This window comes from Sarcophilus harrisii, chromosome 2, assembly GCF_902635505.1.
Source record: "Sarcophilus harrisii chromosome 2, mSarHar1.11, whole genome shotgun sequence".
NCBI lineage: Eukaryota > Metazoa > Chordata > Mammalia > Dasyuromorphia > Dasyuridae > Sarcophilus > Sarcophilus harrisii.
In genome coordinates, this window is record NC_045427.1 from 2886813 (window position 1) to 2956014 (window position 69202).

The 69202-nt window shown below is 51.8% G+C and overlaps 2 protein-coding genes across 3 annotated transcripts; both read left to right on the forward strand.

Annotated features, from left to right (window-relative positions):
• Positions 1-1156: 1156 nt before the first annotated feature.
• Positions 1157-47128, forward strand: WDR35 (WD repeat domain 35). Of its 2 annotated transcripts, none has more exons than XM_031949594.1 (27): positions 1157-1415; positions 6319-6436; positions 8501-8572; positions 12726-12818; positions 13369-13497; positions 14322-14455; positions 15682-15847; positions 16878-17023; positions 19262-19387; positions 20823-21008; positions 22109-22169; positions 27436-27580; positions 29120-29189; positions 30073-30126; positions 31621-31730; positions 32213-32423; positions 35211-35291; positions 35720-35856; positions 36091-36294; positions 37311-37457; positions 37969-38101; positions 39550-39660; positions 42104-42268; positions 42633-42773; positions 44088-44244; positions 46139-46379; positions 46531-46681. In XM_031949594.1, exons 3-27 carry the CDS (start codon positions 8545-8547, stop codon positions 46679-46681), a joined length of 3327 nt encoding a protein of 1108 aa, XP_031805454.1. In that variant the 5' UTR covers positions 1157-1415; positions 6319-6436; positions 8501-8544. The 2 variants fall into 2 exon arrangements, with proteins under 2 accessions (XP_031805454.1, XP_031805453.1); XM_031949593.1 differs by lacking the exon at positions 1157-1415 and adding an exon at positions 2064-2087 and having other exon boundaries at positions 46531-47128.
• Positions 47129-48835: 1707 nt separating this feature from the next.
• On the forward strand, positions 48836-51761 carry TTC32 (tetratricopeptide repeat domain 32). The gene is made up of 3 exons (XM_031949597.1): positions 48836-49775; positions 50975-51141; positions 51590-51761. Exons 1-3 carry the CDS (start codon positions 49627-49629, stop codon positions 51715-51717), a joined length of 444 nt encoding a protein of 147 aa, XP_031805457.1. The 5' UTR covers positions 48836-49626; the 3' UTR covers positions 51718-51761.
• Positions 51762-69202: the final 17441 nt, after the last annotated feature.

Genomic DNA, 69202 nt, shown 5'->3' on the forward strand with positions numbered 1-69202 from the left:
ATATCCCAAAGAGATTATAAAGAAGGGAAAGGGACCTGTATGTGCACGAATGTTTGTGGCAGCCCTTTTTGTAGTGGCTAAAAACTGGAAACTGAATGGATGCCCATCAGTTGGAGAATGGCTGAATAAATTGTGGTATATGAATATTATGGAATATTACTGTTCTGTAAGAAATGACCAACAGGATGATTTCAGAAAGGCCTGGAGAGACTTACACGAACTGATGCTGAGTGAAATGAGCAGGACCAGGAGATCATTATATACCTCAACAACAATACTATATGATGACCAGTTCTGATGGACCAGGCCATCCTCAGCAACGAGATCAACCAAATCATTTCCAATGGAACAGTAATGAACTGAACCAGCTACGCCCAGAAAAAGAACTCTGGGAGATGACTAAAAACCATTACCTTGAATTCCCAATCCCTATATTTATGCACACCTGCATCTTTGATTTCCTTCACAAGCTAATTGTACAATAATTCAGAGTCTGATTCTTTTTCTACAGCAAAATAATGTTTTGGTCATGTATACTTATTGTGTATCTAATTTATATTTTAATATATTTAACATCTACTGGTCATCTTATTTATATTTTAATATATTTAACAGGTAAGAGGTGAAAAATTGGAACAAGAGGTTTGGCAATTGTTGATGCTGTAAAGTTACCCATGTATATATCCTGTAAATAAAAGGCTATTAAATAAAAAAAAAAAATATGGGAGTTAGGTTCTCGGCAGAGACTAAAGGTGGGGATTTGGGGTGGGATGAGAAGGTCTGGAAGAGCCTCTGTAGAGGGTGGAGAGGTGTTACAGGAGCCACCTGCAAGTGGCCGCTGGGGAGCTGCTCCTGACCAGCAGAATAGAGGATGATAATGCTTCAAGGAGACCGAGAGGCAGCTGCGGTGTCTGACCTCCGTCCTCTTCCCTCTGGCCTCCGATTTATTTCATCCCACAAGCGGCCTCGGAGTCAGTAGAGGCTGCCTTTCAGCGCCTCCGGGGGCGGGGTGTGTGTGTGTTATATTCCCGGCCGGGGCTTTCAGACTCGAGCTGCCCCCTCACGCTTCGGTTTGTTCCCTCACCGAGGTGAGCTGAAGAGGGAGAAGAGATTCCCTGGCAGCGGGAGGAGCCGGCTAAGATTTCCTGACCCGTTTGTCAGGGATACGGCACAAAGACTGGTTTTCTCCATCTCCGCCGGCAGCGCGGGGAGAACAGAGAACGATGGGAGTGATCTAAGGCTGAAGCTTGGCTGGGCATGATGGGCAACATCGTAAGGGAGCAAGGGATGCAACGAGGAGCCGGTGGGAGTTGAGCTGGGTCACTGAAGGCTCGAGATGGGGAGAAAGGAGTCGGGCAGGGAGAGAACTGGGTCGAGGGAATGGGGGGCGCGGTCCGGACGAAGAAGAGCCTCACGTAAGGGAAGCCGGGGATTATGGTCAGGAAAAAAGAGGGAGGGGCCGCGGGATACACCCCCCCCCCCCCCCGTCTTTGCATTCTCGGCTTTGATGTAATCACCCAGTGCCGTTAACGGCTCTTGGGCTCTCCCGGCAGCCCCTTCACCGCCGGATCTGAGGCTCTCATCTGGAGCTTTGCTGCCTCCTGGGACCCTCCCGAGCATCCTCCGGTCCCGGCGCTGCGTTCTCGGGGTTTCCCGCCCTCCTCCTGCTTGCTCGGGGTTTCTCCTCCCCCCTTTTCCCCTCCCCCCCCCGCACAAAGGTCCGGGATAAGTGGCCCGAGCTCGGCCTCCCGGGCTCTGTCCCGGCTGTTGTCAAAGCGGCCCCGGCCCCGCCCCTCAGCGGTCGCTCCTCCCCCTTCTCCGCCCCTCCCCCTTCTCCGCCCGCGCCCCGCCCTTTCGCGCCTGCGCCCCGCGCCCCACGCGGCGTGACGTAAGCGCGCGCCCGCTCTATCGGACGGGGACAACCCTGGAAATCTCGCGAGCGGGGCCGGGGCCGGCGACGGCGGTTGTCAAGGCGACGGCGGCTCCCGGGCGAGTTGGGCGGGAGCAGGCTCGTTCCCGCAGCCCCCGAGAGCCCCCGGATCCCCCCGAAGCCCCCGAGCGCCATGTTCATCTACCTCAGCAAGAAGGTGGGGCTCGGGGGGCGGCGGGGGCGCGGGGGGCCGGGCCCGGGGCCGGAGGGGAGCCTCCCCCCCCCCTCTCGGCGCCCCCCCCTCCCTGTCCCCGGAGCCCGCTCAGCTGCTCCGCTGGAAGGTCTGGGGGCTCCAGGGCCGGGCGCCAGCGGGGGCTGCTGTCTGTGACCCCGGAACCCGGGGCGGGGGTCCTGGGGGGCTCCGGCCAGTCACCCCGCCCTCGGCGCTGCCCGCGGGGTCCGAGGCGTGGGGGGTCAGGGAGGGGGCCGCGAACTCCGGGCGGGGGCGGGACAAAGCTCGCCAGGGGCCTGGGATGCCCGCCTCGCCCCCTCCCCCCGCCCGCTCCCCCCCCTCCCCCCGCCCGCTCCCCTCCCCCCCCCCCCCCCCCCCCCATGGTTTGGCTCTGGACACTCCCCTTCTCCTCCCCGCAGCCTCCGAGTCGCACCGAGACCCCCTCCTCAGAAAGCCCCCCTTCCCTCCCCTGCCCTTTCCTCCTTGGGCCCAGGCAGCCGACCTCCCCTTAGACTGCGCGCTCCCTGAGGACAGGCTCGGCCTTTTGCCCCTTTGTATCCCGGGCCCGGCTCCCGGCCCTCCTAGCGCGGCTCCCGGCGCCCCGTGGGTGCTTAGTACATGTGTATTGGGTGTCATTGTGCGGGGCCGCCCCTGCTCTCGGGGGCCTCTTTAGGCATTAGTTTTGTGCCTTTGTGGGCCCCGGACCTTGCCATGGCGGGTGCCTATAGTGCTTATCGAGGCCGGCCGCTCCCCAGGCCTTGGCCTTCTGTGATTTTGTGAGTTCTTTGTGTGTGGAACTCGTTTTTATAGACAACACACACCCCATTGCACACACACGTTTTCGTGTATGTTTTGCGCAGGCGACAGCCCAGTCTGCGGGTGACCGTGCGGCCGTTGCGGCCTCTGGGGCTGACGCGCAGCAGGGAGTGTGGGGGGGTCTCTGCGGTTTAGGCTGATTTTGGCCTGACAGTCCCCGCCCCGTCCCGGCCCCATGTGGAACCCTCAGTGCAGCAAGAGGAGGTTTGAATGCAGTGGGTACATTCCCTTGCTTGGTGGTGTTTCTGGGGCTGTCAGGAGAGGGGAGCCTTTTTTTCCGGGGGGGGGGATTGGATATTTATAACGTCAGTCACAGGACAGGCACAGTTATCAGCTCAGAGAGCTCAAGCGGGGCGGGCGCTGCCAGCTGGGCTTCCCTTGGCAGGGCCAGACCCGTGATTTCCCCGGCCTTCCCTGCCCCTGACCTGGGTGATGACGTTGCTCGGGGGGCTCTGCCATAAGCATGGGGAAGAAGGGGTGTGAGACTGGCCCCCAGGCCGAAGGGCCACGGACATTGGGCCCATCCCTTTGGTGTTGGACAGACCCCCGCGCCGCGCCGGAATCTGCCTCGCTTCCCTCTGAATTGTCTTAGGAAGATTCTGCAGATCACCCAGCAAGGTGAAGCGCCGCTTCTTTCTCTGAGGAGCCTTTTCCAAGGCCAGTCATTCATGCTCTAGCCCAGCGGGCGCCACACTGCCCAACTGTCAAATGTTAGAGAGAGCTCCCACAGCAGGGGCTCCCACGGGGACTCCCACAGCGGGGGCTCCCACAGCAGGCGGTCCCACAGCAGGCGCTCCCACAGCGGGGGCTCCCACAGCAGGCACTCCCACAGCGGGGGCTCCCACAGCACAAGGACACTCTCAGGGTCTCTCTGAAGCTCTTTGCTGGTTGGCAGGGAAGACCCTGGCTCCGGCCATGCCCACATCAGAGGAGGCGCTGCGCTCTCTGAGCAAGGCAGAACTGCAGTAGCCCAGGAGAAGTGTGAGATGCACATTTGGTGACATTTCCATCCCAGATACTTGTGTGGTCCATATGGGCCCAACTTTAGAGCTTAGCCACAGTCGGGCTTGGCCCCAATTAACTAATTGATTATATCACTCTGGCCATCTTTGAGTGTGAAGAAAGACAACCCATCAAATACTCATCCGTTCCATTTAGATCATCAGTTTTATTGGAATATCATTTTAAAGATTTTTAGAATTTTTCTTTCCAGTTCTAAATTCTCTGCCTTCCTTTACCCCTACCCCACCCACTGAGAAGGCAAGGAAATCCCATTTTACATATGATGTTATTCAAAACATGTTTCCCCAGTATGTTTTAAAAAAAGCAAGAAAAATAGAAGTTATTATTTTCCCCCCAAATCTTTCTTCCCAGACTCTCATTTTCCTTGCCTTTTTCCCCTATTGCTTTTATTTGGTTTTTAAAAGAATTTTTTAGTTCTTCTGAAAACCCTTTGTCTCTTCTAGGAATTCTGATCAAAAAGATACTATTTCTTTGATTTTTTTTTTCAGATGTTTTAGGGTCCTTAAATCTGGGTTTGTTCCTTGAATCTTGATAGCTCTTTGTTGTGATATTCTTTTTTGGTTACTTTGTTCTTCCATTTTATTTCCTGACTTTGTTCCTGACTTGTTGTTTAGGGCCAGATGTGCACTCTGCACATCTGGAAGGAAGATCTGTGCCCCTCTTTTGCCTGTCTTCTGCTTTCTTGGGATATCGAGTCTTATATTATTTGAGGATGTAAGAGATAGCTGAGATTGGGAACCTGCAAGCTTTTACCGAGGAGTCCGATTCAGGGCAGAGTCTTCCTGCTGTTCTTCTGGTCCAAGCTCTGCAGGTCCCTGACCTGGGTTGGGCTCTGTGCCACACACACAGATGCTTGCCCTGGTCGGAGTTCCAGGAGAACGCTCCTAGTCTCAGCCACTTCCAGCCATAGGGAAAGCTCTGCAGGTTCAGAGGGATAGAACTGCAGGCTGCCTTTTGTTTTGGATTTCTGCCCTGGTTATTGCACTAGAGACAAATGAAAACCCTCTTCTCCTCGAAACAGCTGCATAAGGGCTGCTTCCTTCAAGTCTGTGAGCACCCCCCACCCTGGAATGCCCCCCCCCCCGAACCCAGGTCCTTGTCTCAGTCCACCTTGGAATGGCTGGAGAGCAATGTCTGCAGGTTGGCAGCACTTTCCCAGGTCAGTGTCTCCTTGTGTGAGTCTGAGACCTCTTCTTGTTCTCTGAACAGCATCAGTCCCTGTTGTGGGCCTGAGCCCCCCAAAGTCCTCCATGTGGTGCTCCCCTAGCGTCCCCAGTCACTCCATGCTGTCCTGGGATGGAAACGGGGCTTACTGTGGATTTTTTTCTTCTTGGCTTTCCTCCTAGGACTTGGTCTGGGGCCCCTTTCCTCAGCGGACTTGGTCTGGGGCCCTTTCCTCACAGGACTTGGTCTGGGGCCCCTTTTGGATCTTTGTGGAGGAGTTGTTGTGGGGAGCTTGTTTGCACGTTGCCTGTTTCTCTGTCATCTTGTACCTGCCTCTCAATTCTGTGCTGTTCAAAGCTCTGATACTCAGTGACCCTTGGTGCTAAATAAGATAAACTCTGAATCGTTTTTAGTGATGAGATCTATTAGGAACAGTATTTGGGGAGAGGAAAAATTAGAGAATTTGAGCGTCAGTTTGGGGGCAGTTGTGAGACCATGACCTTCCTTGAGTGACGGGAACCCCAGTCTAGTCTTAGGCAGCCGAGTCGCAGCGTTGGGATCTTCGTGGGAGGTCCTGGCGTCGACCTCGCCCTGATGGTTTTACCAAAATTTCCAAGTTAGGAACAGAGGGTTTACTGCCCAGAAAAGGAAGACGGGCCAGAGTTAGACTTTGTGATGTTAGATCTCCTTCAGAGAGGAGACGTGGGTATGATGGAGCTTGCAAGATTTCAGTGACAACAGTTTTATGTTTAATGTGTATATAAATTGTGAGTTTTTTGTGATAATATATGTATATGTGCACTTGCACACACGTGTGTGGTATATGATAGAATTCTCACATGGACTATTTTGTTTTATAAGTCAGTAGCTTGTAAGTATAGCGCCCGTTCAACTTTAGCTAGATTTTTTTTAGCTCCTTAGGTATTATTAGTTTCAGTTATTTATAAATTTGAGTCCTGAACATTTCGATTCCACACTTGGGCCTAGGATTTGGAAGTGATATGTCTTTCTTTCCTTCCTCCAGCAGCTGTATGGAGGATCCTGGGCCCGAGAGATTCTGTTGATCACCATAGCTCACTCTTCATGTTCTCCCACATCCAGCAATGTTCCTTTTTCTCAGAAGACTTTGCCCTTCATTTCCCATTCCTTCCATGAGATATCGTTTCTGAAAAGTGGCCACACATTTACCGTGTTCTCTCTTTGTGGGTTTCAGATCGCCATCCCCAATAATGTTAAATTGAAATGTATTTCCTGGAATAAGGATCAAGGATTCATAGCTTGTGGTGGAGAAGATGGACTTCTGAAAGTCTTAAAATTAGAAACACAAACAGGTAAATTGTATTTTGGTTTAAGAATTGTTTTTAAAATTACCTCTATTGATTCAGGTCAGTTCCAATGGTCTTAGGATAGATAACGCCATCTACAACCAGAGAGAGAGGACTGTGGGAAGTGAGGATCCCAACGTAACTGTCCCTGCCAAATCTCCTGCTCATGTGACAAAAGTTCTAGGTTCAGCTCTGATTGAAGACCTCCCAGTGATGGAGACCTCTCTTCCTCGGGTAGCCCACCCGCTCGGATGGCTTGGGATGCTGGGAAGATTTTCCCGACATTAAGTTGACACTGGTCACTTTGGTCCTTCCCTGTGGGGTCAGGCAGAAAAGCTGAGTCCTTCCTCCCCGTGATGGCCGTTGTGATGCTTGGTGATGAGTTTTGACACCTGTGGCTGTGTTAGTCTGGATGCTCCTCCCCTGTGGAGGAGGGAACTTTGTTGGAAGGCGAGAGCAATGGGCCTCTGTCTTAGCTAGAGAGGTCCTCAAGCCCAGATGCAGGGTCTGTTATTAGATTTGCATTCGGTGACTTTCCACCCGGGAAACTACTGGAGCACATGCGCAGGTATCCCCAAAGTCTTAGAAGTATAAATGCCGGAAATGTTCAAAAACATCATTTAAAAGTTTAATTATTTACATTTATTTATACTCATTTAGCTTTGTGAATTTTGGATAATTATTTTATTTTATTTTTTTTGCTGAGACAATTGGTTTTAAGTGACTTGCCCAGGGTCACACAGTTGGGAAGTGTTAAGTGTCTGAGGCCGGATTTGAACTTGGGTCCTCCTGACTTCAGGACTTGTAATATCTGGGCTAGCTTTCCAGAGGATCTCTGGGTGGGCCTTGGTCTTTTGGTGGAGAAGTGACGAAGGCAGGAGGGCCACCATGAGGCTGGTCAAATGTAGAATGTCTTTGACTGAGAGACTCTGTTCCCAGAGCCGGCCCTTAAATACCTCAGTATTTATGTCACTACAGCAACTGAGCATGTGCAACCATTCCATCACCATCACATTAAGTATATGTCTAGAGAGCCATTATCTCGCCCTGAGGAGGTGTTTAACTATAAACACTCGCTGTCCTTGATTCAAGTATACCTGCTCAGAGTTCTGGCCCTCTACAAGGGCTGGTGCTCGGTCCACTCTATCCATGCACTGCCTAGCTGCCCCTCGGTTTAAAATTTTAATTCCTTTTTCTTGATCCTCTCTCAGGTTGGTGGCTCAGTAGATCTTCTTGCCCCTCCCCCCCCGGCTCACCTGACTGATGTCCACCAGAATTTTTTTCTGGGGTCAGTTTCCGGCGTAAGCATCAAAACCTTGTTCCTTGGGTATTTTTAAGACTAGGGGCCCAAATTCAGTGTTTCTAATCACTGAGAAGCTTTTACAAAAATAAAAAAATGAGGGGCAGCTGGGTCTGATCTGGCCTCAGACACAGAACACTTCCCAGCTGTGTGACCCTGGGCAAGTCACTTAACCCCAATTGCCTCATGGGGAAAAAGTGGCTAGAATGATATTTAGCACGAGATAATAGTGTTAAATATTTTTAAGAATCACCAGTATTTTAAAATGGAAATAGTTCACTTTTCAAATGTCTGTAGCATTTATATATTTCAAGTTATTAAAACTTAAAACTGCTCTAAGACTTTTGGGGCACTCTATGTCACTCTGTCTGTGTGTGTGAATGTAAGGGGCCTCGAACGCCCTGTGAGATCTGGCTCCCACTGTCTCTTCCGCTGGATTTCCCAGGACCTGCCTTCATAGTCTCCATTCCAGCCTTACTCGGTGTCTCCCATACACACAAGGCGCTTTGCCTCCAGACACCCAGCCGGGGGGGTCTCCCTGCCTTTGCTGCCCTCTGCACCTCCATTTCCTGCAGTCTCGTAGCAGGGAGAGGGCAGGGCCCGGCCCCAGTAGGTGCTCAGTAAGTCTTGGATTTGGGAGTGGAAAGTGCCGCCACTGGATCTTTTCAGGAAAAGCAGAGCCGTCTGAGGCCATTTTCCCTCCCTCTGCAACGTCTCGCGCCCGTCTGGTGGGTTTTGTGTAATTCCTCGAATGTCTCCTCTTTCCTCAGATGACTCCAAACTCAGGGGCCTGGCAGCTCCCAGCAACCTTTCCATGAACCAGACTCTGGAAGGCCACAGTGGTGAGTCATGGCTCGTCATCCCTTGGGATCTTGGGCCCGGGAGGGCTGCCGCCGAGCCTGCCCAGGGCGCTCCTGAACAGCAGAGCTTTGTGGGCCTGCTGCCGGAGGAGCTGATCGTCTTTCTCAAGAAATAACTAATGACGGACTCAGTCTGTTATTTCTTCTTACTTTATTGTCTTACTTTGTATTATGTATTACTTACATTTATCCAAATCGGCAGCAAAGCTGGAATGAGGGGAGGGGATACCTACGCGACTGTGGTGGAACAGAGGAGCTCTCCCACCGAGAGACAGAGGGCCGAGGGTCTCAGGCAGCCCCGGTGCAGCAGCTGGGGAGAGGGACGGGGTGGACACGGCCAGCTCCTCTCAGGCCTTTCTGGAGCCCTTTCCTTCAGCCTCCTGCAGCGGGTTGGTCTGGTCCATCTTTGCCCTCTAAGGTGCAAGTCCGAGGTGGCTGCAGAGCCTGAAGCGAGAAGCCCAAGGGGACCAGAGCCCGGCCTGGAAGGCTGAGCCCTGGGCACGTTGCCTCTCTCACTCGCCCTAGCGCTCTTGCCCTCCTCTGGGTGGGCGGCCTCTGGGATTTTGGCCCCAGGGCTGCACCACTGAAGCATCCCGCTCTTGTTGGAAACAAAATTCTGAACCCCAGAGAGGCTTCAGGGGGAGGGAAGCAGGGTAGACTTTTAGCTCCTGGAGGGGTGGGGTGAGAGCTCCCTATGACTTCACACACCCAGACCCAAGGGAGAACACACTTTTATACTCTAAGGTTAGTCCTGCCCCTGCCTTTGGAGTTCTGCTTGGCCTGTGCCCTTCCGGGTTATATTGCCCTTAGTTGTCGCTCCCAGACAGGTTTCCCCTCCTGGGTCGTACGTCCCATGTTCGGAGATGGAGATCCCACCTTCGGGGAGTCTTGGGTTCTTGTGTGGAGTTCAGGAAGCATGTGTGCCTGCAAAAACCTTGTTTTCTGTCCCTGACCCAGCAGTTTCGGGCCTGGGCCCTCCTATGGGAAACCCTTGTTAGACTGTCCTGGCTTACGGCCTGATTGGTTGGGGATGTCTTGACGGGCTGCTTCATCCCTCCCCTGTGTCCTTCTCTGCGGTGTTTGTGGCAACCTTCCCCTCACCCTTTCTTCCAGCCGGATCTGAGCCCCTTCAGGTGACAGCTGCAGGGTCACCTGGCGGCATCTCCGGTCCGGGCTATTGTGGGCTCTTGCGAACAGCTTCCAGCCCAGGGATTGCTCTGTAGATATTTTGCAAAGGATTCTCCCTTCTGCTATTGGGGTTTGCTCTCACTGGGCAGAAATGCTTCAGTTTTTGTAGTTTATTTGTGTCCTTCAACTTTGCTGAAGTTTGTACTTTTTTTTTTAGCCTTGTTGCTATTACTAGCATTTCTAGAACTACGCCAGAAACATTTGGGAGAGCGGGAAGCTTTCCTTTTAAAAATCATTTCCTCCCAATGTTTGTAGAAACGATTTTGACCTTCTTTTTCTTCTTCCGGGTTGGGAGTTCCAAATTCCCTTGCCCACATAAGACGCTCCCTCAAGTTTTCTGACCCTCCACATCCTCAGCCTCCTGAGCCCGTGACTCACTCCTTGGTCTGTCTCTTGATTCTCGCTCCTCTCCAGACCCGCCGGATCTCAGAGGTCAGGCTCTCCTGCCCTTTCACCCTCCTGAGTATGGGCATTAAAGCTGAAGGGCAGGAATGGAGAGGAGGCTGGTGAGCCAGGGCTGAGCTCTGGCAGAAGGAAGGAGGATGAAGGAGCAGGAGCCGCCAAGTTTGGACGGGATGGAAAATTCTGAACTTTGAAGAAGAAAAGAGTCCTGAGTGATGGAGGCAGAGGGAGAAGCCGGAAGGGATGGGAGCAAGGACTCTAACGTGCCTTTTGTCACTGACCGTTGGCCAGCTAGCCCCTCCTGGCTTTCCAGGCTCCTATGGGTGAGAGCACATGCACAGGCCAAATAATCCACCTTCTGTTTCTCTGCTTTTGATTTCCTCCCAGTGTGGGAGAATGTCGCTCCTAAGCTTCACCTCTGAGAAGTCTGCTTTGGTTTTGAGGACCCAGTTCAAGAGCTGTACCCCTGTGGAGGCCTTTCCGGCCATCCCCCTGCGGAGGCCTTTCCTGCCTTCTCCAGCTGCAGCATCTTGCGCTCTGGGGACATCTTAAATAGTCAAAGGATCCGAGGAGGAAGATTTCAGAGGGAGAAATCCGAGCTGCCAAGAGCCATGTGATAAAGAGATAATTAATAATTCGAGAAGTGCCGAGTAAAACGGCCTGGAGGGGCCACCTCGTAGCCAGCAGATCGACAAAAGTGACAGAAGCGGAAAATGACACATGCTGGGGGGCTTGGGGAAAACTAGGGGCCCCGCTACCCTCTGGGGGGAGCCGTGAGCCGGTGCAGCTGTTCTGGAAAGTAGTTTGGAACGATGTCCCCCAAGCTACTAACGGACACCACCTTTGGTGCCCTTGTGGCTGCAGGTACAAAAATATGGCTCACGGCTCTTTCTGCTGGTAAAGAATTGGAAATTCACTGCTTAGCAGCCGGGGAGTGATGGCTGCACAAGTTGTGGCATGTGAATAGCAGAGCGCCCAGAGACACGAAGAAGATGGTTCCAGAAAGCCTGAGAAAACACCTGCCGATCGATGGAGCAGAGGGCAGAGAAGCGTGTTGTAAAGACTTGTCCCCCGAAAGCCCCCACGGGGATCCCCTCCCCCCCCAGTACCAGAGGACTCTGATGAAGCCCACGGCCACCTTCCCGACAGAGACTCGCGCTGATTGAGACCCGGTTTTGTTGGGAGCTGCTTCTGCTCATTATACTGATTTGTAATCAGGATTCTGGTTTTTTTTAATTTTTTTTTTGTTTTTTTTCTTTTCTCCAGTGTGTGCAGCAGGGAGAGACAGAGAGAGAGACAGAGACACAGAGAGGAGATGATCGTTAACTTAAAAAATGGCTAGATGCCTTTTCAAAGGCTCCTTGTCTCCTCTGTCTGTGCCTTTGTTCCCTTGCCTCCCTCGTTAGCACATAAGCTCTCTGCAGGCAGGGGCCCTCTGGGAGCTTCGGCTTTTTGTCGTATTCCCCCTACTTAGGACGGTGCCTGGTAGCTCATATACTCCTAATAAATGCTTGTTGATAGACTGATTATTTTAAAGTCATTCACTTGACAAACCCAAACCCAAAGGCTCTTGTCCTGCAGGGGAATTTCCCTCGAACATTTTAAGAACATTTTTGCACAGAAACCTTTATGCAGCATCCTCTTGTTGACTCCGAGGGACCTGCGAGACCTGGGAGGCCATGTTCTGAAGAGGCCATGGCGGGATGGGAGCTGCTCATGCTCCCCATCAGGTGTCCCAGGATCCTACAGGCCCCCACTGAGGCTAAACCATCCATCAGAAAACCACTCCAAAGTCCTGGCCTGCGACGTCCAGCGTGGGCATCATGGAGGCGGCCCATGGTCCTGGTGCCTTGGCTGGACAGGAAGGTCAGATGGGAGGGGGAGGAAGAGAACGGGCAGATTGCAAGCCGGGTGCTCTTCCACACCCAGACCCCTCTCTCCACCCAGCGTGCTTCCCATCATGCCGTCTGGCTGCGAATCTCGCCCCCCACATCTGACAGAGTTGCTCTTGACTCAGCGGGTTTGAGGGAGGAGGCAGATCGGCCACAGCCTGGGTCCCACCTCAACGAGGAGGGAGGAAGCAGGATCCCAGCAGGAGCGGGGTGGACACAGAGCCTGGGGCTGCTCCTGCACCTATGGAAGCCACTGGCCCCATGGCATTTGTGTGGGGGTTGATGGGGTGGGCTCGGCTTGGATGGGAGCCCCTTGAGGTTCCCGTTGGAGATCTCGGGGTCCATCTGCTTTGGGCGTAGGTTTGGAGGGTGGGCATGAGTGGGATAAGGAAAGTGGTTGGAGGGCTTCTCCTCCGCTGGCTGGGGCTCCCCCCATTCTGGGGCCTCCTGCAGAAGAGCCACCACCTGATGGCGTGGCCCCCGTGGTGGTCAGAGGCGGGCGGGGGCAGTGCCAGGGACGCCTGGCTGGTCCTGCGCCCATGCCCTGTAGATTGCCGCCACAGGGCTAGAAAGGGGAGCGTGCCGGGGCCTCAAATGTCCCCTCAGCGGAGTGTGGGGTATTTATCCAGAGCTAACTGGCTTATGTTTTCTAGGGTCCGTCCAAGTCGTCACCTGGAACGAGCAGTACCAGAAGCTAACGACCAGTGACCAAAATGGACTCATCATCGTGTGGATGCTGTACAAAGGTGCGCGATGGGAAGGGCTTCCTCTGAGGTCATGGAGATCGGCCTCCTCTCCACAGCGGGAAGATGCTCCCTAGTGATTCTCTCCCATGCTGGGCTTTCAGCATGACTGTTGTGGCAGAAGAACAAAATAGACCTGCCTCCTGCGCTCTGGCTCTGTCCCTGGGCTCTGTGGGCCTGAGGGGGCTCAGTCACTGGACCCAGGGCTACGTCATTGGTCCCCATCACTGGGCAATCACTGGGCTCTGTTACTGTGCCCTGTCACTGGGCTCAGGGCTCTGTCACTGGCCCTATCACTGGGTTCCAATTAGTGGGCGACATCACTGAGCTCTCTCACCAGCCCTCGTCACCGGACCCCCCAGGGCTTCACACGTTTAGAGGGGAATAGTGGGGCTGCTTGGGCCCTCCCTTCTATGGCTGAGCTCCAAGAGCTTGGTGGTACCCAGGGAGGGATTGGGCTCAGCTCAAGGCAGCACTGAGGGTCCTGCTGTCTCCGGATCAGCCTGGTGGAAAATGCAATGATTGTGTCCACCCACTGTGTTTGTGACCCCAGGCTCCTGGTACGAGGAGATGATCAACAACAGGAACAAGTCCGTCGTTCGGAGTATGAGCTGGAACGCAGACGGGCAGAAGATCTGCATCGTGTACGAAGATGGTGCCGTGATCGTCGGCTCCGTGGACGGTAAGGGCCCGGGATCCTGGGCTGTTTCCTTTTCATCCAGAGCCCGTCATGTCCAGGGTCCAAATGATGAGTCAGGCTACTGCTAGGGCATCCCAGCAGGGACACCCAGGGGATCTGGGGCGGGCTGCGGCTGGTCCCCCGGGCGTTCTTGCCTCTGTTTCACAGATGAGGAAGTGAGGCTCGCCACCCTGCTGGTCACTTCCAAGGGGGCTCTGAGCTCTGCTCCTGCAGCCCCCAGCCCCTTCTCCTCAGGGCCTCCTGGGTCAGCAGACTTATGTGCTTTGTCATTTTCTGGGGCTGGATGGAAAACAGACAAATGAGTTCCTTGGAGTAGTTTGTGACTCAGCTTTTCAGGTGATCGATGACACGAGCAGTCAGTGTTGGGTTCGCAGGGGATGGGAGGTTGTAAACTTTTTCCCAAGGAAATGGTTTTTGGCAGTTCCTCATCCACCTGTCAATCGTGATTTTTAAGCCCAGAAATTAGAGCGCAGCTTCCTTTGGATCTAGGGACCCTGCCTTCCTCATCTTCCCCCTGCTGTTGGGGGTATTTTCCTGGAGTGAAAACTTTCTTCCCTTTTGCAGATTGGAAAGTCATCTTGAATTTATAATCTTAGTGAATTGCTTGGGTCACAAAGGTCACCCAGCTAATCTTGAGTGGGGGCGAGGCTGGTGTGAACCCCCCTAGTTCTTGTCTCCTAGAGCCATTGTACCATTTTATGGTACTTTATGAAGGGGTCTCATTCACACCCGGAGGGCCGGCGCCTCATGGGGACCCTGAGTGCCTCGTAACGAATGCCCATCTTCTGCTCATATTTTTGCTTCAGGAAATCGTATCTGGGGCAAAGACCTGAAGGGCATCCAGCTGTGCCATGTGGCGTGGTCCTCTGACAGCAAAACTCTGCTCTTTGGCATGGCCAATGGGGAGATCCACATCTATGACAATCAGGGCAACTTCATTGTAAGTCGCATCTGTGGGTCTGTGGCAGCTGACGTGAGTCTTCCTCGTGCGCGCAGAGAAGATGGCACTGTTTGTTAGGTTTTGCTCAGAAATATGGTCAGGGCGGCATTTTCTAATTAGTTGGGAATGGGATTTTTTTTTTTTTTTTTGAGGCAGTCACAAAAGAAATCAATGGAACACAAAGAGGTTTTTATCTGAACTTCTCCTTGTGTGGGTAGATGGCAACAGAGGCGTACGGGTTGGTGATTATTTGTGTCGTTTTTTTGCTTTGGGATTAATCATCAACCTCAAGAGTTTTTCCAAGTCTCAGCATTGTCCATTCCACATTCATTAAGTTGTCAATGTTGTCCCAAACACAGGCATCCCCCCTTTTTGGTGGGGGGAGTCCTGGCTGTTTTCCCACTTAGGAGCTCGTGCAGGCCGTGTGGTCCTTGGCAGAAGAAAGGGATTAGGGGGAGAACTTTTGTCCTTCTAGCCTCGGAGTGATCGTACTCCATAGTGTCTGTGGTCAGGCTTCCGGGACTTTTGCGCTCCTTGTTGCTTTTTCCTTCCCAATCTGGGGGTGCCGGGCGTGTTTGCTGGCAGAGGTCGGGTTCCTTGCGGCACTGTCCGGTGCACGGGCTCTGGTTCTCCTAGGGCGGATGCAGCCTGTGTAGCCACGCTCTGTTTTCCATTTTTCAGCATCAGCAGCTTGTTTTTATTCAGGTCTGTGGGAGTTGCCCACGTCCTCATCTTTGCCCTCATGGATTGGAGGCCCGGCCACAAAGGGCCTGCGGCCATTTCCTGGCTGTCCTTCACCGGTTGGGTTCGTGGCGGCTCCGTTTGATGCTTCCAGGATTGCTTTGGCCTGGACGTGTGTGGGCTCTCCGCGGCCTCTGGTTTCTCAGTCCCGGACTAGAAGCATAATTAATAGCACTGATTGAAATACTGAACATTTTCGTTGTTTTCATCTTTGCCCCACTTGAGTGAGTTGTTCAGGTAGAAACCTGCCTCAGGGTCTAGAGCCAGCGCCCAGGGCCCATCCTGGGATCCTTTAGCATTTCACAGCTGCTGGGGCCATTTTGGCTCTGGAGGCTCTGGTGAGGGTTTCTCCTGTGTCGGGTGGGGCTGGGCTTCCTCTCCTGTGTGTGTGTGTGTGTGTGTGTGTGTGTGTGTGTGTGTGTGTGTGTTTCAACCCCAAAGCCTCATATGAACACAATCATGATATTGCTAAAACTTTTTTTTAGATGAAGATGAAACTCAACTGTTTGGTGAATGTAACCGGAGCCATCAGCATTGCTGGGATCCACTGGTACCATGGCACAGAGGGCTACGTGGAGCCCGACTGCCCTTGCCTTGCCATCTGCTTTGACAATGGAAGATGCCAGATAATGAGACAGGAGAGCGACCAAAGTAAAGGCGTTTTCTTTGGATGATGTTGGGAATTAGGATCTTAGAATTACTTGGGACTTTAAGGAAAAGTTTTTTAGGCCACATATTAGAGAGAGCTGGAACTGAAACCAGCCTTTGGCCTTAGAAAATCGCCCTCTGCTTCAGGCTTCAGTTTCCTTCTCTGTAAAGTGAGGGGCCTGAGCTGAATCAATATAATAAAAGTGACAATTCTAAATTAACGACTAAATTACTTTACTTATTCAGTGCCATACCAAACTACCCCAAAATTATTTTGTAGAGCTAGAACAAATTCATCTGTAAGAACAAAAGGTCAAGAATATCAAAGGGATCGGTGAAAAAATTGGGAAGGAAAGGGGTTTAGCAGTCCCACATCACAAACTATATTAAGAGGAATAATCTGCTACTAAATTTGACTAAAAAAATAGAGAGGTGGATCAGTGGAGTAGATTAAGTACCCAAACATATAATAGTAAATGATGTTACAGTTTAGTTTTTGACAAACCCAAAGATCTAAGCTTTTACAAGAGCTCACTAGTTGATAAAAACTTCTGAGAAAACTGGAAAACAGCATGGCAGACATTGGGTATAGACCAGCATCTCATACTACATGCATAGAGAAGGTCGAAATGGGTTCATGATTTAGACATAAAGGTGCTACCAGAAGCAAATTAGGGGAGGATGGAATTGTTTACCTGTCACATCTATGAATAAGGGAAGTGTTTAGGACCAAACAAGAGAGGGAGATTATGAAATGTAAAATGGAGAATGTTGATTATATCAAATTAAAAAGTTTTTGCACAAATAAAAGCAATGCAACCAAGATTAGGAAGGCAGAAAACTGGGAAAAAGTTTTATAGCAAGTATCTCTGATAAATATAATTTTTATATTTGGGAAAGATAGAGAACTAAATCAAAGTTTGTGGTCAAGGAATATGAATAGGCAGTTTTCAGATGAAAAAATAGATGGGTTCTGAGGATCTTGCAGCTCTAATTCTTTGCATGCTGTTTTTCAATTTTTTCTTCTGTCTAGACCCTGTTTTGATTGATACCGGCATGAATGTTGTCAGTATCCAGTGGAATCACACCGGGAGTGTCTTGGCTGTGGCCGGCTCCCAGAAGGCCATCTCTCAGGACAAAGACATCAACATGGTGCAGTTCTATACTCCATTTGGAGAGGTAAAATTAATTTTCACTCATTTCTTTTTAAGCTTTCAAAGGCATACTGAGGAAAGTGGGAGAAAAGATTGGCAAAGATGCACGTCCCTTGTTTTTGTTTTGGGGGTGTTTTGTTGGGACTGATGGCAAAAGCTTAAGTAGATACACAATGCGTGAAGATTCTGTGATGGTCAGCAGATTGAACTCCTTGTGTGGGAGCACCTGGAGGACTGATTTGCCAGATGTTCCACCACTGGCTTGGGTCACAGATCGAATTTGTGCTGGGGCTTCTTGACAGGAGATGGCAGGACCCTGTTCCCTGCGCCACACTGCTTTGTAGGTTACAAGCACTTGTGAATTGGATATATTGAGTTAGATTTGGATTCCATTGTGACATGGAAGATCCACCCCATTTTATAGGTGAGGAGACTTGAATGACAGACAGGCACCGAATGTTGGTCTTCTGATTCCACAGTCAAGGTTTTTCTCTTTTCTCATCCTTCTCTCTCTGATAGTCTTAATAAAGGGATGAGTAATACTAAAGACAATGTTAAATTAGTGTTGATCTGATTTTAAAATCTGACTGACATTGGGAAAAGCAACTCTTGGCAAATGATCTTTTGGATGAACATGGACTAACTCGTTAAGTAGCTTTTGGAAGTGGGGAGATTACCTGGCTTAGAGTCATGACTGGATGACCTGGATTTAAGGGGGCCTCAGACACTGTTGATCCGCTTACTCCTCTGTGAAATGGGGACTCATCGAGAGCGATCGGTCACCCCTTGGTGCTGTGCATCAGCTGTTGCGGTGGCCTGTTGTTATCGACATTTCCCAGCTGTACACCCAGATGGCTGCCGTGTTGTGCTTTATTTCAGTTGTCTTTCTAGGCCAGATGAGGGCAAATTAAAGAAGGTCTTTTGAACGTGTAGGGTATAGTTTGAATTGGAACCAATATCGAGGACTTTGAATCTAGCTCTCAATTTTTAAAACTCTGAAATTAACAAAATAAATGAGCATTTCCATATAGAAGAGATTAGAAAAAGAGGATTGCAAACTTTATTTTATACAGCTTACTTTCTCTTATATAAGAAATTTGTTATTTATCTTCTATTGTATTATATTTTTTTCAATTAGCAAAAATCCATCTCCTTCCCCTTTCTCCAATTGAGAACAAAAAGAAACACAAAACCTCTTATAAACAGATCTAGTCACATCAAAACATAGTTTCACCTTGGGTATGTCCAAGAAAGCAGTTTGAGTCCTTCACCTTCTCTACGCAGAGGCGAGTCCTCTGGAACCATGCTTGGTCATTAAACAGATTAGAGTTAATTCGTTCAAAGTTGTTTGCCTGAGCCATGTTGTGTGGTAAAAATGGTTTTGCATCTTCTGTCTGCATCAGGTCCTTCCAGGTTTCTCTGAAACCCTCTACTTCACAATTTCACGTTTATGTGTCATGACTTGTTTAGCCCTTCCACACCACGGGCATCCCCATCAGTTCCCAATTCTTTGTCACCACAGAGGGAGCTAGAATGCTTTTATCCATGGTTAGAGTTGGAGTTCGGCTTAGGACTAATCCCTGCCTTGATCTGTCCTCCCTCCAATTGCCCTTCTACCATCTCCTCTTCTCCTCCTATTTCATTTTGATGAAATTCTGTGTAAGTGTGTGTGTGTGTGTGTGTGTGTGTGTGTGTGTGTGCGCGCGCGCGTGTGCATGCGTGCGCTCTAACTTTCTTTAACCAGTTGAGATGAGATTGTGGTTGAAGGGTTACTTCAGGGACCTGTTGAGCATGGCTCCCAATTGCTTTCTCTAATGACTTGACTAGTTCATAGAGTGGTGGATCATGAATTTGTTCCCTCTTTCCCTTTGTTCACTTTTCCTGTTTTGACACAAGTATTTTTTCTTAAGAAAAATCTTAGTAAACCAATTGTAACATTTTTAAAACAATTTTTAAAATTTCCAAATACAGAATTTATATTTGGGGTGATTGGTACTTACAGTCTAAAACAGTGGTTCTCAAAGTCTGGTCCAGAGCATCCTGGGAATCTCTGAAATCCTTTCAGAGAGTCTACAAATTCATAATTAGTTTTTATTTTTAATGTGATCAATATCTATAACTATTAACCACATAAACAAAAACTCTTTGGACAGATCCTCAATCATTTTTAATAGGATAAAGATATTGAGAACAAAAGTTTGAGGACCACTGGTCTAAAATATTTGTGAGTTTTTAAAAAATCACTTTTATTTTTATTTTTTAGCATTTGCGAACATTGAAGGTTCCTGGAAAGCAGATGTCTGCACTGTCTTGGGAAGGAGGTGGATTAAAGATTGGTCTTGCTGTTGATTCTTTTATCTATTTTGCAAATATCAGACCTGATTACAAGGTGAGTCCAAAGAACGGGTATCATGAGAACTTTATAAATAGGTTTTGTCACAGCTCAGAGTATTTCTCTATTTATTCAGAGCACGTTTAATTTTTGAAACTAACCAGCAAAGGTTTGAGGATGAGTCTCAGGATACTTGTTCTCAAGCCCTAATTTGAATAAGGTTCTCTGGGGCTACTTAGGTGAGTGCGAAAACCTTTGACACCCTAGGAGATGGTGTTATTGGACTGCTGGGATCAGATGACTTCCTCAGTTAGCAGCCAACTAGCTGATGAACTTAGCCAACAGGCTCATGCTCTCATAGCAGACTGGAGACTCGGTGGGCTTGTGCCAGAGCTTGCTGGAGTCCCACTGGACTAGGCTCTTCTCTGCAAAGGGACGTGGGAGGAGGATGCAGGAGAGAGACTTGGGGAGCGATGATCGATAAGGCCAAATCCAAAGCTTTGGGGTCCGCTTTTGAGAGTGTTGGCCCTGGCCTGTCTGGTTATTCTACTTGCTGCAGCTCCGTCAGCTGATAGTGTTTGCAGTAAGAAGCTCACATGGGAAACGAAAGGGTGATACTAAGATTCTTCCATCTTGTTAGTCTCATGAGTTCAGAAGGTCGTGTACAACAGTCCCTTCTTTGTGATTTTGTTTTGTTACCTATGTTACCGAAGCCATTAATGAATTCTCCTGCTGCCTTTGAAAATTTCTTGGTTTTGTTTCTTATTCCCTAGGGTTTTCTGTAAAGCATCATGTTGTCCCCTCTTTATCTACATTTGTGCCTTCACTTTATTTTGGCCAGCATTTCTAGGACTATGCAAAGGGAGAGAACTTTATTCCTGTAATTATTCAGAAAACTGGAGTGTTTCCTTTGAATTCCCAATCCCTATATTCTTACCCACCTGCATTTTGGATTTCCTTCACAGGCTAATGGTATAATATTTCAGAGTCTGATTCTTTTTGTACAGCAAAATAACGGTTTGCTCATGTATATTTATTGTGTATCTAATTTATATTTTAATATATTTAACATCTACTAGTCATCCTGCCATCTGGGGGGAGGAGGTGGGGGGATGGAGGGGAAAAATTGGAACAAGAGGTTTGGCAATTGTCAATGCTGTAAAGTTACCCATACATATAACCTGTAAATAAAAGGCTATTAAAAAAAAAAAGAAAATTCTCTCCAACAAATAAAAAATTGGGAATTTAACAAAAACATTTTTATTTAATTAGTATTTTCTAGCTTTTCATCTCAGAATTTCCTCCATATTTATGTTAACAAAATAACTTCTTTCCAGTAATTTTTTTTTTTTTTGAGAGAAGGGCTGGAAACCTGAATTGCTCATCAGTTCTTGAAGAGGGCCAAGGCAAAACAAAGCCTCCACCAGAGGGACAGCCAGAGCAGCTGCTGTGGCTCCTGCTCCTCTTATCAGTTTGTTTTCCATCTTTGCAGTGGGGCTTTTGTTCCAACACGGTGGTTTATGCGTACACCAGGCCGGATCGCCCCGAGTACTGTGTGGTTTTTTGGGATACAAAGAACAATGAGAAATACGTGAAATACGTAAAAAGCCTGATGTCCATCACGACCTGTGGTGACTTCTGCATTTTGGCAACTAAGTCTGATGAAAATCAACCCCAGGTAAGAGTTTTCTCCAAAACCTGACATCTTGGACTCAAAGGTCCATTCTGTAGGTTGGGGCCATGCTTGTCCCCCTGGCGCCGGCAGACACAAAGTGTTGGCATCCATTCTCTCCCTGCTTTCCGGGGTCTGTGGGCTGCCAGCTGTCCCGGATGTCTTTCCTGCTGTGCATACTAGGGGTTAGGCTCCTCATCCTCAAGCCTTTAGCTTCTGAAATAAATTAGAACTACCAAGATCCTTTTCTGGGCTGAAGTTCCTTTAGCAGACGAGATCTCGGGATGTCAGGTGTGAGTTCAGTTCAGGGACGGGTGGTCGTCAGCTCAGCTGGCAAAAGGATTCTCCTGTGAGTTGGGCTGGTAACTGCATCATAGTGACATGGGATAGAAATAACACCTTTGTGCATTTTCAAGAGGATCTAAAATTGGAGATGAAAATACAGAAGTAAACAGCGGCTTTGTCGGCCTAGAAATTATTTTACCCGAGTCTTAAGTTTGGTGTGGGAAGGAGACTTTGTGACAACAACAAAACTTTTTTAAGCAATGGAAGAACAAATTGTGCCTTTGGAAACATCAGTGTGTAGATAGGAGAAAGTAAAAAAATATATATTTGTTTACCTTAAATGGTGATAAAAGATGAGAAGGTCAAATATATCTGTTTGTACATAATACGGGAGAGAGTATCAGTTTATGTTAAGTCTTGCTTTAAAATTAAAAGCTAAAGAATGATTCAGAGCCCTCTTCAAGCAAGGACAGGGACCAACTGGGAAGCTTCCTCCTCCGAAATAAAATAACACCAATTGCTTATCCCCCTTGACTCTTGGCTTTCTTGCTGGGTGGCCCTAGTGAATGATTCAGTCATTTTAATGTTTCTTGGGGAGTAGTGATTCAGTCATTTTAATATTCACCGGGGATTACATCATTTCTAGGTTAACTGAACCATTTCTTCAGTGATTTACATGTTGCTTTAAAGTTGGTCCCATTTTCTCATTTGATCATAATTAAAAAGAAGATAAACATTTTATGTGTTTTATAAAACTGAGACCATATGTTTCTTGAACCGCAGACACATAGATGGTCTAATACTGTTTTCTTTTCCGACAGTTTGTGTTGGTTCTTTGCAACTCGATCGGCACTCCCTTGGATCCCAAATACATTGAAATTGGTAAGCAAATGTTATAACCTAATCTTTACGCAGATGAAATACTTGGTTGTAATTCTAATTTTGAATTTTATAATAATATGATGAGAGAGAAGTGTTTTCTGAAACATGTCATCCAGCTTGATCGTTCCTCTAGTTTCCATGTTCACTTTTATCTTAGAAATATTTTGTTTTTCCATCACATACATTTTCCACTTCCACCTTGCATCCTTAAAAAAAAAAACAGTTTCATTTTTTCTGGCTATACATGTATATTCATTTAAAAATACATTTCTTTATGAATCATGTTGGAAGAGAAAAATCAGAACAAAAGAGAAAAACTAGAGGGAAAAAAAACACAAAAGAAAAAGAAAAACAAAATGACCATAGCATGTGTGGATTTACATTCAGTCCTCATTAGTTTGCTCTCTCAGTGTTTTCTATTCAAAGTTCGTTGGGATTGCCTTGGATCACTCATCTGCTGAGAAGAAACAAGTCTTTCATAGTTGATCATAGTTGATTGCCACACAATCTTGCCGTTGCTGTGTACGATGCATTTCTATTTCTGCTTGTTTTGCTCAGCATCAACTGGAAAGATTTACCAGGCCTTTCTAAGTTGATTAGCTTGTTCAGCATTTTTCATAGAACAATAATATTCCATCATTTTCATATCCCAGAACTTATTCAGCCATTCCCCAACGGATGGGCATCTACTCATTGTCCAATTTTCTAATTCTTTGCCACCACAAAACAGTTTTGCCTATGTGGGTCCTTCTCCCTCTTTTATGATTTTTTTTGGAGTCATATACAAGTAAATGGCATTGCTGGGTCAAAGAGCGTGCACAGTCTGACAGCCCTTTGGGCATAGCTCCAGACTGCTCTCCAGAATGGCTGGATATATTCATAATTCCACCAACAATGCATCAGTGTTCCAGTTTTCCCACATCCCCTCCAACATTTATTATTATCTTTTTCTGTCATCTTAGCCAGTCTGAGAGGTGTGTAGCACTACCTCAAAGTTGTTTTAATTTGCATTTCTCTGATCAATAGTGATTTAAAGCATTTTTATATGACTATAGATAACTTTAATTTCATCATCTCAAAATTCTCTGACCATTTATCACTTGGGGAATGACTTCTATTCCAATAAATTTGACATAGTTCTCTATATATTTTAAAAATGAGGCCTTTATCAGAAACACTGGCTATAAAATTCCCCTCCCCCCCATTTTTCTGCTTCCCTTTTAATCTTGTTTGTGCAAAACCTTTTCAATTTAATGTCGTCAAAGTTGTCCGTTTTGCATTTCTTTGGTCAGAAATTCCTCCCTTCTCCACAGACCTGATAGGCAAACGATCCCTTGCTCCCCTAGTTTGCTTGTGGTAGCAGCGTTAATCACGTGCCCATTCTGACCTGATTTCAGCATGGGGCGTGAGAAGTGGGGCTATGCCGAGTTTTTCCGCTTTTCCAGTTTTCCCAGCGATTTTTGCCAAATAGTGAGTTCTTGTCCCAGGAGCCGGAGTTTGGGTTTTCTCAGATACTGGATTGCTGTCGACCTTGATTATTGTGCCATGTGGATCTAACCCACTCCCCTAATCCCCACGCTGTTTCTTAGCCCGCGCCAAGTGGTTTTGATGACCTTTTTATTAAGGGGAGAGAGAAGTTTAGCAGAAGGAAGAAGCGGCCCAGGAAGCGCTTGACTTTCCAGGCCCCGTTCTGTCCCCGTGGTCCTTCCCTCTTTGCTGCAGACGCATTCTCAGCCCGTCCCCTGGCACCTCGGGCACTGGCATTTTGGGTCACTCCGCCCGCCGTGGGTCCTGCTTCTGTTGTTTGTGTTTACCTCACTTTGCCTCGGTTCATGAATGTCCTTCCATGTGTCCCGCCTTCTCTGGTGTCTCGTTCTGAGGCTGCTGCGCATTCTGTCCCCCTCACACGCCGCGGCTCGTCCGTTGCTGTCGCCACAAGTGCTTCTGGACGTCTCTGGGCCTTTCTTCTCGCCCTGGGTGACCCTGGGATCTCTGTCGCTGTGGGAGGGGCCCTTTTTGAGTCCTGGACGTGCATTTGGGAGGCAGGCTGGGAGCGGGCCAGGATCCCCCAAGCTGGAGAAAGAATCTGGCCCTTTATTTTTAATGGCCTAGCTGTAAATAGTTCTGTTTAATTAAAACATTTCCGGCCCTCACAAAAACGAGCAGAGCTTTCCCAGAGTTCCCCTGATGCTCTGTGTTAGTTCAGAATCCAGAGCGTCTCAAGCAGACTTTTTTCATCACTGAAAAGGCAGCGATCTGGCCGCCTTCTCCCAGCTGAGGTTTGGACCCCAGACTCCCATGAGGCCTCCCCAGACCGCGGCTTTGACTTGTTTTAGCAGGCTCAAGAAAGGCCGCAGTGTTTGGATATTGAGCGAGGGAGGAGAAGGCTGTTCTGGAGGCTGAGTGGAAAAGGCTCCTCCCATCCTTACAGGAGGCTCGCCAAGTGCTCCCCGACAGACAGCCAGAGCCCCCAGCACCCCAGGGGACTCCTTGGGGTGAGGAGGGATGTTCTGGGAGTGTGGCAGACCCTAAAGTGAGCCCGTCATCTGGATGAAAGAGAGCCCCTCTACAGTCTGACCTGGAGGGCCTGGGTGCAAATCCAGCTGTGAGGTCCCAGGCAGGGCACTTTGTTTTGGCCTGCCTCAGTTTTCTTTTTCTTTTTTTTTCTTTTTTCAGCTGGATTAATTTCTTTTTTCTTTTTTTTTTTTTTTTATTATAGTAACTTTTTATTGACCGCACCCATGCCAGGGTCATTTTTTTATAACATTATCCCTTGCACTCACTTCTGTTCCGATTTTTCCCTCCCACCCTCCACCCCCTCCCCTAGATGGCAAGCAGTCCTATATATGTTGAATATGTCCTAGTATATCCTAGATACAATGTATGTGTGCAGATCCAAACAGTTCTCTTGTTGCACAGGGAGAATTGGCTTCAGAAGGTAAAAATAACCCGGGAAGAAAAACAAAAATGCAAACAGTTTACATTCATTTCCCAGTGTTTTTTCTTTGGGTGTAGCTGCTTCTGTCCATCGTTGATCCATTGAAACTGAGTTAGATCTTCTTTTTGTCGAAGAAATCCACTTCCATCAGAACACATCCTCATACAGTGTCGTTGTTGACGTATATAATGATTTCCTGGTTCCGTTCATTTCACTTAGCATCAGTTCATGTAAGTCTCTCCAAGCCTCTCTGTATTCGTCCTGCTGGTCATTTCTTACAGAACAATAATATTCCATAATATTCATATACCACAATTTACCCAACCATTCTCCAATTGATGGGCATCCATTCATTTTCCAGCTTCTAGCCACTACAAACAGCTGCCTCAGTTTTCTTAGCTGTAAAATGGGACAAGATTGCCAAAGGCCATTCCCCTGGTTGGTTGTAAGGAAATAATGTGATAATGTTTGTAAAATGCCTGGGGTCGGACCTGGCCTTTATAGCCACTGAATCCATTTGCTTCCTTCTGGCTCCCCAACTGATTTCATGCCTCCGTGTCTGTGATGCTAGGGCTCTGAGGCACAGCCCACAGCCGACAGAAATCGGCCCTCACAGCTCTTTTTGTGTCCTGGGTGGCTTCATCTCTGCTCCCTTTGTGGGGCTTGGGTTTCTTTTCCCTTTTTCTTATTAAAGGCATGTGAAGCCTTAATCTCAGGAGCTGTTTGCTCAGCCTGTGCTGGATGCTTTGTCCTTGAATGCAGGAATAGGTGATCATTGGCTGGTGAAGTTCTCCTGGCCTCCTGGGCCTCCTGGGCCTCCTGGACCTCCCTGACCTCCCCAGCCTCCCCGGGCCAGCTGGGCCCACCCAACCTCCCTGAGCCTCCCGGACCTCCCTGGGCCTCCCCAGCCTCCCTGGGCCTCTCTGGGCCTCCCTGACCTCTCTTGGGTCTCTCCGGCCTCCCTGGGCCTCCTGGGCCTCTCCGGCCTCCCTGGCCTCCCAGGCCTCTCCGGCCTCCCTGGGCCTCCTGGGCCTCTCCGGCCTCCCCCGTGTTCAGCAGTGTCCCAAGGCCTTTTTGCAGCGTGGCAGGGGAAGCTTTCGCAAAAAGGTCTTTCCTCAGCCTTGAAGCAGCCGAGGGCACAACTGTCGTGTTGCAGGTGGAGCCCGTAAACTTCCTTTTTGAGCCTCTTTGCCAAATCTCACAAAGGCCGTGGCCACCGAGGCCTGGGAAGCGCCCGTCCGGTTTCGCTGCCGGCCCAGCCGAGGCTCCTTGGGGCTTCCCGGGAGGCGCCCCCTGTGGGGAGCGGGTGCTCGTGGGCGGCTGCAGGTGCGCATGTTTGTGCACCCGTTTGCACAGTGTCTGGCCCTGCCGGGGAAGCAGACCGTGATGGGACGGTTGCAGAGAATGGGGGTTCTCGTCAGGATGGAGCCGCAGCTACAGGGCCACAGGACGGGGGAGGGGGAGACCTTTGGGCTCTGGTGGTGCAGGCGCCGAGATCCTAGGAGGGCCTGGACCTTGCCCAGGAAACACCGGGGAGCAGACTTGAACCCGGGGCTTTTGCCCGGAGGCCCCCCTCCCCCGCCCTCCCTGCCTTTCTGACGCATCATCAGGTGGTAAAGCGCAGAAGCTGCAGCAGAGACGGCTGCCAGGGCCTGGGAGGCCTTGGAAGGAAATCGGGATGAGGCGATTGCCCACTGTCCCTTAAGCTTCCTGTAGGAGGTGGCCCTCTGGCGGGGCTTGCAGGAAGCCAGAGCCTTCGAGGTGGGGATGAAGGGGAGTTGCAGGTGCGGGCAACAGTCTGGCCACGGGGTGAAGAAGCCGGCAGGGGAGGCCGGCTTGGCTAGACCAGGGAGGACTGTGTCCTCCAAGGACGTGACATGAGGGAGGGGATGCTGTGAGCTGCAGGGAGGGGCCTGAACGAGGGATGCTGGGCCGGGGAACGCTTGGGACGCCAAGCAGAGGGCTCTGGCCTCGACCCCGGAGGTGATAGGAGGCCCCTGCACTTTATCGAAAAGGAGGGAGACTCATTTTTACCTGGAGATTCACCTGCCGCTGCATGTGACCGCCCGCCTGTGTCCCAGCGCCTGCCAGGGATGCTCTTCTCGGGCTGGGGATGGTGCGCTCCTGCTTCCGGGGATACAGGAGGGTCTGGCTCCTCGCTAAGGTTAGTCGTCCCCGGTGTGGGGGCAGTGGGAGCATGAACGGCGGAAAGCACGGCCGTGCTCCCACTAGTGCCGCCATTTTAAAGTGCGGGCCTCTAGGAACCGCACAGAACGCGGGCTTTGGATCAATGTGTGTCATTAATTTGATTTTTCCTTTAAATCCCAGTGCCGTTATTTGTCACCATGACCAAAACGCACGTGATCGCCGCTTCCAAAGAAGCTTTCTACACGTGGCAGTACCGCGTGGCCAAGAAGCTGACGGCCCTGGAAATCAACCAGGTGGCGAGGTCCAGAAAAGAAGGGCGAGAAAGGTGGGTGGTGGCACTCCGGCTGAGCTCCGGGCGCGCCCCCGTCTCATGTTGTGGTCCTAAGCAAAGGCTGAGGGGGCCATGGGACCTTCCTTCCTGGGTTTGCAGAATGATGCACTGGGGCTCCTGGGGGCGCGTGCTCTCTCTGGGCCAGCTCTGGGGTCCTCCTGCCCTGGCAGCCCCTTCAGGCTTGGGCGCCTTGGCAGCAAGCCAGGGGCCAGCCCAGAGCCGGGGTGCCGAACAGGGACCTCAAGGAAACTGTGGAAAGTAAAGCAGAGGCTGCTTTTCTCGGTGAAGCTTGAGATTGGTTTTTTAGAAAGAGTTAATCGTGGCTCGGCCCTTCCCCCATGTCACCTGTTCTAGCAGCCGAGGCGCTGGGGGTGCGAGGGCCGCACGGTCCGGCCTCCAAGGGGCTCGTGCCCGTGGGCCTGTCCATGAGTGGTTAGAGGGCCGGCCCTTCTTCCTGCTTGGTGGCGGCTGCTGGAGGCTCCTTACCGTCCCCATCAGACAATCGGGGAAAAGCACTTTACCCAGCAGCCTCTTCTGCCCTGCTAATAGTCCCTGCAGCTGCTGTCGTCATTGTCACCGAGGGCACACTCTGGCTCAGGCAGGGGCAGAGACCTTCCCGCCCCCGCACCCCACGGGCCCCTGAGGCAGGATTTGAATCCAGAGCTTTATATCTTCAAGGGCAACACTTGGAGCCAGAGATGCCATCTCCCTCCCAGGGACGCCCGGCCTGTCATCGTCTATCTGAAGGAGAGGACCGCTGGCTGGCGGCTGGGAGCTCGGCTTCTGGCGGGCTCCTCCTCCTTTGCCCGGCTCTGCTGGTTGGGATGGTCCATCAGTGGACGGGGGAGAGGTCGAGGGTCATGTCAGCCGGGTGTGCTCCTGGGGTTAGCCCGAGCTCTGAGAAACCGGGTCAGTGGCGCACGTCTGGGCTCCCACTTGAACGGGACTTCCCGTATGTTGGGGAATAGAGGGCAGGAGGCTGATCCCGAGTTTGAATCCAGCCTCAGGCACCGATTCCCTTAATTACTGTCTGCCTCAGTGTCTTCAGCTGTAAAATAGGGATATTTGCGCCTGCCTCCCAAGGCTGGGCCCCGAGTCCTGCTTGTTTCTTTTCTCCCTTTTTGCCAAGCCTCCTGTCAGGTGGTGAAAAAAATGCCGGACACCTGGCCCTTCCCCAAGGTCCCCTCAGCCCGGGACACTTCCTGTCTTCCCAGGCTCCCTTGTGGTCCTATCCAGGTCGCAGCTCCTCCAGAGCTTTGCCAGCCCTTGGCCCAGGGCCCGCCCTCCCTCTGACCGAGCCCCCTCGGGGTCTGAGCTGCCTGCTTGGGAGGGATTGAGTCAGGAAAGGGCTCGGCCTCTTGTTAGATCCCCTGTGCCTGGTGCACAGTAGGCGCTTACTTGGTGTGTGTTACTCATTCTCAGTGTGTGTTAGATTCAGTATGTGTCACACTCAGCGCGTGTTACTCAGTCACACTCAGTGTCACACTCAGTGCAAGTTAGTCGTCACACTGAGCGTGTCGTGGGTTCCCCCAGGATCTACCACGTTGATGATGCTCCTTCAGGAGCCGTCGATGGAGCTCTGGACTACAGCAAGGCCTCGCAGGTGGGTGACCGCTCTGCTCACTCAGTTTGAAGTAAGTCTCGTCGTGCAGTGATGGGGGCAGCTGGGGGTGCCATGGAGGGAGCCGGGCCCGAGTTCAGGACCCGCTACCCCCTCAGCAGCCCCAGACCCACAGGCCCGAGGCCTCTTGCAGCAAGGTGGCCCAGCCGGCCGGCACTGGGCAGCTAGAGGCCTTCTGGTCACCCCACGGAGGCAACTTTCCCCGGCCCTCCTGGCGCTGAAATCATTGTGGACAGCTTCCTGGAGTGATTTCACCTGTGGGCCTGGATGAGGGGAGGGGAGGGAATGAGGCTTTACAGAGTGCCTGCTGTGTGCCAGACAGGAAGCACTTCATAAGCATCCTCTCATTGGATCCTCACAACAACCTGGGAGACGAGCGTTATTACTGTGCCCATTTTACAGAGGAGACTGACACAGGCAGGCCAAGTAACCTTGCCAGGGTTGCACAGCCAGTTAAGTGAAGCGGAACTTGAACTCAGATCCTCCCGACTCCTGGCCTGTGGCGCCATTTAGCTGCTTGATGCCGTGGAGATCCCAAGCCTCCCCACTACTGCTTTCTCTGGCTGTTAGCTCCAGGGAAATAGAGGTTATCATGGCAGCCCTTCCCTCTGCCTTCTCATCTTTCCCCGGAAATCGTCCCCGTTAGCTCTTTAGAGCTTCCCACACAGCAAGGTCTTAGACACGTCCATCCCCAGCTGAATCCTTCCCCAGGTCACCCAGGCCCACTCTGGCTCTTCCCTGTCCCCCCGTTAGGTGACACATTCCCCGAAGGCAGGGTTAGCTTTGGTTCATCCTTGGGGACGGCAGTTGCCTAATAAATGCTCAGTGATCGACTCAGCCAATAACAGCATTTTGTGGATTTTAGGGCACCGAGGATCCCATTTGTGCTATAACCGCGTCGGATAAGACACTGATTGTGGTAAGTGCTGAACATTTTCTTTTGGGAGTAGTGTTTGAATCACCAAAACTAAGAAAAGCCTAAAACGTGGCACCGTAACCCGTTCTTCCGCGTTACACAAATTCTCACCCGTGGAAAGACGGGGAAAATCCAAACTTGAAAACATGTCCTGCCAGTCTTCATTGGGACCAGAAGCAGTTTGAGTCTGGGGGCCTGGCAGACTCTTAGGGGGATGGAATGTGGTGGGACTTGCCCCCTTGGGGAGCACGAAGCAGCTCGTAGAGAGCGGGAGGAGGGTTTTCCCTGCCCACTTCCCCACTGTGGGCGGCTGTGATGTCCTGGAGACGTGGCCCAGCCGCTCGTCTGGGTTCAGTGAGCCCGTGTGGTGGTGAATGACGGGTGAAGTCTGCCTCTGGCACCTCCCCCCTCCCATGGGCCTGCAGCCAAGGGGCATTGTGGAGATACCCAGGGTAGTACTAGGAAGCCCCGGCCTGGGATGTCCTGTGACGGAGTAGTGTGGTCGAGGGGCAGCAGGCGCTTGGGCCCAGGTGTCCATTTGCTGACTGACGTCGCGAGTGGGACAGTGGGGAGCTCGGGATCTGGTCTGTGCTCATCCTGCAGTGCCGCCCAGTTCCATTGAGCATTAATTAGTGTGCAGTCATGCAGGAGCCAATGCAACACCCGCTCCTCCGCCAGGAGCACCGCCGTCCGATTGGCGAGGTTCCAGCCAAGTGCTCAGAGTTCCCTCTCTGACCTCAGGGTTCCGACAGTGGGCAAGTGCTCGGCGGTCAGCCCGGCCCTCTGCGCCTGGGGAGGGGGCAGGGACCCAGGACCCCACCCTCATCCCGCTCTAGAAACAGGCTGAAGGTGGGGGCTGGGCTGGTTCCGGCTACAGACTTGACTTTCACCCCAAGTTCTGATTGGTGACGAGTGACTGGTTTACCAGTGAAAAAAGTGCTGGGCAGGTCACTTCACTCTGCCTCAGTTTCTTTCTCTGTAAAATGAGCAGGAGAAGAAAATGGCAAACTCTTCCAGCATCTCTTCCAAGAAAAGCCCAAAGGGGGTCACAGAGTCAGACACGACTGAAGTGATGAATAGCAGCAGCAAACGAGTCAACAAGGAGTCTTCGAGCTTAGTCCTGACCACGTCACCTCCTTGCTCCCTAAGCTCCCGTGACTCCCGGTGCCTCTCAGATGGAGTCCAGAGTCTGCCACCTGCCTGGTTGAGCCCTCTGCAGCCCAGACCCCCCCCCCTCCCTCTTCTTCCGCGTGCCCCCCCTCCCCCCCCCCCCCCCCCCCCCCCCAGTCTGCATCTGCTGCCCCTGCTGCTCCCTCTGTGGACCAGGCTGGGCCTTCACAGGGCTCTCGTACCACTCCCTACATGAGACCTCCCAGGGTCACTGGAGAACGTTGTCTTGGGGGAAGCTTTTAATAATGGAAACAGGAAAAGGTGTAGACAAGACCCCACAGGACCCGCAAATCAGTCAACACAACCCGTCTCTCTGTAATTTTTCAGGGTCGTGAATCTGGCACCATTCAGAGATACAGTCTACCCAACGTTGGTTTGATTCAAAAATACTCCCTTCTGTCTCGAGCTTACCAGTTGTCTTTGAATTGCAACTCCAGGTGAGTGTTTTTATCCATTTCCAAAAGCGAGTTTGACTTGGAAAGGAGCCTTTATCTCACTTAAGGCAATTGGAGTCATTTTCTAAAATTTGGGTATTCACATAGCAAGGTACATTATTAGGCAAACAAGTTTGGTCTAGTGGGGAGGTACAGGGTGGGGCCATATTCCATTTGGTACAGAGCTCTCATTTCTGATGCACACTTTGTGCGATAAACATTTCAGGATAACTTGGTTTGTGTGTGTGTGATTCCATCGCTAAAAGAAATTGGTTTTATAGATGGAATCATCATGAACCTTGAACAACATGTAGCCAAGTTTTTAAAGTAGGATTTATGAAAATTGGTGTTGGGAAAACCACTAATGATGGCAGAGCTCCTTTGCCTTCTTTCTTGAGTTTTCTGAAGAGCGCCAGCTGATGCTTTCTGAAAGTGCTAACGGTGACTTTTCCATCGGTGTTCTCTCTTCCTTCCCAAATTCTCAGCCGTCTCGCCATCATCGATATTTCTGGTGTTCTTACTTTCTTTGACCTGGACGCTCGAGTGACAGATAGCACGGGGCAGCAGTTGATAGGCGAGCAATTGAAACTGGAGCGCAAAGATGTCTGGGATATGAAATGGGCCAAAGATAATCCGGATTTGTTTGCAATGATGGAAAAAACAAGAATGTATGTTTTCAGAAACTTGGATCCTGAGGTAAAAATAAGGAAGAGGGGGAGGGAGCGAGTTGGAGTCTGGACTCCTTCCTGCTGTTTGGCTGGAGGTTGCCAGGTGCTCCGAGGCGTGGGGTCCTGAGCATAAATGGAGAATATCCCTGTGATTTATGTGTGTGCTTTTGGGTTGTTTTAAAATGGCATTTACTTCATGACATTTTCTCCTCCTCCTCCTCCTCCTCCTCCTCCTTTCCCCCCCTTCCCTGTAAGTCTTTCCTTATAACATAGGTTAAAAAAAAAAAAAAAAAAAACTCTCACCAGTAAAAGAAATCTTTCTGTACCACCGAGTCTGACGTGGTATACCCATCCACATCCCTGGCCCTTTGCCCTGGCAGTGAAGGGAGGATGTGTTTTCTCAACTCTTCCCCAGGGCCTCATGGAGTCATGGCACCGACAGGGCTTCCTTTTGTTGGGATATTCTTGCCCTTTATCTCATCATCATGTGTGCTATTTTTCTGGGGCAACACCTATTTTTAATTCCTTCAGATATCCTCGACTTTCTCTGAAAGCAGTTCTGAAAAGAACCTACAATAAATATACTGATGGAGAAGTGAGGGACTTTGGGACAGGTTGAGACAAACTTTTTTCAGATGTGGTCAATAGAGGACTCGCACTCACACTTGCACTCAGACACACACACACACACACACACACACACACACACACACACAAACACACACACACACAATCAGGGATAGGTAAAACCTTCCTCAGGAACAAGAGTGTTTCTCAGGGAGCTTTGTAGAAAGGCGGCTTTCTGGGGCATGAGCTTCAGGTCAGGCTCTGGCTCCCTCAGACTTTGGGAGGGAGGGGGGTTTCCTGTCCCCTGACCACTGTCTGGACTCTCGCTGGCACAGACGGGGCTGGGGGCTTTCCGTGGGCGCTGGCTGCTCGTGTCCCTCCTCCCCACCTTGTTGACATTTCAGGCACATCTTCATGGGGGGCCGTGCCCTGTGACCACCAGATGAAGTGCTTGTTCTTGAATCTTTGAGCTCAGAGCTCCTCCAGACTCAGTCTTTCCTTGATTTGCACATGAAACTTTCTCCAGAAATGACTAGGCAAGGTGGGGGTGCTTGGTCCTGAGCTTTTTTTGACTAACAAGGAAAATTTCCACTGAGGATTGAGGAAATGGTGTTTCTGTTTTCCTGAGGAAAAGATGAAGACGTAGCGCTTGTGACCTCCCATTGAAATCCCCTTGGTTGCTCTTGAGCTTAGCCTGTTCCTCCTCTGGCCCCTTCTAGGGGCTGATCGGGTTTTCTTGGTTTCCCAGCCCTTCTGCTGCTGCTCCAGAAGTCTCACCTGGCCCATTGCTCCGAGTCAGGGATGCCTGGGAGATGTCTGCAGCAGCCGGTTGGGAGGGAGGTTCTGGGGGGTCACCGAGTGGCCCAATGTGGCTGTGGCTCGGAGGCCCAGTGCTGTCCCCAAGCGGAGGCCTGTGTGAGGTGTCCTCCTCCCTCTCCTGCAGCCGCCTTGTTCTTGTTCTAGCCCAGCCTGCCATCTCTGCTCTTCCCTCCCATGGGCTTGCCCACGTTGTCTCCTACTCCCTAGTTTCCTTTACCATCACAGAACCCCAAATAAAACTGGGCAGGGGGAGCGGGCCTTGGGATGTGTGTGTGCGCCGTGCCCAGGAGAGCCACTGGCTGCTCGATTTTCCGTTTTCTCCAGAGGAGTCATTCCTGTTTGTGTGTCTCCATCTTACTATCGTGCAGCCTCTTTGAGGAGAAATCGAGGGATTTTGGCAACGTTTCCTCCAAGAATTTAAGCACTTGGATCATTTAAAAAATTTTGGTGAAAAGTTCAGACCCGGTGGAGCTCAGGTGGCCCGGTTCTCCTCACTTTGAGTAACTCTCCGCCTTGGAGAGCGCATAGAGCCCCACTTGCTAATTTTCACCAAACCAAACCCACATTAACTATCCCTCCCTGGGGCTGCTTGGTTTTAATGAGCTTTTCTGGCTTTCTTCCTCATGACAGGCAGGTTTTCCCTTTGTGCATTCTGAGGGACTAACTTCCAGAGAGAACCCTATTAAAGCATTTCTTTCTTTTAAAAAAATTTTTTTAATAGCTTTTTATTTATAAGACATCTGCATGGGTAATTTTCCAGCACTGAACCTTGCAAAACCTTCTGTTCCAACTTTTCCCCCCAGATGGCAGGTTGACCAATACATGGTAAATATGTTAAAGTATATGTTAAATCCAATATATGGATACATATTTAACCAGTTATCTTGCTGCACGAGAAAGATCAGATTTAGAAAGAAGGTTAAAAAAAACCTGAGAAAGAAAACAAAATGCAAGTAAACAATAACAGAAAGCGTGGAAGAAGCATTTCTTATTTGTTGTTATTTTGCGGCACTGCAATGGCCGCTAGGATCATGTGGCCGTGACCCCAGTGGCCGTGACCCCAGCGCCCGTAACACTTGGAATCTTAGCTTTTGATCCTAGTATGGGACAGATTTGGTGGCCAACGGTCAGGTGGCTGCATGGCCACATGGTCGCATGGCCACGTGGTCACCCGGCCACGAGCCTTTTGGGCTTTTGGGGCTTTTACACATTGAGTGTCATCCCATTTCAGGGCCACGTTTGCTTTGCTTGCTGTTGGATTTGTTTGCTTTTTGCCTGATGCGCCCGTGCAAAGGAGACTTCTCCCTTTGGCTGGAGGGAGAGCCCCTGAAAAGCCTCAAGGGGCGGTTTTAAGCACAGGGAGCTTAGACTTGAAACATGAAGAAAACCTTGTGTAAGTTAAAAACCAAATTTGTTTTGTTTTTCCAAGGAACCCATTCAGACTTCTGGATATATTTGCAACTTTGAAGATTTGGAAATTAAGTCCGTTCTCTTGGATGATATATTGAAGGTGACGTGTCTTTAACATGTTTGTTCTCCACTCACTGTCTGACTGGAGAAGGTCATACCCAAAGTTGGCGTCTCTTTGGCGGGTTCCCTTCCGGTGTCACGAGCGGCCTGCTCCTCCTCCCGGTCACCACCCAACAGCAGCCGGAGGCTTCCCAGTGCCTGGGCTTTGCCTTAGAACCCTAAGCTCAGACCCTGGCACTTTGGTCCCTGGGTGGGGGGCGTGGGGGCAGTGGTCTTGCTGCCAGGCCATCCCTTTCCTTTGCCCAAGTCCATGTTGACTTTAGAGCAGGAGGTCTCCAAGGGCCCAGGGCTGAGTGGGGCGTCCCTTCCCTGGGCCCCTGCAGGCCCTTTCCCTTGTTTGAAAACACCAGGCATGGGTCAGCTTTGAGGAGGCTCTTGGGAATTCCCAATGTGGTTTTCTCATTTTAGAATCCTGATCACCCCAACAAGGATTACATCATTAACTTTGAGATCCGGTCCCTACGAGACAGTCGAGCGCTGATAGAGAAGGTCGGCATTGAGGACGCTTCCCAGTTCATTGAGGACAATCCCCACCCCCGGCTTTGGTGAGAGCCCAGCCCAGTCCCTGGGCACGGGGGCTGCGGTGGGAGGGGGAGAGAAGAGGCCTTTGGCTCTCGATCCTTCTCCTTGTCTCAGTGGTCTTTGGGTGGCCGAGGGCAGAGGGCCATTTGAGCCTCCCCACAGTCTCTGGAGGGAGGGGAAGCCCCAGGGTCAGAGCCCAGGCTCCGTTCAGGGGCTGCTGAGAGGGCTCATCCCCTGCTTTGGGTGGCTCTGAACAGGCGCCTACTGGCCGAGGCCGCCCTGCAAAAGCTGGACCTGCAGATGGCCGAGCAGGCCTTCGTGCGCTGCAAAGACTACCAGGGCATCAAGTTCGTGAAGCGGCTCGGGAACCTGCAGAGCGAGGCCATGAAGCAGTGCGAGGTGGCCGCCTACTTCGGCCGCTTCGAGGAGGCCGAGAGGATGTACCTGGACATGGACAGGAGGTGAGCTGGGCCGGGCTGGCCCCCGGGGGCCCGAGGGCATGTCACCAATCATCGCCTGCTCCCCCTTCTCCAATCATCGCCCGCTCCTCCTTCTCCTCTACCGGAGCCTTCAGGCTCACTTCTGAGCTTCCTGGCCAGCTTCCCAGGCCCGTGGGCTGACCTTCAAGGCCACTCAGGCCTGTGCTAACCTACCTCTTCTTTTTAATTCACTTCAAAAAGTCTGAACTTAACATTAAACACCAAGGTCATCTCCATAGTCAGAGTCAGAGAGAGATGTTGGATACAGGCAGTTGGCATGCATATATTAGGCACCTACTGTGTGCTAGGCTCTGTGCTGAGTCCTGAAGATGCAAATTGAGGTAAACACAGCGCTGGTCCTTCCTGCTTATATTCAGTGGGGAGATCTCTCTGAACTCACCACCTACATCCGTAATGACTTAAATCGATGTCTGTACAGAGGAAAAAAACAAAGAGAAAAGCCAACGAACTACTGCAACAGACTACTGACCTTGACTAGTCATTCATCAATTATATGAAACTTAGGTCTTTATGTGAAATCTTTGTATCCATAGTTAGTATTGTTTGAAATTCAGAGATGTCAGATACAGGCAGTTGACATGCATATATTAAGTACCTACTGTATGCTAGGCACTGTTCTGAGTCCTAAAGATTTATAGATAGATAAAAATAGTGCTGGTCCTTCACATTGATATTCTAGTGGGGAGATATCTCTGAAATCATCTGCTCTATGTAGAGAGCAGATGAAAAGTACCTGAAGAGTAGCAGAGAAAACACATCTCTTCCTGGAACTTATTTATCTTTTACAAATTAAGATCACAGACCTTTACAAGAAAGGACGACAAAAGTTTGGTTCTTCGGGCGTCCCACGGAGCAGATTTAAATTCTCTGATGACGTGCGTCAGAGGCAGAATGCTCCCCGTGCCAGATTAAGCACGTGGTGACGTTTCGGGGTCTCCCCAGTTGTAGTGTACGCCGGGTCTTGCTGTTGTTTGTAGGGACCTGGCCATCGGCCTTCGGCTGAAATTGGGAGATTGGTTCCGAGTCCTGCAGTTACTGAAGACGGGGTCCGGCGACGCTGATGACAGCCTCCTCGAACAAGCCCACAATGCCATCGGAGACTACTTTGCTGATCGACAAAAATGGTATCTGTGTGGAGCTGCCCAAAGGATGGGAGATGGGGGCTGCCATTTGTAGAGGATGTAGCAGGGCTGCCAGGGGGCACAGGGTGAAGGGCCTGGAGGCAGGAAGATCCAGGCATCAGTAAAATGGGGCTCGCCTTCCACCGTCTCCCAAGCCTTTGACAGATCCTGTCTTTGCATGTGACAGAACGCCAGGAAGGAGTGTGTGCCCTGGGGTCACTTAGACTTTTCCAAAAGCTCATGAGTTTTGGAAGATTGGACTGAGTCCTCAATACCTCAGAGCAAGGTTTCTTTGTGGGATTCATTCTCAGTGGGGAAAAGTTTGCTTTTCCTTCCAGGAATCCCCAGCCACTTCCTTTGTGAGGGTTTCCTTTGGACCATTTACTTATGTTTAGTAGTGGAGACACAGTTGTGGTGGGATCAGGCCACTGGCCCACTTAATCATTGAGGGCTCCCAGCTGGCCATTCTGGCATGGAGCCCTGGCCCATGAGCCCTCGTCCTTTGTCTGCACAGGTTGAACGCTGTCCAGTACTATGTGCAAGGTCGGAACCAGGAGCGCTTGGCCGAGTGTTACTACATGTTGGAAGACTATGAGGGTCTCGAGAACCTGGCCAACTCCCTGCCGGAGAACAACAAGCTGCTTCCTGTGAGTGTTCTCAGGCGGGGCCGGGGCCCTTCGCCAGGTAGGAGAGCTTTGGCTCTGGCAGAGCATTTACCAAAGCTCCCGAGAGCAGGCAGTTCTTTTTTTTCCCAATGGCATTTTATTTTTCCAAATACATGCTAAGACAATTTTCACCATTCACCCTTGCAAAAACCTTGTGTTCCAGATTTTTCTCCTCCCTGACTCCTCCTCAAGACAATATGTAATCCTATGTAGGTTAAATAGGTGCAATTCTTCTGTACATATTTCCATATTTGTCAGATCAAATATCAGATCAAAAGGGAGAAAAACCATGAGAAGGGAAAAAAAAAACCCATAAACAACAACAAAAGGGAAAATACTATGTTGTGGTCCTCACTCAGGATATAGGCGGCTCTCTCCATCACGTCTGTTGGAATTGGCCTGAATCACCTCATTGTTGTTGAGACTCGTGTCCATCAGAATTGATCATCATATAATCTTGTTATTGCCATGTACGGTGATCCCCTGGTTCTGCTCATTTCACTCAGCATCGCTTCCTGGAAGTCTCTCCAGGCCTCTCTGAAATCATCCTGCTGATCGTTTCTTATAGAACAATAATATTCCATAACATTCATATACCACAATTTACTCAGCCATTCACCAACTGATGGGCAGCCACTCGGTTTCCGGTTCTTGCTTCTACAAAAAGGGCAGCCACAACCATCCTTGCAATATGGATCCTTTCCCCTTTTTTATGATCTCTTTGGGGTATGGGTCCAGTAGAGACAGGAACAGGTATTTCTTATAGGTTGCTTGCAGACAGGGGGAGTCCTAGTCTATCCATGACCTCTTGGTCTCTGGGATCCTTGTCTGGGTCTGGCAATTTGAGCAGCTGTGTGTGTTTGGAAGAGATGCAAAAATGCATTGGGGTGATTTTTGGGGGTGCATCATGATGACATCCTGGATACTTGTCCTGGGAATAGAGAGGTCAGCTGGGCACATGGAGGGGCTGCCCTTTCCCTGTGATCCATTTGTGCTTACCACCTGGTGGCTGGAATTGACCGATCAGTGTGGCTGACCATTCTAGAGTGTGCCTTCGTGGCTCAGTGTTAACCCTAAGCAGTTTCTCTATCTCCTTCTCCCATTTATTCCACTACAATTTTTGATCATCAAGCTGAATGAGGAGACCTAGTTATCATGTACTGGAGGGTAGGATCCCTTCCACCTCTAAATTGGTGGTCCCTGAGTTGTATAGACATGTCCACAGGGAATGACCAAAGGACGTTTCTTGTTCTGCTAAGGGCAGGGCTGCCTCCATCAGTGAACTGTGGCTCAGCACGCTAGAAGGATGGGTCAGCTCCCTGTCCCTCCACTTCATGTCAGAAAAGTTTTCAGGGACCTGGTCAGGTGACTCGACAAGACCCCGATTTCAGCAGTCACATATGACACTTTGGTTTATGTTGTGGCTGCAGGAGATTGCCCAGATGTTTGTGAGGGTCGGGATGTGTGAGCAGGCTGTGACCGCCTTTTTGAAGTGTAACCAACCCAAAGCAGCTGTGGATACCTGTGTGCACCTGAACCAGGTAAGGCATCGGGCTACTTGTGGAGGGTCTTCAGGTCTGCTCGCATGTTTCACTGGGGCCCAGGATTGGACTATTGCCGACAAGAGGGGGTACTTGATCCAGTGAAGCAGGCAGGTCTTCAGGGAACAGCTGAATTCTTGGGTCAGCCACTAGTTGTGAGGAATCTCTGCAGATCTGGGGAAGCCAGCTGGGACCTCCTGGGGAGAACCAGGTTTCTGTGCATGTGTCCCAGGGTCGAATCATCTTGGAAGAAAGAAAAGGGAACCTTGTAGAGGGCTGAAACTCTTGATTCGATGCACTGAGGTCAGGACAGCCAAGCACTTGAGACTACTGATTGGACAATACTCCATGGGCATATGCTTGGAAAATGGCCCTTCCACTATTCTGTGCTGGCTCAATTATTGGTGTATACAGAGAATTATAGGAGGGACTAGGGGTGGAGGAAGACTAGCTAGGGTCACTTTGGCTGTGGACGAGGAAGAAGGCGGTTGTGGAGATGCTGCTTCCATCCCCTTCACTTCTACCCCTAAAGACCAAGAATAAAGATTCAGGACTTTTGCTTATCCTGACTCCAGTTGATTCTAAAGTATCCTGGGTGCTAGTGCGTTCGTCACATTGAATCTGTTTTGTGTCTGTAAGGAATTCTAGTGAGTAAGGAATATCCAGGGAGTCTTAGCCATGTCTTTTGTGTAACTTCTCTTCGCTGAGAACATGAGAACAAGCTTGCCGTTACCTGACAGAATTCCAGGAAAACATAAAGGAAGGAAGGCCGGACTTGCTTGTATGTTACTCCGGGAGTGTTCTTCATTGCAGGTCTGTGTTTACCCTGGAAACCTGGCCACTTCCTTGAGGAAACACAGTCCTCCAAAAGCAATGAACAAACATTCTCCTTGGTGGCCTCTTGGGAGGGAGTGCCCTGGACCCGGGAGGCTGCTCTATTTCAGGAGCCATGTGTCAGCTGAGAGTACTCAGGGTAGCGCCTTCTTTGTCATAAAAACCCCTTACTGGAAAGGATTTGGGCTAGGAGATCTGGTACAGATTTGCAAATGGCTCCCGTTTGAGACACTGAATAGCTGTGAGTCCTCCCAGCCAAGGAATCCAGATATTGGTGCTTCCTCGGGGCGGCGATGACGGATGCTGTCTGTTGTTTTTGTTGGTTTGTTGCGGTGGCCACTGTGTGTGCGTTACTTTTTGTTTCCTCCTTTTTTGTGTCTTATTTAAATCAAGGTTCTAAGAAGTAAAAATACTTGTATCCACCCCGTTTAAGACTATGCCTCTTGATTAATCTTACAGAGCCTCAAGTAGAAGTTTACAAAGATTACTTGGTCCTCAAACAACACCTCCTAGCGGTGGAGGGGAGACCATCTCCAAATAAGCTCCATCTCTCCTGTCCCCGCATGCTGTGTGCATGTATGCACTCATGTGCATGCTTGTGTGTATGTGTGTTGTGCATATGTGTGTATGTGTGTGTTCCCAGGGGAGCTGGGATTCCAGAAAGCCAGTGGGCGGCTCACCCAGTCTTGTCCTCTCGGTTTGAGGCGCCTGTTTTCGCTCCCACCAGAGGCCTTTTCTCCCCTCCCCAGCCCTACCCCCTGAGGTGACTTTGCACCGATTTTCTAGCTCTCCTGTTTGTACTTCTCTTGGTCCGTGTTGTTTCTCCCACATAGAAGGTAAATGCGCTGAAGGCAGGTCCTGGGGCTCCGGCTCATAACCTGATTCCTGTGTATAGAAGGCACTTGTTGAATTGGGCTGAATGTTAGTCTGGTTGCTTTGTGTTCAGAAATCATTTCACCATTTTCTGCATTTTATCAGGAACTTGTTTGTCTTTCTCTTTGGTCACAGCCTGGGGAGGGAGCTGTGGGCACTTGATATCTGTTGTCTGTTTCTTTTCCCTTTATAGTGGGTCTGTTTGATGTAGAAAGATTTGAAATGGGATAAATGAACACACTGGATTTTGGCGGGAGGGATCTGTTACCAGCTTATAGAATAGGATTGTAGTGTGTAAATACATTTTTATGGAGAAGAAAATGCTGCCGTCATTACAAAAACAAAGTCGATGAGCTACACACAGTTCTCACCAGAAAGAGCACTCCTAGCTTGACTGTGTGAAAACATCACTTTGTTTCCTTGTGTTTGGTGCTGATTGAGAACTGAGAGGGGAGTGTTGCTGTAGGTGTGGAACCTCCCGTTTTACACACACAAGGTGTTCCACAGCCACAGATTAAAGCTGCAGGACATCCTGTACTTTTGAGGTATAGCCACAAGAAATGTGGCTCCCGGGAGTCTACCCTGTTTCCTTCAGATGCCCTGGTCTGGCTTTCCCTTGTTGCCTGTTTGAACAGGGCACTGGCATCCTGGCCCATCACACTCTCGTTTTCCTGAAAGTCTATTTTGTATAGTGGCTGGAAAACCAAATGTCATGGCTTCTCGTGTGTCTCCTCAGTGGAACAAAGCTGTTGAGCTGGCTAAAAATCATAACATGAAGGAAATCGGGTCCTTGCTGGCTCGGTACGCGTCTCATCTGCTGGAAAAGAACAAGACTCTGGACGCCATAGAACTCTACCGGAAAGCCAATTACTTCTTCGATGCAGCTAAACTCATGTTCAAGGTATGGCCACTCCCTCTCAGAAAGCCTGTCCTGGATCGTGGGGGGTGGAGCACAAGCCTAACTCCTCCTGGGAAGATCAGCCGATCAGAGGGATCACAAGGCCACCTGCCTTTGGACCCCTCTTGGGGCTGGCTTTCTGGTCCATAGGAAGAGGAGGGCGGATGGGAGCATTGCTGTGGACCCACCAAGGGAATTGCTCATTTGGCTGAAGCTGGCATTTGGCTGGAGGAGAAAGTTCCCAGTCACCCTCTGGGAGCTTTCTTTGAGGGCAGTAACTGTTGTGAGATCTTCTCTGTGGGGTCTGAAAACAGCAGGGCATCTGTGGCGGGGCTCCCAGAGGAGCTAGCCCCTTGTTTGTTCTAAGATTGCAGATGAAGAGGCCAAGAAAAGGACCAAGCCTTTACGGGTTAAGAAGCTCTACGTGCTTTCGGCTCTTCTCATAGAGCAGTACCATGAGCAGATGAAGAATGCCCAGAGGGGAAAGGTTAAAGGGAAGAGTTCGGAGGTGAGAGATCACACCCTCTTCCTGTTATGGAGATTGGGCTTTGGTGGCATTGATGGGGATGGCTGTCTTTGGCTCACTGCTTTACTGTCTTTAAAAATGTCATTGTTGAAATGAGTGCTTTTTAAACATACAGCATAGCTATGTTTCCTTAGAACAAGTATCTTATTTTCATGGGTGTAAACATCTTTTAGCAAATAGATCCCTTTGAAACAACGTACCTAGGATTTCAAAATAATGCCATGTAACCATGTGTGGTATAATGGAAAACTTGATTTCTAATGAAAAGTTTCTAAAATGATCCATTCTCTCTCCTTGGGGCCCAGCATGTTGCTGCTTGACCCTCAGGTATAAACCTCTGAAACTTTTTTTTAAAAGCAATTTCTCCTTCATCCCCAAGAACCTAAAACCAAATCTAGGTCCAAACCATAATTGCTTAGCTAATGCACATAGATTCATAGGTGAGGAAGCCAGTTCATTTTGGAAATGGGAGTAGCTGGTGGGGCCGCAAGGCCAGAGCAACAGCCTCAAGTTAGGAGACCTGAGTTCAAGCCCAACCTCAATCACTTTTAAACTCTGTGTCTCTGAGGTTTTTTTTGGCCTCAGTTTCTTCTGTAAACAGGAATAATAACAGCTACTTCAGGAGGTCATTGTGAGCATAAAGAACTTAGCAGAGTGTCTGATTGAGGGAGCTCCATATAAATCCTTATTCCCTTCCTTTCTCTTCTACCTGAAATACCTCTGAATTTATCTCTTTTTAATTTAATCGTATTTTATTTTTCCTAGTTACACGTAAAGACCGTCGACAGCATTTAATTTTTGAAAGATTTTGAGTTCCAGATTGTTTCCCCCTCTCTCCCCCCTTTCCAAGATGGCAAGCAATCTTATATAGGTTAAACCTGTGCAATTGGGTAAAACGTAGTTCCACACCTAACTTCTCTGTCATGAAAGTTGGAAAAGCTCAGCTGAGCCTCATTCTCAGGGTCGGAGATCTGGTATCAGAACCAAGAAGGCCCGACTCCATCGGCTGTGCTGGGGTGGGGGCAGTTCATCTGGTCTCTGGATCAGGGTCCTTGGAGACTGTGACTTGCACGAGAACCACAATACTGTATTTCGGTTCGCCTGGGGCCGGATGGCTGACGTCCTGCTGCTAACAATTCCCTCTCTTCCTGGGCCTAAGAGGTTTTCCACCACTTTTAACTTTAAAAACCAACTTGGCCTGAACTTTGGGACTTCTGATTGGCTTATTCCAAAGTTTGCTCTTGGTCCGCCGGGGCCTTAGTCCCTGGAGGCCAATGTGGGGCTCTCTGCTTGCAGGCCACCTCCGCCTTAGCCGGCTTGCTGGAGGAGGAGGTTCTGTCTTCGGCTAATCGGTTCACGGACAACGCCTGGAGAGGGGCCGAAGCTTACCACTTCTTCATCCTCGCGCAGAGACAGCTGTACGAGGGCTATGTTGACACGGCTCTGAAAACAGGTGAGTGCTGTTTAGGACAAGGAGGTGACTGGCTTCAGATCAGTTAGTTGTTGAATCTGGGATGTGCTGAGGCAGAGTGCTGTTACAGTGACTATACTAGTGTTGTTTTATTCACAGAAAATACAAAGGGGCAAAGTGTGCTTGGGAAGCTCTTGTCTGAAATCCTTTGGGCCCCATTCCCTGGGAGGGCCAGCCAGGGACCAGGAGAGAATAGGGAATGGCTCAGGGAGGCTTGCCTTGCATGGGCAGCCAGACCAAAAAGACATAGATTGTTGATGGTAATCTGGTTGTAAAATGCAGTGTGTTCATCATTGTTGGGCCTATTTATCTTATTTGTTAAATAAGTAATTTGATGGCCCTATAATCCACAGGAGGTGAATCACCAAGGTCTGCCTAACCAACCATTTGGTTGGTTTTCTGATTGATGCAGGGGTGAAATTTGCCATCAGCTTAGTACCTCCCGATAGCTAATTCTCTTCTACTGACAACTTACCTAGGCCTTTCTTGATCGCTGTTTGTGGCTACCTTTCTTGTATTTTTATTCACAAAGCAGATAATCTGCTCACATAATTCCTATGTATCTTGTAGTGAGGGCTCTTTCATTTGACACTTTCTGGAGGGGATCTGTGGGCTCTTTCATTTAACACTTTTGTTATTGCTGGTGGTGATGGTGATATGTGTGTGTTCAGAATTTTTGGACAGTTTTCTTAGATTTCCTACCTTTGTGTATTCAGAGTTTTTTGGTCATATTTTTCCGGGGGAACCTATAATCCTCAAATTGTCTCAATACATGCCGTCTGTCAGATCAATTACTTTGTGCTTGTATGGAGATCACATTTGCATTTAGAAGTTCCAGACTGTCCATTACTACTGTGTATTTACATTCCTAATCTGTTGTTTTCTCTCTCTCTCTCTCTCTCTCTCTCTCTCTCTCTCTCTCTTTTGGTGTTATTTTCTAACTTGGATTCAAATTTTTTATTCTAACAATTACTTGTGCAGGGCCGGCTATAAATTCTCTCCCAGGTGTCCTTTTTTCTGCTAATTCATTCAGGGACAGCATCCTCAGGTTGCTCTCACCAGCCTCAACATCGGGTTGATTACTTTTCCTGTCTTGCAGTATTTATTCATAAATGTCTGGATTCATTTCCATGTGTGGGGACCATCTTCCTTTCTTTTAATATCTTCCCTGTTGATTTGTCTTTAATTGAGTTTTTTTCCTCTTCTAGTCTTGGGTAATCTCAGTCTTTTGCCCCTACATTCCCTCTGCAGCCCATCCTACCTTGACCCTCTGGGGTCAGTCTCTCTTCTGTGGAATAATCATTCTTGGGTTGGCTTGGCACGCGTGTACTTTGGACTATCTGGATCACATTCATTAGGTGCCAGTTGGGCTCCAGTTTGTCAGATATGGGGCTGAGAAGCCCCCAAGGAGTGCGTGTGTAGGCCAGGCTGGCCCCAGCCCCCTTGTTCTTGGGTATCCCATGTGTCCATGATCTCATACTGAGCTGCCCACAAGGCTTGTCCAGCAGGACAATTTTGAATTGTCCTCTGCTTCCCAAAGGGTCTCCACCGTGGGGCAGCCCTGTTGGAACTGTAGCAGCTGGGGTGGGGGGCCTTCGAGTACAGGCACATAGTGATATAGAATTGCTTAGTAAAATCCTCCAAGTTTCGCGTTGCTTCTGAGAAAGCAGCACAGAGAATGCCAGCGCGTGTAGGTCAGGTGTGTGTCTGTCCGGGTGCGCATCCACACGTGTAGTTGGGTCCGCCTCCATCCTCCTCCTGCTCGTCTCTAAGGTATCGCCCATTGGGCAGCACCCTCCCCCTAGCGTCTGTCCCAGGCCCCCCATGATGGGCCCCCGCTTTCCCAAACCCAGTCTTGCCTGCCTTGGCCTCCTAGCTCTCCACCTGCGGGACTACGAGGACATCATCCCGGCCGTGGAGATCTACTCGCTGCTGGCTCTGTGTGGCTGTGCCAGCCGGGCCTTTGGGACCTGCTCCAAAGCCTTCATTAAGCTGGAGTCCCTGGAGACGCTGACTACGGAGCAGAAGCAGCAGTACGAGGACCTGGCTCTGGAGATCTTCACCAAGCACACGCCGAAGGATAACCGCAAGTCGGAGCTGGACAGTCTCCTGGAGGGGTGAGTGGGGCCTTTGACTCTAGGACCCAGGCCAGGAGTCACAGGCGTGACCCCAGAATGGACCTCCAGAGTTCTCTTGCATGATCCAAGGGCCGGGGGCTGGTTCAGGCTCAGAATTGGAGACTTTGACTTTCCTCTCTCCTTCTTGCAGTGGGGAAGGGAAGCTCCCGACGTGTGTGGCGACAGGAAGCCCCATCATGGAGTACCAGTTCTGGATGTGTAACGTGTGCAAACACTGCGTCCTGGCCCAGGAGATCAGCAACTATAACTTCTGCCCCTTGTGCCACAGCTCGGTGGGGTAGCAGCTGGTGCAGGGGTCGGGGGCCCCCAGGGGCCCAGTCCTGAGCCGCGAGTGTGAACAAGAGGAGATGCCCTCTCTCTCTGGGCCCAGGTGTCTGTTCTGTTTTGGGAAAACAACAAGGGAAGAAGCATCCAGCCTCTATTGGATGAGGACGTGCTTGAAATGCGGAGTCCAAATGCAGCTCCACTTGTGTCTGAACGATTCTGGGACCTCTAGGACTTAAGATTTTCTTTCCTGATCTGGCTCAATGTCTGTCTTTCATCACCGTGAGGCAGCGATGTCCCCCCAGAAGGGCTGGGTGCCTTCTCTGTTCTCCAGCCTCGTCCTTGGAGACTGTGTGCTCTGGACGGCCTCTGGATTCCAGAACAAAGGGGCCGACTGGGGAGGTCAGGAGTTACCCAGCTCTGTTCTAAGATCAGAGATCTTGCATTTTTATACAGCAGTTCCTCTTTTATGGAAAAAATAAATTAGTCACTCAAATGACTTGTCTTTGTGTGAAGCTGCGTGTCACATTCAGCCAAACATGGAGAAGTCGCCTCCTACGACACAGGGAATCCCTCCTGTCTCGGGGGCAGGCTGTGAGAACATGGGGAGGCATCGGGTCGTCTGGGCTCCCAGACTCCTCAGACAGTGGCCCAGAATGGCCTTGTCAGGAGGGAGGCCAGCCCCAAGCCAACCTGGGGCTCCCTGATCCAGGAGAGGGCCGAGTTCCCACATAGCCAAGTCAAAGTGTGGCTTCTGCTTGGGGGAGATAAAGGCTCCAGCTTTGTTAGTGCCCACGAACCTGCATAATGTGGTGGCTGAAGGAAGGGCCCTCATTTGTTACAAACAGGGTGCGAGTCCTGGGGGATCAGAACCCCCAGGGGGGACATTCTATCACCCACACCTGGTGGTGAGTGAGGAGGGGCCTGGGCACTCCAGGAAGAGTGAGTGGGGCCACAGGACAGGAGACCGAGATGCTCCCTCCAGGAGGGATGGCCGCTGGACTTGTTCCTGTAGGGGCGGGGGCTGGGGAGTGGCTGGCCTGGGCAGGGAGGGGGAAGTGGGTACTGGGATGCTTTCCATAATCTGTGATTTCCTCCAGATCTCAAGCCCCTCTCACCAGCAATCCCCCATCTTCCCCAAACCAACAAGCATCTAGTAGGGCCTGGCACAGAGCCCGGATGGGGATGGAGGTGGGTGAGGGGGCATCATACCAACCACACGTGGGGGAGTTTGAGGGGTGGGGGGCTGGGGCGCCTCTGAGGCAGCCCTTTGCACGCGGGGAGGGGGCGCTTTCTGGGCGGGGAGGGGGCACCCCATGTGCTGAGACCCAGATGGAGGGGGATATGGACAGCAAGGAAGGCAGTTTGGCTCCTGTGTGCGTGTGTGTGCCGTGCACGTGTGCGGGGAGGCCCACGATGCGCCTGCGCAGGTTGGGAAGAGCTGCGGGTGCCCAATGAAGGCGCCTGTGGAGGGTCCGAAGAGCACTGGGGAGCACCGCGGTTTGGGGGGGGTGGCAGCCTGAGATCTGTCACTGGGACCCAGACACCCCGAGGCGGCCACGTTCTGACAGGGGCCGGGGAGGGATGAGGGGGGACAGGGCGCCAAGCCTGGCCCTCGGCGGCACCGTCACCCCCGGGCCTCAGGGCCGCAGATGCGGGAGGATGCCCCGGGGGTCCCGGCCCGCCCCTCCCCGCCCGGGTTCCGGACTCCTTGGCTGCTGAGAACCCTCAGGCCAGGGGATGGGAAAACAGGCGGCCGGGCCTGCGGGGGCCAAAGGCGGGAAGGCCGCGGATGGAGCGCCACGGCAGGGGCCGAGCGGCACCGGGGGAGGGGCCGGGCGCCCTCCTCTCCCACCTCCCCTTCGCAGCCCCCGCCGATCCGCGCCTGCAGCGACCTTTCCTGGGAAGGGAGTCTAACCCCAACCCTAATCATTCACTTGGTTTAGGCATGTATGGGAGCGGCTGAGATCTCTCCTCTCATTGGTGGGCTCTGAGGCGGCGGCTGAGATCTCTCTTCTCATTGGTGGGCTCTGAGGCGGCGGCTCTGAAGTCTCTTATCATTGGTGGGCTCCGGGGCGGCGGCTGAGATCTCTCTTCTCATTGGTGGGCTCTGAGGCGGCGGCTCTGAAGTCTCCTCTCATTGGTGGGCTCTGAGGCGGCGGCTGAGATCTCTCTTCTCATTGGTGGGCTCCGGGGCGGCGGCTGAGATCTCTCCTCTCATTGGTGGACTCCGGGGCTGCCCCGACCCGACAGCGGGTGTCTCACGGAGGGAGCTTTCCTCCCCGGGTCCTCATCCCCTGCTCTCTAGAGGGGCTCTCCCTTCCAGAAGGACCCCTCGTCCGCCCCAAGGCCTCCCTTCCCCAGCTGAGGCTCCCCAAAGGCCCGTCAGCTACGGGCTCCCACGGGTAGGACATCGCGGGGGGACGTCGCCACCTGCTGGTCGGTCACCCACACGGTTGTCTTTTCTCCGGAGAAGGCGCCCCTCCGCGGGGGAGTCCGAAATAATGAGGAGCGGGGGAAGGGCACACTCCGCCCCCGCAGTCAGGTCGCAGGCCGCCGCTCCAGGGCCGCGGTGGCGGCGGGGACGGGGCGCGACGTCTCACAGGGAGCGGGAGACTGTGTCCCCTCCCGAGACTCTCCCGTCCCCGCTAACTGGCGGCCTCGTTCTCAGGCCCGGCGCCGATTGGACGCGCCTCACGTCAGGAAGCCGGCTCCCGTTCGAGCTCCAAACTCGGCTCTTCCCCGGGCCTTCGCTTAATGGTCGATGGAGCTCACTCATCCCGCCTCCAGGGACAAGCGGCCAATCGAGTGCCGAGACAATGTTAGGGCTCGCGTGCCGTGATGCTTACGGTGGCCGGGACGGACGCCCGCCAAACATCGCGAGAATAACGCAGCTTCTCCTATTGGACGCGCCCCGGCCCGGCCCCGTCCTCGCCTCCAAAAGCGGAAAAGCTTGGATGCTATGGCCGGGCGTTCGCCCCTCAGCGGCGATGGGCCTCTGGCCGAGGCCCACGCGCACTTCTTGCGGGGCGAACACGACCAGGCCGAGGCACTCTATTCGGCCTACATTCGCCAGTGCGCCTGCGCAGACGGGGGACCGCGCACCGCCCCGTGAGTCTCGCGGGAGCTGAGCGCCCTCCGGGGAGGGGGAAGGTTAGGGATGGACAGGACGGACGGGGAAACTGAGGCAGGCTGGGCCTCGGTCTGAGCCTTTCCCCGTTTTACATGGTGGGAAACGGAGGCTCCGCAGCCAGGAGACCCCGCTTCCGCCCGGCCTCGGACCCTGTCCCCGGCCGCCTCAGGCTCCTGGTCTGCGGAATGGGCGTGGGCAGGCCCGGCTTTGGGGGCGGGGGCGCAGAGCGAGCTCTGGCCTCGGAGACCGAAGGCTGTGAAGCGCCCCTCCCCCCTCGTGCTTTGTCCTGCCCCCGAGTCAGCCGGAGCCGAGTTCAGATCCAGCCTCAGAAACGCCGCCGGATGTAGTGCGGGCCCCGCCCCCTCCCGGCAGTATGAGACTGTCTCCCCTGTAGCGTTCCCCTCCCCCGGGGCGCGCCGGCCACCAGGGCAGCAGTGACCCCGCAAACACAGAATTACGTGCCGGCGGGGAGAGTCGGGAGGTGCCGAGACCCTCCCCCCCCCCGCCCCCCACGGGCCCTGAGCAGCCCCAGAGCGCCAGATCCCAGCCGGGGCCCACGGAGACAGCGGGGGCGGGGACTCTGGGGCCGCGGGGGACACGAGATGTCGAGAACCCCCGGCCCTAAGCAGCCCCAGAGCGCCCCGGGACTGAGCGACTGAGCTGCCTCCTGCCGAGCCCGGGCCGGGCCTGAGCTCCGCTCGCTTAGCCAGCCCTTGTCAGACCCCGGCCGGTGACAGCCGGGGGGGGGTGTCTCAGGGCCCCCCGGGGTTCCGGGGCCGCGGGGAAGGACGCGCTCCTGTGCGCGAGACTTCCCAGGGGGTGGCGATTGGCCTTCCGGGCGGATGAGCTTTAGTGAGGCCGGCGGGGCTGCTTCTGCATCCGTGCGCCACGGGCCTGGCCTGCGCGGTCTGTGCTGCGGCCCGCGCCGCCGCCCGCCCCGGGGAAGGAGCCTCCCGGGTTGTCCCGTTTGTTCCGAGTTTTCTCTCCGCGTAAAGCAGGTCCGTGAAAGAGCCGGGGAAGACGAGCGGCGGGATCCCCGGCGTCTGACGTGATTCACTTCCAACCTCGGCCCCTTGCTGGCGCCCTGCGCAGGCGGAGGTGGCCCCGGGCGGGCGGAGCGAAGGGCGGGCGGGCGGAGCGCGGGGCTAACCCGCCGGCTTCCCGTTCTGTGTTCAAGCCCGCGCTCCCGGGAGGACCTGGCCGCCGCCTACAACAACAGGGGCCAGATCAAGTACCTCCGCGTGGACTTTGACGACGCCGTGGCCGACTACACGGCCGCCATCGCCGCGCTGCCCCAGTACGAGGTCCCCTACTACAACCGAGGCCTGATATCCTACAGGATGGGTGAGGAGGCGCTTGGTTCTCCACGTCCCGGCCCAGACGGACGCAGGGGGGGAGGTGCTCGGCCCCAGGGAGGTTGCGGGCAGGAGGGGCCCCGGGGCAGGAGGGGCCCCGACCTCAGCGGCTCCCGGCCTCGGTGCTCCTCAGTGCCAGAGAAAGCGGGTCCTGAGCGAGCCCCCGGGGCCCGGGGCGAGGGGAGGAGAAGGCCTCGAGGCCTTCGGAGGGGGCAGGTTCGGCGCGCGCCGCTTCCTGAGTCCTTCTCGCGATCCGAGGGCCTGCGCATTTAGGGCTCAGAATGGGTCAGACAGTGGGGAGCAGCGCGGCCCCGCTTCTTAGAAGAGGGCGGTTCCTTGCGGGGAAGGTCAGGAAGAGCCGAGGCAGGAGCCTGGCTTCCAGAACTCGCTGGGCGGGAGGGTGAACGCCCGCCGCCGGCTTTCTTGTTGTGCTGCAGGACAATTTGACGAAGCTGTGGAAGATTTCCAGAAAGTGTTAGACTTGAATCCTGGCTTTCGAGATGCTTCGCTGAGCTTAAAACAGACGCTTCTAGATAAGGAAGAAAAACAAAAGAGGAATTGTTAAAAACTCTCCCCAAATTAAACATTGTTGGCTTTTTTCCCTTCTAATGGCTTGGAGTTTGTTTGTTATTGACTAAAGCAGCAGGTCCTTGGAGATGTTCCATTCCCGTTTAAGATCAAGAAGCGCTTGATAAGTGGGTGGCAGCGAGGAGGGGCCTTTGGCCTGGGCCTTTGGGTGGAGGCTCCGGGGGCCCGGAGGCGGAGGACAATTTTCAGTGCCCTTGTTACAGGGTGATTTTTAAGAGTTTGAGTGTTTGAATTGGTAAAACTGTGTTTTGTGATTGAGATTTACAGATGCTACTCTCTGTGGTAGGTCTGTGATAAAAGGAAATTTATTGGGTATTAAAAAAGATCTGTATTTCTCAAGGGGGTATCATTCCTCACGTGGTTACTGTCACATGGTACTTTGTACGCGGACCGGCCCAGAGGGGCGAGGCCGCGGTCCCCATAGTCTGCAGTGACAGAGGCTGGCGGAGGCTTGTCCGGATAGTTTGAGAATAGAAAATCAAAATACAGTCTCCTGTAGGTCCGAAAACAGGAGTGGGGAAGCTCCGCCCTGAGTTTCTGCTGGATGTTTAAGGAAAACAGACTCAAACAGGACTTCTTAATGGGGGTCCATGAATTTGTGAGCTTTTACAAAAGTATTTTTGGGCAGCTGGATGGCGTAGGGGAGAGAGCACCGGCCCGGAGTCAGGAGGACACTTCTAGCTGTGTTACCCTGGGCAATTGCCTCGTCAGAAAATACAAAACAAGATAAAAATCTATTTGGATGCTTGTTAAACTTTTCAGATTGAAAAAAACATAACACGATTTGAAGAAGGGGTTTCAGGCCTTCACCAGCTTGCCAGGGGGCCATCCCACATCTAAAGCCCCCTTGCTGGTGTTTTGGGGACTTTGATGCTTTTCCAACACTATCCTCTCAGTGAGAGACTTTTGCTCGTAGGGTGGAGGTCTAAACACTGAGCAGTGGGGGGGCCTCAGATAGGTATGAACCTGCCTGCCCCTCCCCCTAGTTCTGGGCCTGGGTCTGAGCTGGGTCTGTTGTAGAACGAACAGAGGTCTGAGCTGAGAAGCCGCTGGCCAGCCCAGCTTTAAAGAGGAGGGGTCTTATCCTGGGCTCTGGTGGGGGGGAGAGCAGCTGGCCAGCCCGGCTTTAGAGAGGAGGGGTCTCATCCTGGGCTCTGGGGGGAGAGGGGGGAGAGCACCTGGCCAGCCCGGCTTTAGAGAGGAGGGGTCTCATCCTGGGCTCCAAGGGTGGGGGGGGGGGAAGAGCAGCTGGCTCCCCCGTCAGACACAGTGACCGGCCACCTTCACACGAGTGGAGTCATTTGATGGAAGCAGTGGCTCTCCAAGCGGGTGATCTCACGGAGAGGCGAGAGCGGCGGCCACGTTTGTGGTTCATAAATAAGGCCTGGCAAAGTCAGTGGAGAACTTGGGCTACGGGTTTGTCGAGTGAGAGGAAATTAAGTTTGATGGTCTCCCAAACTGCATTTGGGTGGATGTATTTTTAGAATTAGTCATTTTTCCAGGATGACATCTTTCCAGGTTTTATGTTGGGGGAAATATTTTTAAGTTGCATTAGTGGGTTAGGAAAAAACCACTCGACAAACTTCATATTTCAAAAATATCATTTATTTAAACTTGCAGACTTTGGGAGAACTCAAGGTCCCTTCCACGCACAAAAACAGAACTCTTAAAAAGCCTAGTTCTGTCCCCCGTCTTTATTCTAGGCAGATCAGATGCAGGAGTGGGGTTTTTAAAAAACGAGGGGTATACTTGGGGGCGTTTTTGCCAGAAAGAAATGCTTGAAGCTTTTTTTGTGTGAAAGGATGTACTTAGTCCTTTCAGAACTTCAAGCTTTACAAGTTCACATTCTGCTGCTAATGACCTGACTTAACATTTTATGTTCGAATTTTTAATTTTTAATTATAAGGGAAACAAATGAAGACATGTAAAGTAGCTCCTGTTTGAGTTTCGAGAAAAAAAAAAAAAAGATTTTTATGTGGTTCTTTAGAACAAAGATTCTTAAACTGTGGGTCGTGACCCCATATGGGGTCGTGTAACCGAATATGGGGGTCTCAAAATGAGGATTTCTCAGTAACTGTCTGACTTGTGTACCTATTTTATATATCCCTATACCAGGGATGATGTAAAAGGTACTGGTGAAAAGGGTTCATGAGTGGAAGAAATTTAAGAAGCCCTGCCTTAGGTTAAGAAGTTAACTTGTCTGGCTGCAGAGATTGATTCTGCAAGGACCCCGCACCTCCGGGCTAGGCCACAGGACACCCCCCTCCCCTGCACCTTTAGGGTTCCATAGTACTCCAGACCTAGGCTTGTGGAGCTGGCGGCACCCCAGAAGTGGGTGATTCAAGGTGGGCCAGTCAGTTTGTTTCCCCCGGCCCCCACAGCCTAGTTGGGGGTGGCCTCCCCATCTCTCCTGCCAGTCCCAGCCTCACTGTTCCCGGGCTGTCCCCGAACCACTCTCCTGATTCCATCCACACCAGAACCGGGCTCTACAGAACCACAAGCCCGTGACGAGAATTGGGTCCAGCCTTCTTGGCTTTGGGGCCGGCAGTTGTCCCCAGACTCCTGTGGTCCCTCTGGTGCCTCGGGCTGGGCTGCCGTGAGGGAGGGCTTGTTCCCGTTTTCTTGTCTGTTCTGCCGGGCTCTGCAGGGTGGTGGGTCGGGTGGCGGCATCCTGCCAGTCAGGAAGCCCCTGACTGAGGGAGCAGCTCCTTCTGACTAAAGGGCTGCCCAGGGCCCGGAGCTGTGGATGCCTGGGAAAGCGCCATGGCCAGTTTTGTTTTCTTCTTCTGACAGACATCCCTCTTTGGGGGGCACAAGGAGGGCCAGCCCCAGGCCCAGGAGGGCCGGGAGGCCAGAGCCGGGCCTGGCAGAGGAAGCCGTTCCCTGAATGAGAACAGAGAATCTCAATGTTGAGTGGGACCTTAGAACATAGAACCTGGAATATCAGGATCTTAGAACACAGAACCTGGAAGGTTATGTCCTTAGAACAGAGAATATCAGAGCTGAATTGGACCTTAGAACACAGAACCTGGAATATCAGAACCTTAGAACATAGAACCTGGAATATTATATCCTTAGAACAGAGAATGTCAGAGCTGAGTGGGACCTTAGAACACAGAACCTGGAATGTTAGGACCTTAGAACAGAAAGCGTCAGAGTTGGGAGGGACTTTAGGACAGAGGACACAGAATATTGGGAGCTGGGAGATGTAAGAACATGGACTGTCAGAACTAGGAGATCCCTCCCAGATCCTCTGAGATCCCTCAGAGACCCCTCAGAGACAGTCTTGTTCGTTTTTTCATGGGATTTGGGATGAGACTGAGGCTTCCACAGGGCAAAGGGAACTAATGGAGCTCTTGGGCTGGCCTCAGGCTTGCGAGTCTGCAGGCCTAGGGCCCTTCCTCCCCCTGGGCCTCAGTTTCCCCACATGTACAGTGAGGGCGTTTGACAGCTCTGCCTTTTTGCAGGGAGACCCTCTGCGGGGCCCGGAGCTGGGTTGGGGCTGGCCCCGGGGGCCCGGGCACTGGCTGTCCCCTGGCCCCCTCCTGCTGCCCGTGCCAGGCTCTGAGCCTGAGGTCTCTGCCACGTGCAGAGGGTGGTCAGTCCCGGGCGACACTTTCTGACTTGTCCAGTGGGTGTCTCCCTTTCTCCGTGAGTGGGAGAGCTGGGCTGGGCCTTGTGTTCCCGGCCAGGGAAGGTCCTCAGCAGAGACTGCGGGAGGAGGGGCGCCTTCCTGCAGCCCCATTTGTCTCCCCAAAGCCATCCGGGCCACTCAGAGCACAGGCCACCTGCATTTTGGCCAGACAAGGCTCCTCTCTATAAAAAAGTACCCAAGACAGCATGGCAGGGGAGGGCCGGGCAGGGGTTTGGGGGGCTTCAATTGGATCCCTTAGGGACGTGGGCTTGATGGCTGGGAGGGCCTTGGAGAACACCTATTACCTCATTTTATAGAGGAGAAAACAGAAAGAGACAGAGAGAGAGAGAAAGAGAGATGGAGGGAGACAGAGAGAGAGAAAGAGAGATGGAGAGAGACAGAGAGAGAGAAAGAGAGATGGAGAGAGACAGAGAGAGAGGAGAAGGAAAAAGAAGAGGGGAGGATGGGGGGAGAGACAGAGAGACAGAGAGAGACAGAGACAGAGAGACCGTGTGTGTGTGTGTGTGTGTGTGTGTGTGTGTGTGTGTGTATTTCTGAGGGGTAAGTGTTCCCACCCAGAGCAGCAGGCTCCTTGCCATCCCTGGGTCAGGGTAGGACTGGAATCCACATAGTCCCAATTTCCAGAGTGGTTCCCTCTCCACTGCACCCCCCGCCCGGGCCTCCTCTGGATTGGTGGCTAATCTGCATTGTGGGGACCCTCCTTAGTTTGCTGACGTCTGTGAGAGCTGGGACTCGTGGGCATGTGAACAGGACACAAGGCCCGGCAGAGGATCCTCCTGCCTCAGGCATTAGAAGGTCCTGGACGTGGGCCGCCTGGTGGCCAGCTAAGGCAATGCCCGATGTCCATCATGTTGGGGGCCTCTGTCCCAGTCTCTGTTTCCGGTGCCACATAGAAATTGTGTGCGATTATACGATTTTTACCTTGTGTCCTGCTGCCGGTGGTAATTTATTTGTTGATTCTCTTGAGTTTTCTAGGTGCCTGAGCATTTACCTGGCTGTGGAGATAGTTTAACTTCATCCCTGAGACATATGAATTTTGTTCTCATTTTTTCCCTGGGGGATGTAACAGATAAAGTACCAGATCTTGAGTCGGAAAGCTCTGAGTTAAAATCTGGCCTCAGCCATTAACTAGCTTGGTGATCCTGGTGCCTCAGTTTCCTCATCTGTAAAGTGGGGAATCCTTTGCCACCTTCAAGTCCCCTATAAACCCTAGTTATTATCGCTGTTTGGGTTTAGAGGTCAGAAGTCTAAGCACCTACTTTTACAGAGAAGCCAAAGCCAGGGAGGCTGACCTCCCCCCTAGGTGAGCAGACTGCCCCAGAACCCTCTGGCTCTTCCCTGGGTTCTGCCAGCTCCCCAGGGCGGGGCTGGGGACGTTCTCCCCAGGAGTTTCCTGCTTATAAGGATCCAGCTGCTGAGATGCTCCTGGAGAGCAAAGGAGGTTTCTGAGGTGGGACATTTTGCCCCAGTTTTAGTCAAACCTGCGGAGGCCTAGACATGTGGCCCCGGGGCCTCGGGGAGGCGGAGCCCCAGAATGGCAGTGGCGATGCCTCCCAGACTCTAACTCTGGGTACCTGGGGGAGTGTGGGAGCCGGAGGTAATGAGAGAGGGTGGGAGGAGGATGGTCCCTGGAGGGCAACAGCATGAACAGCAAGCATTCCTACAGCACCTACTGTGTGCCAGACCTTGTGCTACATGGTACAAATACTTCTCATTTGCTCCTCACAACAGCCTTGAGAGGTCAGGGCTGTTTTTATTCCCCTTTTATAGATGAGGAAACTGAGGCAGGTAGCAGTTAAGGGACTGCCCAAGGTTCTACAGTTAGCCAGTGTCTGAGGCCAGGCTCTAGCTCCAGGGTTCTGTCAGTGGCACCGCTAGCTTGTAAACAGGGAGGTTGGAACCTCAGGTGTCAGAGTTTGGGGGGCGGAGGGTGGTTCCACTGTGGGCATCCTTCTCAGGCCAGGTTAGGGCAAGGATTTTAGAGTTAACAGGAGCATTGGTTCTTAACCTGGATTTAGCCCCTTGCTTTTTTTTTTTTTTTTTAAATAACAATAGCCTTTTAATTTTCCAAATCCACACAAAAATAGTTTTCGGCATTCACCCTCACAGAACCTTGTTCCATATTTTCCCCTCCCCCCTTAGCTCCCCCCTCTCCTAGACACAGTAATGCAATATAGGAGAAACATGTGCAATTCTTCCATACACATTCCCACGTTTATCACGCTGAGTGAGAAAAATCTGATCAAAAAGGAAAACAAAATGAGAGGGAAAACAAGCAAACAACAACATGTAGCTACAGTCGAACTCTGGGCACAAGTCTCCTTTCTCTGTGTGTGCTGGAAATCTGCTGTCTGTCTGGAGGAAAGATGGGAGATGGGAGGGATGGTTTCCCAGAATCAGGAGTCTGGAGGGGCCCCGGTGGCCCTCAGAGACCCCAGAACCGGGAGCCTGGAGGGGCCCCGAGGGCCCTGCACTCTAACATCAGACTTCCTCTTCAGTCAATTCTCCAAAAAAGTCACATGAATATTCTCATAGAGGAGCTTGGTACCCACCTAGGATACACTAGGTGCTTAATAGATGCGGGTGGTTTTTATTTCCTAGTATGCTAGTTCCAGGGGCTGGGAGTTAAATGGTAACTTGTAAATGTGTTCAATTGTTTTTATAATTGGATTTAAATATAATTGCTTTCCTTTGTAGTCCTGTGTGATTGCTCCCATATTTTAAACTAGCAAAGGCTCCATTGGATTGTCCAACAGGGCCATGGTACTGAAAAGGTAAAGAGCTCCACGTTAGCCCAAGCTAGCACCTTTTGTGGTGGGGGGTCGGAAGCCCCCAGGCTGGCCCAGCCTCCCCCGGGGCATCCTTCACATGTCTGGCTGACAGGGTTCAGAAAGGTCAGGGATGAGGGAGCTGCCAGGGGGAAGTGAGAGGGGGTCCTTGGAGAAGGTGCAGGGGATGCTGGGCAGTGACCGAGGGGGCCCTCGCAGGGCCTTTGGGCAGGGCAGGGCTGCCCTCGGAGGGCGATCAGACCGAGAGGCAGGAGCTGTGCTGGGAGGGAATTCTGGGAAGGCCACTCCGGGCTTGCCGTGGCCTCCCATCCCTGGGTGACTTCAGTCCAGGCTGGAGGGAGCCTCGAGCGGCTCTACACTTGGCCCCCTGGGGCCCCCTAGTCAGGTTGGGGCTGCCCGACTCCTGCCCCGAGAGCCTCTGATTCTGCCGTGCTCTTAGCCCAGGAATCTGGGCCCCGCCCCGGGGAGGGCTCTGCTCCAGCCAAGGACCCCCGCAGCCTTCCCCGGGACTTGGAGCGCTGCTCACCAGACAAAACATTTCCATCTTGCTGTCTTTGCCCGGGATCTTTGGGGACCATAAAATAAGCAGCTGAGGGTGAGTGCTCCTCTGTGTCGGCTCTCCCTTCTTTCTCTGAGTCAAACAAACCCCTAAGTAAGAGCTGCCCTCTCACTAAGGCCTGTGGCCTGTCTGTGCTCACCAGGACATGGCTTTCCTGGCTCCCAGGGCAGATGCCATAAGTGGTTCCTGTCTAAAAGAGCCTCCCTGGGCCTCCTTAGACCTCGTTGAGCTTCCCTGGGCCTCTTTGAGTCTCCTCACCTCCCAGGGCTTTCCTAGACCTTTATGGGCCTCTCTGGGCTTCCCCTCTAGCATTCCAGCTACTATAAAGATGCTCAGTCCTCCTTCCCCTAAGCCAGGCCTTTGGAGGGAGAACCTTTAAGACCGGGGCCCCTCTGTCAGAGATCATCAGTGGCTCGAACAAGACAAAACATCCTGAAGTAACAAACCTGGTTTGTGGGGGACTGGGTCTTCCCTTTGCATCAGGCTCTGGGACTCCTCCCCACTGAGGTCTGAGACCCGGACTCATCCCTCATCTCTCAGGCTCTGGGATCACGGTGGCCAGGAAGCAGCAGAAATGCACGAATAGGGTGCGCTTTCTACCGGGTTTGCTAGGGAGTCTCTTTATAAAGGGGACAAATCCAGCTCTGGCCCTTTCTTCTGAGGTGAGAATCGGACATTATCCTGGCCCCTCTCTACCCTCCTGGGGGCCGCTCCCAGCCCCTGTGTCCTGCCTCTCCCCATCTCTCTGGGGCTGTCCCTTAGCCTCAGACCAGAGCGATAGTGTCTGGGGGGGGGGGGGTTTCTACCGAGCCATGTCTGTCAGTCAAAGCCTTATCTTTCACAGACATGAAGTAAAAAGCAAGAATCAAGCGGAGCATTGGTCCCGTGCCAAAGCCCTACCTGCTGAGTGGGGAGACCTGGGCTGGAGCCACCCCAAGGCCGGGAGGCCCCTCAGTCTGGCCGGTCCTAGTGTCAGGCAGAGTTATTCGAGCCCGGCACTTTTGGCCCAGAGGACTGTGGGGACTGTTCTACCAGCAGGTGGTCTGGGCTGGAAAGAAATCCTATGCTTGTCATACCCAGGTAGGAGAGTGTGTATGTGTGTGTGTATGTGCATGTGTGCACACACACACGTGTGTGTGTGTGTGTGTGTGTGTGTGTGTGTGTGTGTGTGTCTCTCAGGGCGCTGGCTGGACCTGGGGATGAGGCTCCCTGCTGCCCGCACGCTCCTCCTGATGAGGGAGCCCTTATGGTCATGGGCAAGTAGATTGACTTTTCCAAGTCTCAGTTTTTTCTCTACCAAGGGGGGATAATGGGGATGTTGGGAGGTTCACAGGAGATATGTCTAAAACTCTTTGAAAATGCAGACACACATGTATACTTATTGTGTATCTAAGTTATATTTTAATATATTTAACATCTACTGGTCATCCTGCCATTTAGGGGAGGGGGTGGGGGGGGGTAAGAGGTGAAAAATTGGAACAAGAGGTTTGGCAATTGTTAATGCTGTAAAGTTACCCATGTATATATCCTGTAAATTAAAGGCTATTAAATAAAAAAAAAATAAATAAATTAAAAAAAATGAAAATGCAGACACAGCAGCTTTAATAATAATAATACTAATGACTAGCAACTCTACCATTCTATACAAAGTCTCATTATGTTGGGGCGTATATCCCTATCTACACCACCCATGTGCGTCTGCCTGTGTGTCATGTGTTCATCCATCATATCCACATATACCAACACGTCGGGCCAAACAACAAGCATTTATTACATGAAGAGCAGCGTGTCCCGAGCTGTGGAGATAAAAAGACAAAATGCAATTTATTCCTGCCCGGCCTAAGGGGGAAATGGGCACATACGTGCGGGCACACGTGGGACACAACCCATGCGTGGGCATGCACACTGTCATACATGAAACACAATGCAATGTGGGTATGTACATGAACACACGGGCATAGACCACGCCCGCTACATGTGCACGTGTGTGTGGATACGTGAGACATACCAAGAATGAACCTTGGAAAGGCCTTCTCCAGAAGGTCCCCTAGAGTTGGGCCTAGAAAGAAGCCAGGGAATGGGCCAGGAGAACTGAGCTGCGAGGCCCATGGAAGGGAGACCGGGTCCTCCCACTGTGCGACCTCCACCATGGCTGGGGAAGCCCCGGCTGGCCCAGGACGGACCCCCTCTGTCTATGGAAGGGTGACCAACCATGGGCAGGATGCAGGGATTGACCGGTGCAGATGCAAAAGGAGCAGGGATTAAGATGAGACTGAAGAAGCAGCCTTTTTCCCAGGCAAGGAGGCAGAGGCAGGAAAGAGGATTTTCCTCTTTTTCTTCTTTTCATTTTGTCTCATTGTGTCCATCCTTCCCTGTGTCTGCCCTCGGCGCCGGGGTCCGGGGCAGGTCGGCAGGGAGCAGGGAGGGCCTGTGTCCTTTCTAGTCTCAGAGAAGCCACTTGATGGATTCACTGCCCATCACCGACACTCACTGTCACATCAGCATCGTGCATGTGGCCTCAGGCTCCCCTTTAGGCTTGTTCTCCACTTTTGGGGAAGGGGGGGCACGCCCTGAGCTGGTTAAGTCTGGTTTTTCTGGCCGTGGCAGAGCCACTCACTCCACTGGCCGACAGCGAGGCAATCTGTGAGCCGGCTGCCTGGCTGGGCGCTCTCCTGGAGTCCTGGGAACGGGGCTGACCATCCGGCCTTTTGTTTTCTTTTGGTGGGGGGAGGTCCTGGTCCGGATACAAATTGGACTTGAGCATAATTGATATTTTAAGTCCTTCTCTGGAAACTGAACCTTTGATAGTTTATATCTTCAGTTAATAACATATTAAATCATTTTATAACCCGCACAAAGGCTTAATCACGCCATTGTTGAAAAATGAGGTAATTGACCTGAACCATGTCAAAATATGCCAGGAAAAAACATGTTTCAACGTGCCCTCGGTCGGGAAGTTCAGGAAAACAAGACTCCCCCTGCCCGGGCTCGTCTGGGACTCCCTTTGGGGCCGAGGTGGGAGAGCGGCTCCCCCAGTGAGGTCAGGGACCCTTGAGCCAGCCGAAGAGGCGGGAGCGGCGGCTCTGGGCCCGGGTCTGGACCCTCACCCGGGACCCGGGTCGGGAAGACCTACAGATGAGCACTGTGGAAAGCCCACTCCCTTGTCCAATCACCGGCATGTTCCCAGGTAATGGGGAGCTGTCCCGGTGACAAAGCTAATAGCAGAGAAAGGGCTGCTCTTCAGAACCCAAGGCCGCTTCTCCTCGGAACGACACCAGAGAATACCTTCAGGATGAAGTATGCTTCCCTTCCGAGATTACAGCATAGCCTGATCAAAGTCCCCTGGAAATAGCTTTTGGCCGCGTCCGGGTTCTTTTTAACTCTTCCCTGGCTCTGGGCCCTGATGGGACCCGGGGGAAGGCAGCCGGTTGGGGGTGGGTGGGATCAAGCAGTCGGGAGATGGACGTGTCCCCAAACGCTGGCTTTGCAAACAAAGAGGGCGGGTGGGACAGGTAGGGGGTAAGTGAAGGGGACAGGAACTGCCGCGTTTCTCAGGAAGCTTGCCCGGGGCAGGCGGCTGGCCTGGGTGTCCGACTAATGCAACCCAGGCGTCATCCAAACTTAAACAAGCTCTTGGCAATTGGGGGCGAAATCCGCCGTCCTGGGCCAGCACCCTGACACACTCCGCAGGATTGAAGAATGTCTGGCCCCGGGCCCCGGATCCCTTTTGGGGTCGGCGTTAACGAGAGTCTGGGCCATTGCAACGTCTACCTGGCAATGGCAGAGACAGTCCGTGTTAATTATTGCTAAGGCCGCCTGTCTCCCCCTGCTTGGACGCGAGGCTCATGCGCTTGTATACATTTTCTCTGCTTGATTTCCATTATAAATTGTCCATAAATTAAATACAGATTTTCCTGGTAACTTTTTTTAAGCGACCTGGGCTGTCCATGTTAGTGAAACGAGGGGGTGACCCGAAGGTGAGGGAGAGGGGGCAGGCGGAGAGCTTGCCCCAGAGGTCAGCCCGCTTGGCTGAGGAGCCTGGGTTCTGTTTGAGCCACACCTTTCCTTAATCTTTCAAGTCCTGATCTTTGAGAAAAAATGGTGAGAAAAGCGATTGGGTTTGACAGCCTGGAGCGGATCCAGGGGAGCCACTAGGATGGGCTGGGACTGGAGACCTGACTGGCCTGCAGCTGGCCAAGAGGACATCCTGGGGCCATGCGTCCTCCAGTGAAAAGGGGCTTTTAGGGGGAAGAAGGGGGTGGGCTATACGGGCCTGGGGGCAGGACGGGAATGGAGAGAGAAGGGACAGGGATCTCAAACCCTGCCCCCTCCTCTCCTTGCATTCACCCACCACTCCCCCTCCATCCCTATTCTTCAGAGCCCCGACCCCTGCTTCCAGGGTCTTCTATTCTCAGCTTCATGATGGGTTCTTGTACTTACCCACACCCTGTGGTCACTCATTTCTTCCTTTAACTGGCATTTATTAAGCATCAACTAAGACGCCCCCTAAGGAGAGATTCCTGTCTCCCTGAGGATGGGGCAAGGCACAAAACTAGTCTTTGCTAGGGATGCAAAGACAAAAAATGAAACTATCCCCGAGCTCCAGGAGCTCATATATCTTGGCAGCTGGGAGGTTCAAGGGCTAGAGCTCTCAGCCTGGAGTCAGGAAACCCTGACGTCAGATCTGGCCACTTCCTTCCTACCTGTGTCACAATGGCCAGTCACTTAATCTTCCTTTACCTCAGTTTCCTTACCTGTAAAACAAGAATTGTTAAGGACCAAGCCTGGGTGAAAGGGCAGGTCATTTCTCCCAGAGCCTCCACAGCTGGGGATTGTGAGCTTGAGGGAGTTGCAGGGCAGCCTTTGGTGACACAGGTGCTGCTTGTGGACTGGGAATGAGATAAATTGGAGGCAGAGGGACGAGGAGAGGGGTCAGACGCAACGATCTCTCTGTGGGGAGGTCAGAGAACAGCAGCTGCCTCCTAGTCTCTCCTTGTATCATCATCATCATCATCATCATCATCATCATCATCATCATCATCATCATCATCAATCATCATCAATCATCATCAATCATCATCAATCATCATCAATCATCATCAATCATCATCAATCATCATCATCATCATCATCAATCTTCCTCTCACAAGAAGAGAAGAAAAAGTCACCAGAGGTAAAGCAAAGTTACATATTGTGTTTCCACCAAGGAATAATAAATAAATAATATTTACCTCAAAGAGTTGTTATGAGAATTCAAGGAAACAATTTTTTTTATAAAGTACTTAGCACATAAGATGACAGGAAAAAATAATGATGATTGTTGGAGGGGATGTGGGAAAACTGGGACATTGATTCATTGTTGGTGGAGTTGTGAACGAATCCAACCATTTTGGAGAGTCGTTTGGAACTATGCTCAAAAAGTTATCAAACTGTGCATACCCTTTGATCCAGCAGTGTTACTACTGGGATTATATCCCAAAGAGATTGTAAACAGGGGAAAGGGACCTGTATGTGCACGAATGTTTGTGGCAGCCCTTTTTGTAGTGGCTAGAAACTGGAAACTGAATGGATGTCCATCAGTTGGAGAATGGCTGAATAAATTGTGGTATATGAAAATTATGGAATATTACTGTTCTGTAAGAAATGACCAACAGGATGATTTCAGAAAGGCCTGGAGAGACTTACACGAACTGATGCTGAGTGAAATGAGCAGGACCAGGAGATCATTATATACTTCAACAACAATACTAGATGATGACCAGTTCTGATGGATCAGGCCATCCTCAGCAACGAGATCAACCAAATCATTTCCAATGGAGCAGTAATGAACTGAACCAGCTACGCCCAGAGAAAGAACTCTGGGAGATGACTAAAAACCATTACATTGAATTCCCAATCCCTATAGTTATGCACACCTGCATTTTTGATTTCCTTCACAAGCTAATTGTACAATAATTCAGAGTCTGATTCTTTTTGTACAGCAAAATAATGTTTTGATCATGTATACTTATTGTGTATCTAAGTTATATTTTAATATATTTAACATCTACTGGTCATCCTGCCATTTAGGGAGGGGTAAGAGGTGAAAAATTGGAACAAGAGGTTTGGCAATTGTTAATGCTGTAAAGTTACCCATGTATATATCCTGTAAATAAAAGGCTATTAAATTAAAAAAAAAAAATAAAGTACTTAGCACAGCACCCAGTACCCAGTAAGCATTTAATAAATGCTTTCTCTCTTTCCTTTCCCCATGTTCTATCAGGAGAGATAATACTTGCATATGTTTGTAGATACAGGACAATCCACAAGCATTTATTGAGCACTTACTCTCTGGACCCAAAGAACTAAACACTGGTGCACAAAGGTAGCCCAAAACTTGGTCCCTGCCCTTCCAGAGCTGGGGGTGGGGGAGACAATATGGAGACAGATAAGCAGGTACAAAAGACAAAGGAATATTTTTTTTTTTTGAGGGGCAAGCGAGGGTAGTGGCAATTGGGGGTGTGTGTGATTTCAATGATGCTCTTGCAGTACTTGGCGCCTTTCACTACTCCCACCTGCCTTGTAGATCTCCCTACCACTGCTTCCTGAGACAAACGGGGCTAAATGGCCTGCCCAGGGCTTGCTCACCCAGCAAGTGTCTGAGACTGGATTTGAACTCATGAAGATGAGTCTTCCTGATTGCTTATGAGCCCCCATCTGAGGTGCTTTCCCTGCAATCAATTTATCAGTTGCTATCAATTAGCTTTGTTAATGGAATATTTCCTGAAAAGTGACAGCAAGAGTCACCAAACATCCCCCAGACAGGTCCTATTTTCCCCTCCGTACATTCTTGGTCACTGGGGAGATGAATCTGGGCTCAGGTGCCCGAGTCCTCGGACTTCACGTGCACTAGTGTGTGTAGCAGCCCTTTTTGTGGTGGCAAAGAATTGGGAAAGATGCCCATCGATGGAGCTGGGGTCCAGGAAGGTCATGGAATAACTGTGCTGTAAGAAATGAGGAGCAGGAAAAACCTCGAAACACTTCCCCGAACCGATGCTGAGTGAGCCAGGAGAACGTTATACACAGGGACAGCAACACGAGGGTCCAAGACCAGTACGAAGGACTCACAGGGGAAAATGTTATCCACATGCAGACAAAGAGCTATGGAGTCTGAATGCAAGTCAAAGCAGGCTATTTTCACTTCTTTTTTTTCCTTTCTTGTTTTTTTCCCCTTTTGTTCTGATTTTTTTTCACAACGTGGCAAATGTGGAAATGGGTTTAATAGGATTGCCCATAGATAGCCTCTATCATGTTGCTTGTCATCTTGAAGAGGTGGGAAAAGGAGGAAGAGGGCCCTCCCCCTGCAGCCTCCAGTCTCGGGGAGTCCCCCTGCCACGGTGCCTCGGAGGCGAGACTTGAACCCGGACTTCCCAGCTCCAAGGCTGGCGATCTGTTAGACTTCTCTTGGCCTAGGGAAGCCCGAGGTGGCCTTGGAGGGGAAGGCGCGCACCTGGGGAGGCCTTTTGTTCACGCAGACCTCGGTTTGTTCATTCACAAAATGCGGCAGGATAGGAAACCAAACTCATAAAATTAAATGTTGAAAACTTTAAAAAAAGTACTTGGGCACATGTATGGAGAACATGGGGCTGAAGAAGACTCCCCTTTCCTGGCCCTAGGAGTCTTTTTCTTCCTTTTGCCTGCCAGTTTGGGTACAATGGGTTATGTTGGGTAGGGTGGGTATTATGGGTATGATTATGGGCATGAGGGGTACATGGGGATTATGGGGATGATGCATAAAATGAGTACATGGGTACAGGGGGCATGAGGGGAATTGGGCACAGGGGGTAGGATGTCACTGCTGGGTGAATCGCTCCCTCCCTTGACTGGGCTAAATCCCTGAAGGACATGATGGCCCCACTGATGGGCTGGGAGGTGTTTCCTCAGACCCAGTTCCGCTCCAGAGTCTTATAAGTGGCCACTTTCAGCCCTGGTGGTCTCAGCTTGCAACTGAGGGCCTCCAGTGGCTCCCACAAGATGCCACTTCATCCACTTGGTCTCGAGCACATATTTACCCAAACTCGATAAAAAAGCAAGAAAACAAACATGGTGCTCAGGGACCCCTGGTCCAAGCGCTATGACAGCCACCGCTCCTCCCTGGCTCCCACCAGAAAGTCACAGCTATTCTTCCCTACAAGGGATGGCGGCCAGAGACCCTCCATGGAGCGTGGGAGCGCCCTCCCTTCTGGCTCCCCCAGCTGGGCTTCCTCACTTGGGGACCAGCTCCTCTATAACTCATCAAGCCTCCATGCAGAAGCAGGGAACACTGAGGGACTTGCCATAACCCACCCTTGTGTGCCAACGTGAACCCCTCGCAGGCCCAAGTGCAAGAAGGCACCAGTGGGCGTGGGGGCGCATCTGGGACCTGTGCCCTTGGGTGCCCCGGGAGATGGCCTGCTGAGGATGGTGGGCGTGCCCAAGGGGATTCTCCTGGGGATAGAACAAAGCACTTCTCCTTCTGCAGCCCCCACTGCCCCATAGAAGTGACCAAAAGTCCCTTGGGAGCCATCATGGGGCTGTGGAGGGCTCTGCCTCTGGAGCTAGGGGATAGGAGTAGCTCTGCTATTTACTCATATAGGGGTCCCTGGACCTCAGTTTCCCCCTCTGTAAAGTGACCAGATGACCCCTCCAAAGTCCTTTTCAGCTCTGCTTCAGCAACCCTTGTCTCTGCACCCATTTTTTCTCCTGTGGAGCTAAGAAGGTCACACCTAGAACCTCCCCGTGCAGGGGCTGTATCCAAATGGGCAGGGGGTGTTGGGGGGCCCGGGAAGGTTCCTGGGGCCTCTGTGTGTGGGCTTCTTTCTTCCCCTTCCCGTGGAACCTGCCTGGGAGCCGGAGGAGGCCCCTCCACACCAGGCTGGGAGGGAACCGTTGGCTCTGCTCTTTGGGGCTATGACTCATCTGTTTTGGGAGGGGGGCTGCGAACGTGCCGAGCTCCAGCCTGTGGGTGCCTGGGTTGTGTCTTGGGGGACAATTAGTGCAGGGTCTTTCTTTCCAGAGCGTGGTGCTGGATGAGATCTTCCCCACTTGGGTGCCATAAAGTCTTATACGAGCAGTGGGTGGGGACCCGCAATGTGTTTTATGGGCCAGTTACCCACCACCTTCCTGAGAGCTCCCTGTGGACTGGGGGGAGGGGGTGGGTCTTTTGCTGCTCTGACTGGGCTGGTGTGGGTACGGGCGGGAGGGGGGGAGCCCCGGGGGTCACGGGGAAGTTAACAGCAAGCTGTGGAGGCCGAGTCGCCAGTAGCCCTGGCTCGGGCCCCTCCAGCGCCCCAATTCCCCTTCCCTCTTCCCCTTCCCTCTTCGCCCTTACAGAGAGCTCCAGCCTCATTCGCTCTGAGATGTCGGAGGCCGAGGGCGGCAGAGGGCTGGGCTCTTCCTGGGGCCCATCCAGAGGAGGACGATGTCCCAGAGGCCTGTGCGGGGGCTCTTCCGTGAGGATCTGGAAGCTTGAACAATTCTGATAACTGGATTTCTATAGAAACATTTCCTTTGTGAGCCTTGCTGGTTTGTTCCTCTAAATGCAGTTCTGGAAAGGGCCCCGGGCTCCTCCACACGGGCTAGAGGGGGCCTGGTCCCCCAATCTGGCCCCACTGCCGCATTTTGTGAATGAACAAACCGAGGTCTGCGTGAACGAAAGGCCTCCCCAGGTGCGCGCCTTCCCCTCCAAGGCCACCTCGGGCTTCCCTAGGCCAAGAGAAGTCTAACAGATGGCCAGCCTTGGAGCTGGGAAGTCCGGGTTCAAGTCTCGCCTCCGAGGCACCGTGGCAGGGGGACTCCCCGAGACTGGAGGCTGCAGGGGGAGGGCCCTCGGCCCAATGCCCCGGTTCTGTTCATCCCACAAGGCTGAGCCTGGTGGGCAGGGACGGCTTCCAGCACCACGGACAGCGCCCCCACACAGTCTTTTACAGATTAGGAAACTGAGGCTCCCGGAGCTCTAGTGGCTCACTGTGAGGGAGGCGGAGGGGCAGGCGGGACCCTTGGGTCTCTGCCCAGACCTGGTTCAGGCCTGCTTCCAGGAAGGCCAGACTGGGGAGCACGTGCAGGACAAGTCCCTGCACTGGGCCCTGAGAGGCCTGTGGGTCCTCTCTGGGTGACCCCCTGGGCTTCAGCCTTGCCCTGAGCCTCCTAGGGAGCTCTGGAAAGGACTCTTGGGGGGAGGTGTCTGCCTCTGTGTCCGAAGGGGATGAGCAAAGGGGTCCCTCTGCCAAGGCTTTGACTGGAAGAGTCCTTCAGCCTCAGTTTCCCCCTCTGGCTATGGAGGGGCTTTGGACTCAAGGATCTCAGGGATACGTTCTCTCCTTCTAACAGAATCAGCTGCTTTTTCTGGGACATTTCAGAATTTGTAGAACTTTCTCTTTCCCCAAACCCTGGGGGGCAAATAGCTCAAGGACGCCCAGCTCCCTCCAACAGCAGCTCAAGA

What these genes read in the sequence shown, in the direction of transcription:
- WDR35 (XM_031949593.1), top strand. Translation starts at nt 2,064, where the DNA reads ATGTTCATCTACCTCAGCAAGAAG. An exon ending in TCATCTACCTCAGCAAGAAG is followed by an intron (nt 2,088 to 6,318) that starts GTGGGGCTCGGG and finishes TGTGGGTTTCAG; the next exon opens with ATCGCCATCCCCAATAATGT. An exon ending in AATCCCCACCCCCGGCTTTG is followed by an intron (nt 35,857 to 36,090) that starts GTGAGAGCCCAG and finishes GGCTCTGAACAG; the next exon opens with GCGCCTACTGGCCGAGGCCG.
- TTC32 (XM_031949597.1), top strand. Translation starts at nt 49,627, where the DNA reads ATGGCCGGGCGTTCGCCCCTCAGCGGCGATGGGCCTCTGGCCGAGGCC. An exon ending in GGGGGACCGCGCACCGCCCC is followed by an intron (nt 49,776 to 50,974) that starts GTGAGTCTCGCG and finishes TCTGTGTTCAAG; the next exon opens with CCCGCGCTCCCGGGAGGACC. An exon ending in CCTGATATCCTACAGGATGG is followed by an intron (nt 51,142 to 51,589) that starts GTGAGGAGGCGC and finishes GTTGTGCTGCAG; the next exon opens with GACAATTTGACGAAGCTGTG.